At 32.8% G+C, this 68,121-nt stretch overlaps 2 protein-coding genes across 2 annotated transcripts; both read left to right on the top strand.

Moving 5' to 3' along the window:
* Positions 1 to 26,586: 26,586 nt before the first annotated feature.
* On the top strand, positions 26,587 to 28,179 carry LOC120067552 (serine/threonine-protein kinase BLUS1-like). The gene is made up of 2 exons (XM_039019102.1): positions 26,587 to 27,672; positions 27,796 to 28,179. The coding sequence occupies exons 1-2, from the start codon at positions 26,587 to 26,589 to the stop codon at positions 28,177 to 28,179; spliced, it is 1,470 nt and encodes a 489-aa protein (XP_038875030.1).
* Positions 28,180 to 29,773: 1,594 nt separating this feature from the next.
* Positions 29,774 to 30,256, top strand: LOC120067551 (transcriptional regulator TAC1-like). The gene has a single exon (XM_039019101.1). It carries the CDS (start codon positions 29,774 to 29,776, stop codon positions 30,254 to 30,256), a length of 483 nt encoding a protein of 160 aa, XP_038875029.1.
* Positions 30,257 to 68,121: the final 37,865 nt, after the last annotated feature.

The raw sequence follows: 68,121 nt of genomic DNA, 5'->3' as shown, positions 1-68,121 counted from the left end.
AACGTTGCGATCGGATTCTACTCGTAGTTGGATGTCCGCATGACACCCATGGGGGCAAGCCAAAACGAAGGTAGGAATCATGATTAAATCATAAATAAATGACCGCAACTCCGCTGCCAAATGGGCATGAGTTTAGTTTGAGAAAGAGTGCCTTTCTCGTAGTTGGATGTCCGCATGACACATGTGGGGGCAAGCCAAAACGAAGGCTAGGCACTTAGATCAGCACAAGGTCATAGGAAAAAAAAATATATGTCTAGAATACACAAGGATAAAAATGATTTGAAAACACCCCAGCGAAAGTTTTTTTGAAATAAATCATTCGATGGCTTGAAATCTAGTAAATTATTTTTGAAGGTTAAGCTTGCTGACCCTAAATTTTAGAAATATTTAAAGAAGAGACCTGGATAAGAATTAAGGAAATTTTGGCGTATAGAATTTGAATAAGGCATCCTCGAGAAATCTAGGAAAGAGAAGGCGGTTGACTTTCTAAAGGAAATCTTTAGCTTATGCTTGAGGACAAGTATTGTTTAAATTTGGGGGTGTGATAACGGGAAGAAATGCACGTTATTACCGTGCTAAATTATTAAACAATGTAGGATTGCGATGATAAAAATATACAAGATTGTGTCTAAAAGCATTAAGTTCACAATATTGCGGTCACATGCGTCCATCGCATTAAAACAGCTAACTTGTGTATTTTTGTGCAGAATATGCGTTGACGCAAGGTGGAAAATGCGATCCAAAGAAATCAACGGTCAAACGCATTAAGAGATTGCGTTAACGCAAGGCTATGCGATCATTTGTGCTCGCAATTATATACTCAAGAAGGTTGCCACATAGAGCCAACACATCATGGTGGGCGCATCTGAGTGAAAAGCGTAAAAAATCACGATGGGACAGAAAGCTGATGACGATCGATTCCAAATTAAGTTGACAAATTGTTAACGAACTACTATAGCAAGTACACTCAAATTTTTGGTGAAAAATATTCGGTGCATTAGATAGAGAATTAATGCCATCTCATCAGTGCAATCATAAGAGAAAAGAAACCTTTCACCCCGAAGCTCTATAAATACCAGAGGCCACCTTCAGTGAAGGAGTTCGCTCAATGAGATAATTTTCCCTTAGATAGAAGTAGCCTGGTTCATAGTTTTCTTTTACTTAGAAGGCGGAAGCAAGGGAAGTGATATTGTACCGAGAGATCATTTCGGTGAACTTGGAAGAGTGCCGGAAGCATCGAGACCAGAGAGAGGGCCAACCCTTGCGGAAGCAGGAACATCTTTTGAGCAGAATAAAGTTAACAATATAAAAGCCTTGGAAAGCAAGAAATTGCTACCAGGCTCTCTATTCTTATCTTCCATTGTCATTTTGTACTCTGAACTGATTTATAGAAATGGTATTTACATCTTTATATCTGTTCACTCTCTATATATTATGCATGAGTAGTTAAATCTGTCGAATGGGTTGAGAAGCACTTAGCTAGCATAACTGGGGATCTTCATTCTATGCAATTATCTTGTATTATGTATGCGTCATTCGTCCATTAGAGATACTCGGGAGGGTAGTCTAAGGATAGAATCTTGGCTTGGAAAAGTCAAGTTAGAATCTAGGCTCGGGAGAGTCAGATTAGAAACATATAATCAAGAGATAGGAGCTTAGGAATAAGTTCTGTTTGCTATTAACGCATCGCATGCATCCTAGAGATAGGTTATGATTATATGCGGTCATCTTGTCCTTGTGTGCATCTTGCATCATTGCATAGGAAAGAAATAGAGACTTAGGAACAAGCTCTATAGACATTATCGCATTCATCACATGCGTCCTAGAATTAGGAGCTACCGTATTTACATTGGAAAATGATTTACTGTCGCATGAGTGTAGCATGATTGCATAGTTTGAACGCATTCTCAGGAAATGCTAGCTAAAGACCTTCTCAACCCATTCCTCTGCATACTCAGTGTATCTGTCGCATAATCAATCTTTTCTCAAATTTGTCGCATACTTTCCATATTTCAAACAACAAACTAACCAAACCATTAATTTATTTATTACCGCAAAGTGATCTTAGAAATTACTACCGCATATTGTTTTCCTTAGTCCTTGAGTTTGACCCTGGACTTACAAGGAAACTCAGTAGGATTTATACTTGGGTTCTGCTGAGAAAACTTGTTGCACAACCCATTTTCTACCATTGCAATTCCTTTCATTATTTCGCCGCATAAAATAACGCATCAGTGTTCTTTTTGACCACTGATGTACTATAGACTGATCTTCTATGCTCAATCCTGGTAGGGTTGGTACTAAAGATGGTGACTTTATTGAACTCATTCTTTAATCTATGACCACGATTAAGGGTTGTCAAGTAACTTATTTTGAAAATAAAGACCCAACTTTTAAGATCTAACTCCAAACAAGTGCGAGGTTGACTTCTAACAAACCATAAGGAGATTTGGTTCCCAAATCTTCCAACTGTTTTTACAGCATGGTCGACTTGAGTGGAGACTTTTATGTGCCTACACGAGAACCAGGTTCCACGAAGGTCACACTACTCAGTCTCCAAATATAATCTCAAAAGGTATAACTGAGGTAGGAGGCTTGTGAATGTGTGTGTGGCATGCATGACAATACTAGAGAGGAAAAATGCATTTTAATTAACAAGACCACGAATATAAGCAAAGTATAAACAAAATATAAAGGCAACTCGAACCTAAATAAAATAACCGAATTAACATCTCGATTAAATTCATGAACAAACCAAATTCTTAAATGTAAGCATAAATGTGAGGTTAAGTTCTAGCATACCTAAGGAAAATACGATTCCCAAACCTTCCAACTGCTTTCGAAACATAGTTGGATTAAGTAGAGATTTTCATGCACCTGCATGGGAACCAGGTTCTACGAAGGTCACACTACTCAACCTCCAAATCTGATCTTAAAAGGTATAGCTTGGGTAGGAGGCTTGTGAAAGTGTGTGTGAAATGCATGACAATATGTAAGATGATTACATAAACCATGCAGTTATGGAACGTAAATAAGTAAAAGTTATCAATAAGTAGCAAAGAATGAACAAATAATATGAATCAAAACACAAACAAAATAATGGTACTCAATTAAATTTAGTTAGCCAGGAAAATATTTTGGAAAGAAACCAAATAAATAAATAAAATAAAATAAAAGATAATAAAAATAAAACGTAATGGCTTTAAACCTCTTTAGTCCTTAGTGGAGTCGCCAAGCTGTCGCAACGTCATCGTGATATGGAGTGGCCGACGTCCTTCCCTTAGAGTCTCTTTCGAGGTGAAAGGTTTGGAGTTGCCACCAATCATTTTAAGATGTGATTGGTCACCCATTAAAAAAATGAAAAATGAAAATTGTCTATTTTTTGAAAGCTAGGTTTAGAGGTCATTGAGTGTAGGGAAGATATGAGCACCCTACATCACCCATTTTCAGAAGACTTTTTACTCAAAATTGTAATGAAAATTAACAAAATGAAAACTTATATGAATTGACTAGTTAAACAATTTCAAGGGAGAGTGTTCCCTTACGGTCAACTTAAGTACCTCAACCTAGACATAATTACTACCTTAGCCAATTATGTTTAAAATATAAAAATTGGTAAGTTTAAATAAAAGGAAATGTCTCACCCAGTTTCACTATAACTTTAATGATAAAGTGTAATGGAATTTTATGAGCGACAATGTATTTCAATTTATATTTGGATTCTCTTATGAAATATTTTTCTCTAGAGCAATATCAACTTCATCGTAAGATTTATGGAAAATCTCAGAAAATATTTGAAATTTAAATTAAGATAGAATTTTAATTCGAAAACCATATAGTTAATTTGGATTTTACTTAGAAATTCAGCACAAAAAAATTGAAATTTGAAGAAATGAGACGAGTCCCTTATGCATCTGTCATTCGCAGTTTGATGTGTGTACTAGACCTGACATTTGCTATGCTGTGGGGATAGTTAGTACATATCAGTCTAATCCAGGATAGGGTCACTGGATAGCCGTCAAGAACATCCTCAAGTATCTTCGGAGAACAAAGAACTATATACTTGTGTATGGTTCTAAGGATTTGATCCTTATAGGATACATGGACTCTGATTTTCAAACTGATAAGGATTCTCGAAAATCCACTTCAGGATCAGTATTCACTCTTAACGAAGTGGTTGTAGTGTGGTGAAGGGATTTATAATATGAGATATTTTATTCACATCAGTCTATGAAATATGAGATATTTTAGTTGCATTAACCACAAACCAATAAACTAATATCACTGGTTATCGTTGTAACTTAAGCATGTATGTAGAGACATACAAGTAGATCATGCTTTAAGTGATAACCTAAATGGTCTATAGTATATGAAGGAAGGAAACCTTATCCTAGTGATGCTACGAGTGTGGCCAGCCTTGTAGATGTTACAAGTGTTGTAAAGTGCTACAAATGGTCTAATCCTAACCATTCATGTATTAGACATACGAGCGGGGATGCTCTATTTAAAGGAGTTTGTATAAGACCAGACCATGAAATGTTTAGTCTCGTTATATAACGCCATTCATGATAGTGACTTTCATTTCACTAGGATGACTATAGATAACATGACCTTAATCCTGAGTGAGTTGTGAACTCCTGCCTATGAGGGCGGTCATTTGATTTGCATCGCTGACTCAAACCTACCACTTTAAGGATTCGTTGATTGGGGAGCTGGAAACTCAGTTACACAATATATAATTCACTCATTCCCCGAAGTAGGGGTAAGTAGATAAATTGCTCTCTTAAGGGTTGATTCCGGGTCTTGAGCATAGTGGCGCCACACCTTCTCTTGACCCAAAAAAGGGTTTACTCATAGTGGGACTATGATGTATTGTTCATTAGAGGAATCAGTGGTACTTAAAGAGTTAGATGTAACTATAAGGGCAAAATGGTAAATTGGTCTAGCTGTACTTACGAGCGATTTGTGAAGGGTCATCACACTATTGATTGGTTATATCCAATGGACACAGAAATATATCTATAGTGCGAAGAGTGCAACTGTCGGTCTTCAGTGGAGTGTCCGGTAGTTAACGAATGGTGGATATCATGATTAAAGAGTTTAGTCAGTTATTCACGTAACCGTAGGAGTTTCAAGTTACAAGTCCATAAGGTTCTCTTGGTAGCTCAATAGATTCATGTTGAGAATCAGTTTTTGAGTTAGTTTGAAGTGTTCAAATTAACAAGAGGGAATTTGATTATATATGATATAATTAAATTAATTCAATTATATGTGATATAATTGATTGGATGTATTTGATACATTAATTAATTGGAGGAATTAATATAAATATGATTTATATTAAAAACTATAAAGGAGAAAAAGAACTATGGTTTATATATTACATATGATGTGATATTAAAACTATAAGTTATAAATATAATATGATAAATTAGTTATTATATTTATCTAGAACCAATTATTAAATAATTGATTATCTTTTCTCCAATAACGGACTTAGTGGAAAGTTTTAATTAGTTTTTAATAATTGATGGATAAAATGAAAATCGTTTTCATTTTTTCATAATCCAACGCGCAAGAAGCAAAAGATATACGATAGCTTTGAGAGAGTAAATGATCAAGGAATAAGTATCCTATACGATAGCTACTCACTACTAAACGATCAAGTACCCAAGTCTATAAGATAGGCTTCTTCATTCTCCCACTTACTTGATCGTTGACCCGATCGTTAAGTTCCTCCTTCCCTTTACCAAATCCATACAGGTTACACCTCTTGGATTCTCACATTGAGAATACAAAGATAGCCTTGTGGTTGTGTCAAGTTTCTGTTCGAGGGTCGAGGATTGAGTTTCACTCGTTGCTGATCGAGGATTTTCTAGAGTCGTGTTGCATTCGTGCTATTGGGCACTTTGTAGAGTACGATCGAGGAAACACTAGAAGAAAAGTTCTTCAAAGGTATGTTTACTTGATCCCTTGTGTTTATTCTTTTGAAGCATGCTGTAATTTAGATTTGTTGCATAATTGTTCTGTTAGACTGTAAATGTTCATGTTATTTCACAATGGGATTTGGAATGATTTTCTTCTGCTCATTGGTTCTCTATGTTTAGAGTTCCTTCACTTACAACATTACGAGACAAAAATGAGATAGCCTGTCATTTGTCTCGTAAAGTTATAAGTTTTTCTTGTGAAGTTACTTCACGAGACAAACTTACAATATTATGAGACAAACGACAAAAAGCTTTCAAGCTAATTTACAAACTTTCCACTGTTACATCTCATGAAGTTTGTCATGTAATGTTGTAAGTTTGTCTTGTGAAGTTACTTCACGAGACACTTCACGAGACAAAAATCTTACTTATGAACTCAACTTTATGAGACAAACGACTACTTTTCAACATAAAATAAATAAATAAATAAAAGACTAATTTTCAACATACTTGCCTCTTTTGGAACTCTAAAAAATGAAAGAAATTGTTCCTTTGAACTTGGGACCCTCTAAAAAAGGATTATTCCTCTGAAGTTGGGACCCTCACGTAAAACATTTCTATCTTGAAAACAAAATATGAAACTAGAGATTGGGACTCATCTTCTTTTATTTCTTCACCTCAGATGTCAATGGAGCTTCCTCAGGATGGTGCGTAGCATCGGAAGTCACTTCGTTCGTGGGTCTGTTGAAAGTTTTTTTTTCTCTCTTTCTCTTTGATTTCCACTCTACTCTTTGCTCTCCCAATGACCAAACCTCAATTTTTTCTTAATCTCTGTTTTTTCTTCCTTTTTGTTATTCTTTTACTTTTTTCCTCTCTCTATTTCTTATCATTATCTCAATATATTTTCCTCTTTTTTAATCACTCAATCTATACTTTCCCAATCTCCAATTCTTTTTCATGCCTATCTCCCCCCGCTATGATCAATTTATAGGAGAAGCAAGGATGGGAAATGAGATTTTTCTGCAAATTCAAAAGGAGAGAAGAGGGGAAAAAAAGGAAGGTTGGAATTTGAAGAACTAATAATCAGGATAGGTTGAAGAATACGTTGGATTAAAGGAGGGGAGAGAATGATAACAATAAACAAATAAAATAAAATAATAATAATAATAAAATGAGTTAAAAAGAAAAAGTAGTAAAAATAACAGAAAAAACTTATATTAATAAATGAAATGACATTGAATAAATAATAATAATAATAATAATAATAATAAAAACAAACAACTAACTAAAAAATCTTAAAACTAAAATTAAATTTAAAAAAATAGCTTAAAATGAAATAAACACGTAATAAAGGAGAGAGAAAATAAATAAATAAATAACAACAACAATAAAAAATAAATATGGAACAAAAATAGTGTCTACAAATAGTTCCTATGAAAGAAAAAAAAAGATGAGAATATAGTTTTCTTAAAAAGAAAAAATCACACGTAAGTTTTTTTTCCTTCTTTATATATTTTTTTTTCAAAAACCTGATTCAAAATGGGTTTTTCAAACCCTATATTAGTGCTTTTGCATTACCACACTTCATTATTTTTCTGAGACTTTTCACAATGAAGCACAAACGAGTTCAAGAACCCACCGCCATCACCCCTGATTTCGAATTTCCGACCTGATTTCAAGTTTCCGACGACCTTTGATGGCTAAAAAATCATCCATCATATCGGCATTAGACCCCACGTCATTGTGTACATGGCCAATTGAAACTCTGAAGACATGCGGACAACAATGATCACAGTAACCCTGAAAGTCATTGATATCAATATCAATTTCAACCTCGATTCCCTAAAAACTTCACTATCACTCATGGGGAGGTAATGATAATGAAAGGAAAATTTGAGCTTTCTTGCACCATTTCTTCAAGTCTTTCTATGGTGCTAATAGAGAAAGATATATAGGTTAGTGCATCACATTCTCATTACTCATATAAAAAAATAATTAAAATATTTTTAAAAAAGAACTTTCCTAGAAAATGTTAATGGGTCGATTGTAAACAGAAAAGAAGATGTTGCAGCTGTATTCTAATTATTTTTCTGTTTATCTAAACTGATTGAGACAGAGATGAATTAGGGCAACTTGAGTTTTTTTGTTGTAGTAATTTTATAGCTCGATTTGTTTACAACAAATTATGATTGCACAATTTGGTGGGATGCACAAAGATAAGTATTATCTAGGATACACCCAAGTATTTTTCTATTGGTAATATTAATAATGATGTGTTAAATCTTGTATAAATAGAGAGAATTAAGATCATTCCTATCATAAATAACATGGTGTGATGTGATACTTTTCAAGATGAGACCCTAAAATATGATCAGGTCGGTCCCAAATAATATGAGCTATGAGATACTTTTCAAGATGAGACCCTAAATTATTTTAACATAAAATTGTAGAATACCAAAATTCATCGTATAATAATTCACTACAAGAATTTTGGTTATTCCCGACGTTATTTCTCCCAACGATCAAAAAAGCGTCAGCGGTTGTAACCTCGCCCAATGGTGAAAATAAGGGGGTCAGGATAAATGTTTCTCCCGACGGTCTATGAAAAACCGTTGGAATTCTAAATACTCTCGATGGTCACCTAAGGAACCGTCAAGCTTATTTTACTTTTGCCTGACAGTTATATTCAATCGTTTGACTTTTTAATTTCTCCCGACGGTGTGCAATAACCGTCGAGAGTTATTATTTAAGCCCGACGGTAGTCTATTTGTCGGACAAGGTATGCAGTATACAAAACCCATGTACTGGAATTTTTATGTTATCCTAACGGTACTCAACAACCGTCGAGAGCTTCTAATCAAGCCCGACGGTAGGGGTGTTCAACAAACCCGATAACCCAAAAAAACCGATCAACCCAACCCAACCCGTATGGTTTGGGTTGAGTTATCAATTCATTTGGGTTGGGTTGGGTTCAAATAAGTGAAAATTTTATGGGTTGGGTTGGTTCATGGATTCACCTAATATAACCCAAACCAACCCGAATTTATTATTAACTTTAAAATATATATTTTTTGTTATTATAACACAATTATTTATACATATATTGGTTTTAGTTTTATTTAATTCCAATATTTTTTGAATAATTTATTATTCAACAACTCTTAAAAGTAGTTTCTTTGCACTTTAGAAAGAAAATTTTTACTATATAAATTGAAATTGAGTAGTTAATCTTAATTCAATATATGAAAATAATTAAATTAAATTTTTACATATTTACGTTTTGCTTCGTTTTAGAATAAAATTTTAAATAAATGACTCGATTAACCCGAACCAACCGAACCCAAATATTTCATGGTTGGGTTGGGTTGGGTTCATTTTTTAATAAGGGTTATTTGGGTTGAAGAAATTTACAACCCGAACAATTGGGTTGGGTCTAAAAAGTCTTTCAACCCAACCCAACCCATGAACACCCCTACTCGACGGTTTCGTGTAACCGTCGAATATTCTAAGAGTCTTTTGGAATTTGCTTAATGCCGATCGACGGTTGTGTGGTTGACCGTCGGCAATTATGAACTATATCCCGACGATGTTCAATCAATCGTCGGGCATTTGAAGAGTCTTTTGGAATTTGGTGAACTTTGGCTGACGGTTGTGTCAGAACACTGTCAGGATTGCTAGTCTTTATTTGGTGAACTTCGATCGACGATTATGTCATACTACTGTCAGGAGTTCCAACTATATCCTAATGGTGGTTAGTCAACCATCGGGGACTCAAAGAGTCTTTTTGGAATTTGGTGAACTTTGACCGACGGTTGTATCAGACAACTGTCAGGATTGCGAGTCTTTTTAGAATTTGGTGAACTTCGACCGACGGTTGTGTTAGACTACTGTCGGGAGTTCCAATTATATCCCGATGGTGGTTAGTCAACCGTCGGGGACTCGAAGAGTCTTTTTGGAATTTGGTGAACTTTGGCCGACGGTTGTATCAGACCATCATCGGGATTGCGAGTCGTTTTAGAATTTGGTGAACTTCGGTTGACGATTGTGTCAGACTACCGTCAGGAGTTCGATGTTTTGCTGACGGTGAGTGGGTGACCGTCGACACTTATCAACTATATCCCAACGGTCTGGCAGACAAATTTTGGGAAAAAGTTCAGTATAAATAGCCTTCTCCCCGATTCTTCTTCTTCCCCCTCTCGATTTCGTTTGTCCGTCTTTTTCTCCGCCGATTTCGTTCGTCCGTCCCTCTCTAGTGTCGTCCGTCCCCCTTGAGTGTCGTCCATCCCCCTCGAGTGCCAGACTCCATTCCCCCTGAGTGTCAAATTCCGTTCTTCTCGATTTCGTTCGTTCGTCTCCCTTGAGTGTCGTTCAGTCGCCGTCTCCGATTCCTGCTCGCCAGACAGGTAACTATGATTTCCCCCTCGCCGGACTCATCTTTTTTTTTTTTTTTTAATTCCGATTCTGTTAGCTCTATTATACATAAATAGTTTGAATATGTATGTTAGCTCTATTATGCATAAATAGTTTAAATAAAGGAATATGTATGTTATGTTTGTTTTAATATGTATGGGAAGAAGAAGAAGGTTGATTGATGAACATGTTTGAAAATTATGTATGTATGTTTGAACATGTTTGAAGAAGGTTGATTGTTATGCTCTATTATGCATGAATATGTATGTATTTGAGAATTACATGGGACCCACAACTTTTAATTATGGTTTGGTTAACGTGGCTTGATAAGTTTTTGGTTACGATTTTGACATGTTATTAACACCATAAAAAATCTCACTTTTTTATTCAATTATAATGAATTTTCATTGTAATTGGATCAGTGCATAAATAAAACTAATATGAAAGATTCAACACATAACAAAACCCTTTTCTTGAGATAAGTTAACTATAATATTAATATCAATACACACTAAATTTGATTAATCAATTGTTAATCTATAGCAAATTAGACACTAAGATTTAGTAGATTCTCATCTTAAATTCTATCATTTTGATCCATAAAAATTAAATAAAAATGAAAATGAAAAAGGATCATAATGGTCACCTTTTTAAAGTAAGAAAACAAAAATGAACATCGAAAAAAATAGAACTAAAATAAATCAAAGGTGAAAATGTGAATGTGAATGTGCCATGCTTATCTTCTTTAATCATAAGTCATGCTTATCTTTGGAATTCAAATATGCGTATGTGCTAAAATAAGCAGCAAAGGCCCAAAATTTAATCGTTAGTAGTCTAGATTGATCATCTAGATTAACATACTAAAATTGAATCTAATGCCGAAAGGGTTAGGTCAATTTTGGTTTTCATAAAATTGTTCTAGGAAAATAACCTAGACATAAAATCAAATTGTATAAGATCAAAAGAGGAATAAGGATATGTTTAGGTGTGATTCTAAAATAGTTAAAATGACTTTTGTCATTTTCAAAATCACACTTAAATGTACTTTTAATCATTCAAAACCACGAACAAGAAGTAAATGAAATAAAATTAAAAGTGAGAAATTGGAACTATAAAATTAAAAGTGAGAAATTGGAACTATATGTTCTAATATAACTAATTGTCTAAATCATACAAAATCATACAGGTTCAACTTATCGCATATATTATTAAGAATGGATAAAGAGTGATTAAGATTAGGAACAAATTATCAACTGAATATGCAAAAGGAGTATATCAATTCCTTGATGTTGCAAAACTTCATGTTAATAAGTCAGGAAAAACAAGATGTCCATGCCGAAAATGTATGAATGCTAGGTGGGAGCCAATAGATGGAGTTGAATGACATTTATTCATTAATGGAATTTCTCCATCTTATCATCAATGGGTATATCATGGAGACCCAGTCAACTTGTCTAGGGGATACGAGAGTCACACATCTCAATCGACACATGATGATGGATTAAGTACGACAGAGATGAATGTTATAGATGAAGAAAATGAAATTTTGAATTATTGTAAATGATCTACAGTGTCCAATTGCTAATGTAAATGAGGAAGAAAACGAGGATAAAATGCACACTAATGTCCAAGAAAGAGATAATAATTCAAGTTTATTTGGAGACTTAATGAATGAAGCACGCAACCAGTTGTACCCTGGTTGTACAAATTTATCTTCATTATTGTTCTTGGTGATGTTGATGCATATTAAGGTTCTTAGCGGTTGGACTAACAAGTCGTTTGATTTGTTAATTGAATTGTAAAAGAAGCATTTCTGGTTGGAGCATCTATACCTAGTTCATTTTATAAAGCTTAAAGAAAATTACGTGACTTAGGACTTGGTTATAAGTGTATTCATGCTTGCAAATACAATTGTATCCTATATTGGAAAGAATTTGTTGATTTACAACAGTGTCCAGTATGTGGTGAATCTCGATACAAAATTGAATATGAAAAAAGTAAAAATATTCCACATAAAATTTTACGACATTTTCCTTTACTACCAAGATTGAAGTGATTGTTTGCATTTAAGCATATTGCACCAGAAATGAGGTGGCATAAAGAGAAACGTGTTGAACCTAATGGAGTATTGCGACATCTAGCTGACGCTAAAGGGTGAAAGCATTTTGATCGTGAGTTTTCTCAGTTTGCTTCAGACCCACGTAATGTTCGTCTAAGACTAGCTTCATATGGATTCAATCCATTCGGGAATATGAATACTTCATATAGGCCAGTGGTGCTCATTCCTTACAATTTGCCACCTTGAAAATGCATGAAAGAGACAAATTTCATTGTCTCCCTTCTTATACCCGGTTCAAAATCTCCTGGAAAAAAAATTGATATTTACTTACAACCATTGATTGAAGAGTTAAAAGATTTATGGAATGATGGTGTACACACTTACGATTGTGTTAACAACGAATACTTTCAACTACGTGCTTGCTTATTGTGGACTATTAACGACTTCCCTGCATATGGTGACCTATCTGGATGGAGTACCAAAGGTTACCAAGCATGCCCTATTTGTAAAGAGGATACATCATCAATGAGGCTAAGAGGAAAACAATGTTTTATGGGGCATTGATGTTATCTTCAAGATAATCATAATTGGCTCAAAAGAAAACAATTTGATAGAAAAGTGAAACGTAGACCTCCTCCAATTGACATGGATGGAGAAGATATCTTACGAGGGGTAAACTTGTTAAACTTTTTCGTGCTTAGCAAACATTCAGAGAAACGTGATAAAAAATAGAAACAAAGTTTAAATTGGAACAAAAAAAGTATATTTTTCCAACTTCCATATTGGTCGAAACTTTTATTGAGACATAAGTTAGGTGTTATGCATATTGAAAAAATATTTATGGTAATTTGGTAGGCACATTGTTAAATATTGAGGAAAAGAATAAGGATACAACTAATGCTTGTTTAGATTTAGAAGATCTAAATATACAAAAAGAAATATACCTGCAAAAAGTAAGAGACAAAGTTGTAAAGCCATATGCTGCATACGCATTGACTACTAATGACAAGGTTGTATTATGCAAGTGGAGAAAATCAGTCAAATTTCCTGATGGGTTTGTATCCAATATATCAAGATGTGTGAGTGAGAAAGGTGGAAAACTATGGGGGCTAAAAACTCATGGCTCGCATGTTCTGCTTTAGAGGCTTCTTCCAATTGGTGTTCGATTATACTTGCAAAAAGACGTGTCCACTATTGTCGTTGGGTTATGCAATTTTTTCTGTGATATTTGTGCAAAAACAATATCTATAGGGGATTTGGATCGATTATTACAAAGAGACATTATAATCATACTTTGTAAGTTAGAAAAAATATTTCCACTGGCATTTTTTGATGTAATGGTGCACCTAGCAATCCATTTGCCCTATGAAACAACAGTTGCAGGTTGAGTTAGTTATAGTTAGATGTACTCTATTGAAAGAAGCTTACGGACATTGAAATAATATGTAAGAAACAAAGTACGTCTTGGGGGTTCTATAGCAGAAGTATATATAACGAATGAATCGTTGGAATTTTGTTCTTTATACATAACTAGAATTGAGACAAAATTCAATAGAGATGTAAGAAATGATGATAGGCTTCTAGAGGATGAGATATTGGTGAATTTTTTATGTTCAAACAAAATGCGCGACCATTAGGAGCACCAAGAGTAAGGACATTGTCGAGAGAAGAGAAATGCAGTGCACATTGGTACATCTTGAACAATTGCGCGGAAATTAAGCCTTATCTAATGTAAGTTTTGAACATTCTATTGTAATTCATTATTTTGATACAAAGTGTGAAATATAAAATTGAGTCATGTATTTTACTTATAGGCAATATATGAGACTAATTCGACATGAAGCTCAAAGTCAGGATGATTTATAGAAAAGACACCAATGAGGCTTTCCTGATTGGTTCAAATCTCATGTAAGTATGGGTTTAAAAGACCAATAAAAATTCAATTGACTACTAATGACAGGTGACATTACTTTTTAACAAGTTCTTTCATTGCGTGAACATGGAGATATGTATGATGACATATATTCACTAGCGATGGGGCCAAGTTCAGAAGTGCGCTCATACAGTGGATGCATTGTTAATGGAGTACACTATCATAGTATTGAGCGTGATAATTGTTGGAGTACGCAAAATAGCAGGATCATGGTGCCTTCAGAAAGTGAAGGTGGAGGTGATCTCCATAATTTCTATGGTGTTGTCAATGAAGTATTGGACTTTCAGTATGCCAAGAGAAGATGTGTAATTATGTTTAAGTATATTTGGTTCGATACAGACCCTAAAATGACCAACAGAGTACACATGGATTTTGGGTATATATCAATTAATACAGCTCGTCATTGGTTTGTTAACAAGTTTTTCGTATTTTCTAGTCAAATCAAACAAGTGTTTTACATCAACGATCCTAAATATGGTAATAATTAGAAAGTGGTGCAAGTAGTAAAAAACAAGCGTGTATGAGACATGTCAGAAGCTGAAGAACGTGAGAATGACCAACATGAGTTGTTAGAAGTGGTGAATAGTATTACTTGTACAATCAATGAATCAATGAATGATATTAGTTTATGTAGAGTTGATGTTGATCCTACAGTCATAGAAGAACGAATAAGTCAACGAGTTGATGATGACTTCGTAAATGACGAGGAAGAGGATGTACAATCATCTTCTAATAAGAGTTTGAGTTTCGATGAACATCTTAATGATACAGAATAAACATGTAAATATGTATTTTCTCAATGAGCATATAGGTTACACACTTGTTTCTTTTTCATTTCATAACTTAGATATTGTTGTATAACATATATATTATTGTTTACATAGGAATAATGGTAGGTCACACTGATGAGGAGGCAATACTGGAGTACTTATAGTCGGAGCATATCGGCGCATCATCCTTTATGGGAGATAATAAAGATAATTTTAGATCCACATTTTTATATAAACTAATGTTTCAATAAACTAACGACGTATAATTTCTTCATAGTCTGGTTGTACAACTACCATGGTTGGACGTGCATACTCTCGAAATGTTGATTTGGATAAATATGTTCAACAATTTGGGAGAATTCCTATCGAGATCGACCCTGAATGGGAGAAACCAACTTGCAACAATGCAATGAGGTTTAGAATGCTATTTGTACCAATGTTCGGGAATCTTTTTTCGTCTGTTATGGATCATGGAGAGAGGTAACAATAGAAACACGAGAGTTTGTTAAGGGTCGGTTATTGGTAAGATGGTCAATTTATATTTTACAAATTATCTATGCATCGGCTTCCATATTAATTAGTTTTTCTTTTCTTTCTTAATTCAAAATCATTTTGTGTTAGACTTGACCAGCAAACTGGTCAATGATTTCATCGATGAACAGATGAAAAATTCGTTCAAAGAGTATAGAGGGGAACTACACAGACATTACAAGAAATATGCAAGTCCTGAAAAGGCACGAGCACACCCATCTGATCGCCTTAAAGACGACATAGAGGATTGACACTTTCTATGCAACAAGTTCGAATCTAGCGACTGGAAAGTAATAATTTTTGTGCTTTTTTTTTTGTTTTTGTTTTTGTTTAGTTACATTTCAATTACTCATTTCATCTTAATTTCTCATTTTCTTAGAAAGTGGTAGAGATGAATCAAAGGAATAGGTCAGCCTTAAAGTACACTCATACAGTTGGTTCTAAGACTTTCATATGCATAATAGAATCCACGGTAAGCTGGTTAGAGTACACTTATACAGCTGGTTAAAGTAAACTCATATTAATATCTCATTTTCTTGTGAATTATTTTATATAAAGGACTCGATGATCAAACAATGGACCTAATGGACTTATTTAAGCAAACACACTGTAGGAGTGATAACACGTTTGTTAATCAGGCTGTGAATGATGCATATGTAAGTTTTTATTCCTCAATTTAACTTTAATACAATTTTCATACAATAATTAGTCTTAATTATTGATGTATAGTCAAATGGTTGAGCTGAGAGAATCCTCCACCTAAGAAGAGTCTAAACGAATATGAGAGGAAGAAATATGCGAGCAGGTATTGGGCATAGGAGTGGGCCTTGGTAGGACACCGAAGGGTAAAAAAGTGAAAAAATCTAGAGGATTATCGTCTAGTGCACCTTCATCAAGAATTATAGAGGAACAACAACAAGAGATAGAATCCTTAAAGGCTAGATTGACTAGATTGGATGAATAGGATGCTAGAAGACAATCTTAAATGGAGGATATAAAAGCTATGCTCTTACAGCTCATGAAAGATAGATCGAACTAGGTATGAGCTCTTCGAATTTCGTAGTAAACTTAATTATAAGATTGTTTATGTTGTTATCCTGCAGTTATGATAACAACAAAAACGTATAGTTATGTAAAGTATAGTTAATATTCTAAAGTTGATTTTGAATTTCATTTTATGCTAAATTAGATGATTGTGTATGTTGTTATCCTGCAGTTATGGTAACAACATAAATGTATAAATATGTGTTTCAATTGGTTTGTATATTACGATTGAGAATAATTTTTGGGGGAGGGGGGAGGGGGTGTTTTAGTTGAGTATGTAAGTTAGTTTGATTGTGTAAGTTAGTTTGTTGCAGTTGATTGTGTAAGTTTGTTTATTACGATTGAGAATAATTTTGGGGTAGGGGGAGGGGGGTTTCAGTTGATTGTGTAAGTTAGTTTGTTATCTATATTTAAATACAAGTATGTTTAAGTTTAAGTTATGGTTGAGTTGGTTTGTTGGTTTGTTAGGTTTATGATTGAGGTAAGTTGGTTTCTTTATGATTTAGGTAAGTTGGTTTTTAGATTTGTTTATGTTTGAGGTAAGTTGGTTTCTTGGTTTGTTTATGATTTAGGTAAGTTAGTTTGTTTATGATTGAGTGCAATTCATTAATGTTCTTAGTTGGTTTCTTGATTTTTTTGGTTTGTTTATGATTGAGGTAAGTTGGTTTGTTTAGTTGAGATTGGTATATAGTATATTGAGCATTAAACTTATTTAAATTTGTATTTTGTAGGTATTTGGAGATTTTTATTGAAGATACATCTCTCGGCAAGCCTATTTAGGTTGTAGATTTTTGTTAATTTTATTTTGGATTTAGGAATTGTGCATCTCCCAATATGTACTTTGTTATCATGTAACTGTTCTTTTTCTCGATAAGAAATTGCTGGATGTTATAGAACATCTTGGATTAAGGTTGTTAGATTATCAACTCGTGGTTTCTATATATTCATTAATCTATTATTGGACATTTACTTCATATTTGCAATTTACTTTTAGTTTGATTGATACTATGTAAGATTATCAAATAGGTATGACATTTTGGAAAAAAACAATATCTAAAAAAAGAAAATTAAATAAACAGATTTATAGGTATTCTAACTTTTTTTTCTATTTAATTTAAAGAAATCCGACGGCTAGAGAGGTTGGCAAAGAAACTCCCGATGGTGATATACACCGTCGTCTTTAAAGATAATCCCAACGGTGCTAGAACCTCAAGGTTAAGGATATAGCCGACGTTCTCACCGTCAGGGACGAATAGATATATCCTGAGTCCATGTCACTGTGGACGAAATTAAAATACCCGGCGAACCACACTCTCACCATCAGATAAATTACCTCACTCCGAAGATTCAAAGGACCGTTTAGCTAATAGTACAATCTCGACGATATACATCGGGGTTGTGCCTTTTACCGACGGCTTTCTTCAGGGTGGGGAAAAGACTCCATCCTTCTCTGTTGATGATAATTCTTTTCCCTACGCAGGGCTTCAAAATCGTCAAGAAAGGTTTTCCCTACGAAGTTTCCTCACGGTTCGGCCGACGACGTTTAAATCGTCGAATAGGATATCCCGACTGAGTTCTTAGCTTCTGCACGAAACCCTGCGTCAGGATAATAACCCAAATTATTGTAGTGATTGTTCTAATGAAAAAATAAAATAAAATAAAAACAAAATATATGAGACTATGAAAACATCACATACAACTATATAACTCAATTAATATCAATGCATTCATATACTATATAAAAAAATATATGAAACAAACATATTTTATTTAAAAAATGACATCCTCCGAAGTTTCTTTAAAGTAAAAATCATCAATCAATTCTTTATAGTTAACATTTCTCTAAAATATCATTCTCAATCGCTATCAATACTAACCATTGATAAATTTAATACCAAAAAACATAAAATAAAAAGCAAGCTCGTAAATTACCTACAATTAATTATATATTATACTATTAGTTAATAATATATCTATAGTAAAGCATTACCTTCAAGACCACTAAATTGTGAAGAAACCATCTTCAAATTCCCACAATATGTAAATGTAAACTTCAATCCAATAAATAGAAGTAGACATTTAGTAGTGAGTAGGAATCTTCTTTATTGGTTTTAGATGATTTTATGACAGATTATTAGTCGAGTCTAGTATACTCGAAGAAGGATTGAAACTCAAATGTGGATAAATAAGGATTTTTTTTTTCCTTTTTTTTGTTCCTGTGATGGATCACAAGTACACATACTTGACCGGGCCTAGTTAGGGCGTGGGAATGAAGAGATATATTGAAAGAGTTGCCATAGCTAGGGAGTTGGGGAATGAAACATTACATGCTTCAATATATTTTGTAATATTAATCCCGTTGGTGTGCTATGTTGAAAATTCAACATGTTTTAATTCTCTAGTTAAGTTATTAAACGAGTTAAAGAATGAGAGTTAATTTAGTAGAGTTTCATGAATTAAAGTATGGGGGTTAATATGAATGCCATGTATTTAAATATGAGAGTTATGGACCTATAGTTTTTGTATTGTTTAAAGCAAGTGTATGAAGAAAAATACACAACAAGAGTTCAATTAAAATTGTGAACCAAGTTTAAAGAAATTTTCAAATAAAAGTGATATCATTTCTCTCAAATATTCTTTTGTTGATTATTTGTGAGCGTCCGTTATATGCTTCCAACAAAGTGGTATCAGAGCTTGAGTTTGAAAAACAAGAACTGTTTTTTGAAATGAAAAATCATAATTTGGTTCCCTTCCATGTGCCTCGACTTACGAAAGTAAATTACAGTTGCTGGTGTATTTTAATGAAAGCTCTATTTGGTTCACAATATGTATGGAGGACATTGTCAATAATGGTTATGAAGAACCAACAAGTGATGTTGCTTTAATTCAAGCTCAACGAGAAGTTTTGCAAAATAAAAGAAAGAAAAACCAAAAGGCTCTCACAATTACTCATCAAGTCATTGATGATCCAAATTTTGAAAAGATTTCTGGAGCAACTATTGCACATCAAGCATGACAAATTTTGAAAAATACATACAAAGGAGTAGATCGAGTCAAGAAAGTTCACCTCAAAATATTGAGAGGTGATTATAAATCACTACATATGAAGGAGTTTGAATCGGTTTTGGATTATACTTCAAAATTATTAGCAGTAATAAATAAAATGAAAAGATATGGTTAAACAATACAATGAGCAAGTAGTAGAAAAGATACTTTGCTCATTGGATGAAAAATTCAATTTCATCATTGTAGCTATTGAAGAATCAAAAGATTTGAGTACTATGTTCATTGATCAACTTATGGGTTTTTTACAGGAACATGAAGAGAAGTTTCTCAAGAAGGATAAACAAACAATTGAGTAACTTTTTTAGTCAAAGTTGTAGTTGAGAGATAAAGAAGATAGCCAAGGAAAAAACAATCGAGGTCGAGGATGTGGTGACAATTGTGAACGTAATGATTTCAGAGGTTGAAGTCGAGGAAACTACAGTCAAAGAAAATCTTATGAGAGTAATTCAAACTCTAATTCATCAAAAGGGCATGGAAGATAAAATTATTTAAGGTCAAATGGAGAAATATCAAATAATGATAGAAGATATGATAAAAGACCAAATGAATGTTATAATTGTCATAAATTTGGCCATTACTCCTAGGAATGCATACATAAAGTTGAAGAAAATGCAAATTGTGTTGAGAAAGATGAAGAAAGCGGCGAGTCATCTTTGCTTCTAGCATACTAAGGTGAAGAAACATGTGAAAACAATACATGGTATCTTGATAGCGTTGCAAACAATCACATGTTTGGAAATAAGTTGATGTTTATGGAACTTGATAAATTTGTGGGTGGTAATATCATATTTGGCAATGTCACAAAAATTTCTGTTAAAAGAAAAAGTAAGATTTTATTCAACTTGAAGAATAGAAAGCATGAGTTTACCTCTAATGTTTATTATGTGTCTAATATGAAGAATTAGATTTGGAGTTTGGGACAACTCTTAGAGAAAGGTTATAATATTTTGATGAAGAATTATAGTCTTTTGATAGGGGATTATTGTGATAATATGATTACTAAAATGCAAATGACAAAGAATAGAATATTTTTATTAAATATTCAAACTGGCGTTGCTAAGTGTTTAAAGTCATGTTTGAAAGATCCATCTCGGATTTGGCACTTGAGACTTGGGCATTTAAACTTTGATGGCTTGAGACTATTAGCAAGGAAGAACATGGTGAAAGGACTACTATATGTCATGTTAGGGATGATGCCCTAAACTCTTGTTGGGTCCTGTAGTTTGTAAATACAGTATTGAACAAACGCTTGTGATGTAATGATATATGATATTTTTTCACTTTTTTCTATGGAACATTGGATGTTTTAATTGCTTTACTACAAACCAATAAACTAAGATCCCTAGTTGTTGTTTGTAACTTAAGCACGTATGTGGAGACATACAGATGGGTCATGTCTTAAGTGATAACCAAAATGATCTGTAGTATATGGATATAGGAGGGAAACCTTATCTTGGTAATGCTACGGATGCGGCCCGCTTTGTAGAATAGTTACAAATGTTGTGACTTGCTACAGATGGTCTGGTCCTGATCATTCATATAGAGACATGCGAGCGAGGGCATCCTATACAAAGAAGTTTGTATAAGACCGGACTACGAAGTGTTATAGTCTCGTTATATAACGTCGTTCATGATAGAGACTTCACTTCACTAGGATGACCATAGATAACATGACCTCAATCCTAAGTGAGTTGGGAACTCCTGCCTTCGAGAGCGGTCCTTTGATTTGCATGGGTGCAAGTAGTCAGATCGTCGACTCAAACCTACCACTTTGGGGATTCGTCTGATTTGGGAGCTGGGAACTCAGCTACATAAGATGGAATTCACTCCTTCCCCGAAACAGGGATAAACAGATAGATTGCTCACTTAAAGGCTGATTCCGGGGCTTGAACAATATGACGCCACACACCTTCTTATGGCCTGAGAGTTGCCCACATATAGTAGGACTATGTTGTATTATTCATTAGAGGGATCAGTGGTACTTAAGAAGTTAGATGTAAACTATAGGGGCAAAATGGTAAATTGACCCAACTATACTTATGAGCATCTGTGAAGCGTTATCGTACTATTGATTGGTTATATCCAATGGACACAAGAATGTATTTGTGGTGAGAAGAGTGCAGCTGTCGGTCTTTAGTGGAATGTCTGGTAGTTAACAGATGGTGGATCTCGTGGCTAAAGAGTTTAGTCAGCTATTCACGTACTGTTGGAGCTTCGAGCCATAAGTCCATAAGGTCCCCTTGGTAGCTCAATGAATTTAAGTTGAGAATCAGTTTTTGGGTCAGTTTGAAGTGTTCAAATTGACAAGAGGGAGTTCAATTATATATGATATGATTGAACTGGTCAATTATATGTGATATAGTTGACATGATGTATGAGATACATTAATTGGAGGAAAATGATATAAATATGATTTATATCTAATGGAGGAGAAGAGAACTATGGTTCATATGTTGCATGTGATGTGATATTAAAGCATATGTTATAAAATAATATGATTATATATTTTTTTTAATTAAACGATTATGGGATAATTGTTTGCGTTTTTTCTCCGTAACCAAATGAGATAGTGGGAGGTTGCATTCAGTTTTCGTAACTGAAGGATAAAATAAAAATGGTTTTCATTTTGCAAGAGATTAAATATTCACTCATCGATTGAGTACACCGCCTATCACTTAGCAAACTGAGAGCATACATGACAGCTCAAAGTTTACTAAACGATCGTGTACGTGCACACATTTACTAAACGCTCACGTAGTATTACCTAAGCACTTGTCTAGTTTTTTCTAAGCGATCGCGCATTCGAGCGTTTTATTAAACGATTGAGCCCTAGTTTACTACACAATCGTGCACCTTTACCTAAACGATCAAGCATCCGTCTATATGATAGACTTCAGAATTCTCCCACTTGCTTGGTCGTGGTAAACGATCGTTCCTTTCTCCTTCCCTCTACCAAATCCAACAGAGCCCACACCTCCTGGATTCTCACTTTGAGAATACCGAGGATTCTGAGTGGTGGTGTCTTTCTTTGTTGCCTTATTCGTGAGGAGTCCATTTGTGGGTAGACAAGAGCGAGTTTTGGTGGACGATTGCCTGGACGATCTCAACGATAACGAGATTTTCATCCTTGATGAGAGCGAGATTTCTACGAAGAAGAGTTCTTCAATTGGTATGTATCTTGTTCTCTTTGTTGTTTAAAGTTCAAAGCATGTCGTAATTTATTGTTAAATGCATAACTTGTATGTTTGATTGTGAATGGGGTATTTTTGTCACAACGAGTTTGGAATAATATTCCTTCCACTCAGATGTACTCTTTGATAAGAGTTCCTTCATGTCAAACATCCAGATCAATTTTGTGAAGGTTGTCTTTATGGCAAGCAATCAAGGAAGAGCTTTCCATAAGAATCTTTTGTGGATCGATCAAACCTAGTTCTTTCGGTAAGAATAATTATTTCTTATTATTTATTGATGATTTTAGTTTTTTTTTAAAAAAAAACCTTGGATTTATTTTGTCAAGAGAAATCAGAGGTATTTAGCATGATCAAAAGATTTAAAGCACTTGTTGAGAATAGAGTGGTTATTACATAAAAACTTTGAGATCGGATTGAGGAAGAGAATTCACTTCAAATGAGTTCAAAGATTTTTGCTTAGAAAATGGAATTCATCGGCACATGACAATTCCTTGGACTCCTCAATAAAATGATGTTGTTGAAAGAAAGAATAGTACAATACTTAATACGGCTTGAAGTATGTTGAAGAGTAAAAAGATGCCAAAAGAATTATGAGCTCAAGCTGTTAAATGTGCAGTGTACTTGTCCAATCAATCCCCTAGTAGAAACTTGTGAAACAAAGCTCCTCAACAAGCATGGATATGATGAACAACATCCATTATTCATTTGAGAGTATTTAGAAGTATCGCTTATGTGCATATACTTGATCAAAAGAGTAGTATGCTCGATGATAAAAATGAGAGATATTTTTGTTGGCTATGATGCAAGCTTAAAAGACTACAAGCTTTATAATAATGTTACAGAGAAGACGTTGGTAAGCAGAGATGTTGTGTTTGATGAGGAAGCAACATGGAATTTGACTGATGAACCAAAAGACTACAAAAAAGTTTTTATTTTTTCTTGATGATGACGATGAATCTAGTGACAATGCTTCTCCATCAACACCGTCAACGTTGCCAATCGCTCCATAATCAAGCACACCTTCATCATCTACAAGTTCAATAGAAGGATCTTGTAGTATGAAAAGTTTACGAGACATATATGATGAAACGGAAAAGTTAAGTCAAATTTTTAATAATCTTACTTTTTTGTCTGTTTGGTGACAATGAACCTTTGAAATTTGAATAAGGCTTCACAAGATGAAAAGTGGAAGACTACCACGAGTGAAGAGATAAAGGCCATAAAGAAGAATGATACGTGGGAACTTTCTACTCTTCCAAAGTAGAAAGAAAGTAGTAGGTGTCAAATGGGTGTTCAAGACAAAAAGAAATGAAAAGGGAGAAGTGGAGAGACAAAAGACAACATTAATTGTAAAAGACTGTTCTCAAAGAAAAGACATTGATTCCAATGAAGTATTTGCTCCAATTGCTTGCTTGGAAACTATAAGGTTATTAGTTGCAGTTGCTGCTTAAAGTAATGGAAGATCTTTCAAACGGATGTTAAATCAACATTCTTGAATGGATATTTGGAAGAAGTCTACTTAGAACAATCTCTTGGCGATGTCGTGAGAGGTCAAAAAGATAAAATATTGAAATTAAAGAAGGCGTTGTACGAATTAAAATAAGTGCCAAGAATGTGGAATAGCATAATCAATAAATATTTTCTTGGCAATCGATATTTGAGATGCGCTTATGAATATTCTCTTTATATTAAGACTAATAATCATGGAGATATATTGTTGGTTTGTCTGTATGTGGATAACTTAATTTTTACATGAAATTGTGTAAGTATATTTGAAGATCGCAAAAAGCTAATAACCCAAGAATTTGAAATGGCAGATATTGGATTAATGTCAGACATTGAGATGAAGTAGTCAGAGAAGGTATTTTCATCTCTAAAAAACGATATACTAGAGAAATAGAGAAGTTCAAGATGATCGATTCTAAACCTATCACAAATCTAATTGAAATTGGGACAAAACTATCCAAATATGGATAAGATGTCATTAATCCTTCATATTTCAAAAGCTTAATTGGGAGTTTGAGATATTTGACTTGTACACGACTGGATATTCTTTTCAGTGTTGAACTGGTAAGTGGATTTATAGAATCTCCTACAACTACTCATTTGAAAGTGGCAAAGAGAATTCTTCGTAACCTTAAAGGTACACTTGCTTGTGGATTATTTTATTCTTCATCTAAAGAATTCAAGCTTGAAAGCTATTGTGATAGTGACTGGGCTAGAGATGTTAATGACCGGAAAGTACAAGTGGATATGTGTTCTTTGTTGGTAATACTACTTTTACTTAGAGCTCAAAGAAGCAACCTATTGTAACATTATCTACTTGTAAGACAGAATATGTTGTGAGACAAACTATGTTGTTGTTGTTTTATGTGTTTGTCATGTAGTTTAGTTAAGGAATTTGTTGAAGACAGTTGGAATTTTGCAAGATGTAGTTGTGATCCATATAGATAATAAGTCAACAATTGATCTAACGAAGAATACAGTGTTCCAAGATCGTAGCAAGCACATTGATACAAGATTTCACTTTATCAGAGATTGCATTTCAAGGAAGGAGGTTCAAGTTGAATATGTGGAGATAGAAGATCAAATTGTGGATATTTTCACGAAACCACTCAAAGTTGATATGTCTAACAAATTGAGAACTTTGCTTGGAGTTTTTAGAAAACATGTTGAAGGGGGATGCTGAAAATTAAACATGTTTTTAATTCTCTAGTTAACTTATTAGATGAATTAAAGAATGAGAATTAATTAAGTATGTTAACATGAGAGTTAATTTAACAGAATTTCATGAATTAAAGTATGAGAGTTAATATGAGTTTCACGTATTTAAATATGAGAGTTATGGACGCATGAGAATCCTAAATAAGATTGTTTTTGTATTGTATGAAGAAGAATACACGACGAGAGTTCAATTAAAAGTGTGAACTAAGTTTGAAGAATCTTTCAAATAAAAATGATATTGTTTTCTGTCAAATATTCTTTTGTTGACTATATATTTGTGAGTGTCCATGGTACACTTCCAACATGCTAATCTATTATTTTGAGTTGCTAGAGTTTCTTTCTAATATGGACATCAATGTCTATAAATACTCATAACCTTGTACTACTATTATTGTAATAGAAGTTCTTAGTCTCATTCCAAAAGAGAGAGAAAAAAAAAATCTCAGGCACTGATTCACATATATCATCTACTATAATCTATAACTTTCAAAATATTATCTTTAAAGTTTGAGTCTTGTTTTAATTTGGTTATTAGATTTTAAGACTTACACTTTTAATCTCGATTTTTTACTTAATATTTACTGTTGATCTATTTATGTCTATTAATTAATTAAACATAATTTTAAAATCAATTTTAACAATATAAAAAATAAGGAAAAATAAGTTCACTTCTTTTGACTCACTTGAACACGTAATCATTTGATATTAATTTAAATATTTTTTGTTCATTGTACTTATTTCGTTTATTATAAGAATTAGTCTCCTCTCCCATCTTTTAGGAAATTTTTTAGTTTCAGCTTTTTTCTTTTTCTTTTCTTTTCTTTTCTTTTTTTTTTTTTTTTCCAAGAACCTCACTCCCAAAGGGCTTTCTCAAACGCTATATAAGTACTCTGCATAACTACATTTCATTATCATTCCAAGTCTTTTCACAATGAAGCAGCATCAAGTTCAAGAATCGGCCACCACAACCGCCAATAGTACACTGAGTTTCAAGTTTCCGACTACCTCTAATGGCTACAAAATCATCACTCAGATCGGTGTCAGCCCCCACAGCATTGTATACATGGCCAATTGCAACTCTGAAACCGTCGCCGTGAAAATCATCGATATCAATATCAACCTCAACCTTGATTCCCTAAATACTTCACTATCACTGATCGACCACCCCAATATTCTCCGCCCACATTGTTGTTTCATCGGCGAAGACGGCCGAATTTGGATCGTAATGCCGTTTATTCCAACCGGGCCTTTACAATCCATTCTGTCCCAAATTTTCCCAAGAGGTATGCCAGATCATTTCATCTCCATTCTTTTAAATCAACTCCTTCGTGCTCTGGTTTATCTTCACGAATTGGGTTTTGTTCATAAAGCCATTAAACCAAGTAATATCTTCTTTGATTCACAAGGCTCTGTTAAGCTCTCTGTTTTTGACATTATGATATCCAAGAACAGTACTAATGAAATTGATCATGATTCTTCAATTCCTTATTGGGTTCCACCGGATGAAGAATATAGTTTCAAATCAGACGCTTGGGCAGTTGGGGTTTTAGCTATGGAAATTACTTGGGGGGGTCCTCCAATTATAGACCCAAGAATTCTTGAATCACAATTCTTCAATATCTCAAGAAGGTTTCCTTATGAACCGAAAGCAGAGAGGAGTCGTGACAGAAGATTATTTGGAGACTCTGTTAAAGAATTTGTGAAATTTTGCCTCGTGAAAGATCAGTTTGGAAGGCCTACGGCTTTGAGTTTGTTGGAACATCCATTTGTGAAGAAAGGGGAAAACTCGAATTTTTTGTTCAAGTGTATTCCAAAAGGAGTGATTGAAATTGATAAAATATTTGAACAAGAAAAGGAAAGAATCATTGGGTTGATGAAAAATGATGAGAAATTGAAGAACAAGAGTGAAGGGGACAAGATTATGAAGATTAGTGGATGGGATTATAATAATTTTTTGTTTGAACTGGAACCTGATGAGGAATCAGTAGGGAAAAGAGTTCGATTTGGTGGGGAAGTCGTAAGACAATTTAAGAAAGATGAAGATGAAGATAAAGATGAAGATGAAGAAGAAGATGAAGAAGAAGAAGAAGAAGAGAGCAAGAAAGTTGATGATATGTCACCTTTACTTCAAAAAATAAAGAGTAATTTGAGTGGTGTTGGTGAATCAAGCAAGAAGGCTGGTGAGAAGAAGAAGAAGAAGAAGAAGAAGAAGAAAAATGTTGATGAAGGAAGTTTAGTGAAAAAGCTGTGTTCATTGTTAGATAATATTGATGAACAAAGAGAGATGGTTTTGGTGTTGATAAATCATATTGGTTATTTGACTGAAAAACAGTTGGAAATGAGTAATGAAATCAAAAAGTTGGAGGCAGATTTGGCTTCTGAGAAAGAAAGATACTTTCAATTAGAGTTAGAATGTGAATTTCTAAAGCTCAAAGTTCCTGATTCTGAGGATGAAAATGAATATTCAGATGAGGAACAACAATATTATGGGGATGAGGATGAACAACCAGATTCTCAAGAGTGAACATAAAAATACACTCTGTCAATACATAATAGAATGAGACTGTCTTTCAATATTACATTCATATCTTAGCATACACTAAATAATAATAAAGTTTGTGAATTTTACACTCATATCTCTCTCTTTTCTCTTTTCTGATACATAGATATGTTGTTTCTTTGTTTATACATCTAATCTAATGGCCCAAAATTTATAAAGAAAAGGGTTGGGATGTGAGTTAAAAGAGATGAGACTGCAATTTGGGATATCGAACCTTAAAATAAATGAGAGCTTTATTTAGTAATAATATATATAGGGTCAGCTAATTGGCTACAAATCTTATATTTGAATCTTAGTTTAATGAAGGCAATAATCTTTTGTGTGTTTGTTCTTCTCTCGTGGATTTTTTCCTTCTTCAGTACACTAGTGGCATGATCTTCTGTTTTCCTTTCTCAATCATGTCAATATAATATAAATATTCTCATACCAATTTCATCACTTCAATTGGTTTTCTTTTTTTTATTGTCACTTTTTCTGCTTGAAAATATTAAAATAACTATATATCAATTCATATTTATTTTCTTGGATTCTATTTATTTATTTTCCACTTTTGGCTTTTTTTTTTCTTTTTTTTTTTAAAAAAAAAAAATTACCATTTGGCTTTGGCTTTGTTTTTTTTTTTTTTTTCCCCTTTGTGAGTTAGCTCCATGTATTCCAATCTGCTTACCCAACTTAATAACCTGACCAACAAATGTGGTAAATATGTTTGAGTTTATGCAAACTAATACATCTTGTGTTTAGAGCATTATAAATCTTTCTTAAAAGGCAAAGATTCTAATACCATGAAAAGCATTTTATATTTTTTGAATTAAAAAGGGAAAAAATATTTTTCATTTTTAAAATGATGATACTTCTTAAAAAATTGTGTATGGTGAGAAACATACAACCAAAAATATTTTATAAGAGAGCAAACCAATTTAGAGCAATGATAGTTGCATCATAAGTAGGAAATATTTAAATTTTGTCGACTAACAAAAAAAAATGATTATTTTATCTACTATATAAACTCGTTTTGGGGTTGCATCACTTTAAACCCTTGAATTTTTATAATTGTATTAATGTGTGGTTTGAACTTTTATAATTGTATTAATTCACACTCTCATCCAAATTTCATCCAATCAATATTGTGTGAAACTTGTAATTAAGTCAATTAAACTCCTAAAGTTTAGATTTACCCCTTCCTTGGTTCTCTTGTATCTTTGTCACCTCCCCAATATCCTCTTTCTTAAATAAATAAAAAAAAATATTGAAATAATAAACATTTGAAGTTATTGGCTAAAAATTAGAGTCCAAGTACACTAATAGCTTCATTTAATATATTCTATATTTGGACAAAAAAGTGTAACCCTAGCTATCATATCTAGGTTTTTATGAATAATAATATATACTTAAGAAATATGCATACTTCTCACACTTTTTTCTATATATATATCCAAACCTTAACACTATATATCCACTACTAATTTGCTCGGTAAAAGAATTTCAATACTCATCTTTACCTTCCCAAGTAAATTTTTTTTCTCCATCTAAAATTAAGAGTAATTGTTTGGTGATCATCATGAGCAGCCCACAAGAAGAGCTTAGAATTATTACCAAATCCAAAATGAAGCCACAGCCTGCTAAAGCCTCAAGCAAATATAACGACACAAGAGAAAGAAATCAAGAAGAAGAAGAAAAAGAAATTGTTGTTGGATTTCCATGGGCTTCTTCAAGAGCTTATACATGTGGTTTTTGCAAAAGGAAATTTCAATCTGCACAAGCTCTTGGTGGCCACATGAATGTTCATCGACGAGATCGAGCGAAGCTCCGAAGAACTCCGTCGTTGGATTCGACTACTCATGATCATCATGATTTTCATGGGTCCTCATCTCAACCCATTAAGTTTCTTAAACTGTATGATTTCTCAAGTTTTCATGGTGAAGAAGATGAATCAGATGGAGGGTGTAAGATTTGGAAGAAGGTCAACAAGTTTGTGAAGAACGAGGCTGCTTTGCTTAGTACTTCCAATGATATAGATTTGGAACTCAAATTAGGGTTTTAATTTCTTACCTAACATTTTAATTTGGCTAGCTCTAACTACATATGGACTTCTTCATCATTCTTAATATATTTTGTTGTAATGGTTACTATACTTTTGTCTAATTATATATCATTATTATCGAGATTGGAAAATCAACAGACATCATAATATTTATAAAATAGATGAGTTATTCTCTTTCATTTTCAATTGATTTTGAGATGGATCGACTCATGCTATCTAATAATTATTAGTTGATTGGCAATCATGAAATACAATATGCTTATTAATGATAATATAATTAATGGCTAAACAAGAAAGGTATATATATATATATATATATATATCAATAATCTCAAAGGTTGACAATTCGATCACTCACTTCTTATCATTATGTCTTTGAAAGATTCTTCTCTTTTCAATTTTTTTTACGATGATGTACATCTTTATTAAGAAAACATTTAAATTCATAACCAAATTCAAATTTTTTATTATATTTTTTTTTTTCAAAATTACAACATGCTTTAACAATTTTGGTATACTCTCATTGAGGACATTATTTTTGTTGGAAAGTATGTTAGTACTATTTTTTGTAGCAGTTTTGACATCTTCTCTAATTTGCACTTTGATTTAAAAAGATTATTTTTCAAATAGTATTCTCTAACATTGTGAGGAATTGAGGGTGTAGTTGATTGATGAAGTTGTTTGCATTGTTAGGTTATTTGCCACTTAAAAAAACAGGACATAAAAGGGATTCCATCCCTCGTCCAAATCTATCTATATATATCTAAACAATTTGTCGAAACAAGTACATAAGATTTCGATTGGACGCCATAATTTGAATTCCATTTGTGTTAATTGTAATGCATATGATGAGTGAGACAGGGCATTGACATTTGAATATGACATGCAAACACAGCAGCGTCATAGCCTGTGTTTCCTTAACAAAAATCCCATGTTTTTGCATGTTCCCGATGATGTTGGGTTTCAATTAGGTATCTTTCTTTCCTTTCTTTGCCTTTTCTATGGGTTTGGGTTTTTTATGCTCAAATTTACAACCATTATCTCAGTGCAAAATGACACCAACTACCCTTTAAAACCTCTCTTCCTCTCACAATATCCCATTCTTCAATTCATTTCAAACCCTTTCTATTTCCTCTCTCACTTTTGGCCTCTACTTCAAAAATTTAGCAACATTCTCCCTTTATGGAATATTATTAGTTTCTATAAGTTTGTTTTGTTGTATTTGGATTGTACCAAATTTATGTAACTTGTGTTTGTTTTGTGAGTTTAGGATGTGTAAAGCTCATTACTTAATAACTTCCTTCATATAGTTTCCTCTTTCACCAAAATTAATTCAAAAGTGTAAATTTGAACCTCTTATTTATAAGAAAAGTGGAGTAATATCTTAGTTAGTTGTGCATATGCTACATCAAAAATCAAAATATTAGTATGTATATGAGGTGAATTGAAGAAATAACAGGTAGGAGAAAATTTAAATGATCTACCCACTAGGGAAAATTATGTACTTTTTACTCTGAATATATTATTGGATGAAAACTACTGGGCGTTTCGAGCAAGGATTATCCTAAAACTATAATAAGTACTTACGGTAGTAAATACTATTTTGTAGTTTCCATTTAGCTATAGTTAACAATATTTCAAAACCCCCCATTTATTACAATATTTACTATTTGCTACAGTTTTTATTATTTTACATTCATCATTTTTATTCTTTGCTACCGTGTTTACTATTTCATTCTCAAATTAAAATAGTTTACACATCAAATACATATTATTATAACCCAAACTAAAAAAATCTACACCTCAAACAAAAATTATTATAGCACAACTATAATAATCTAGGACTACAATAACCAACTTATTGCCCCAAACGCGACCTACATGTTGACACTAGAATTTATGAGAAATTTAGATTTGTGGGAATGAAATCTTTAATTCATTTTATCCATTTTGGGTAACTGTTATAACATTTTTTTTAATGTATAATTTTCTAAAGTTGATCTCTTAAAGAACTTCATATAAGTATGTTCTTCAAAATAGGGGATTTGAGCAATTGCAAATATAACAATCAAACTTAAAGTAAATGTAAATATTACAAAAAGTAAAAAAAATTGCAAATATAACAAAATTTAGATTTTACTTTCAAAGTCTATCCAACGATAGAGTCTATCACTGATGTTTACAATTCTTTAACAATTCTTTAAAAATATTGTTATACACTTAATTATTATCCTAGCCTTGGCAAGTCCATTCTCTACCTTCAAACTAGTTATAATTGTGAATATCCAAAATGAAGGTGACCTCTACATTTATAGATGACTTTTCCTCACAATCGACTTTAGCCTAACTTTAAGACTTGGGCTTGTTTAATTTTGAGTTCAACAACCGCCATTATATGTTTAATAGACAAGTAAGATGATTTGATTTGTCCATTTTTCATGTTATTTAATTTAGGACTAACAAGAGAAATAGTAAAATAAAATATTTTATTTTGAAAAAATAGCAAAAAAAAAAGTTTTGAAATTAGAAAAATGGCAAAGTGATTTTTAAATTTATTAATTACATTAACAATGGATCAAAATATCCCTAATTCAAAAAATCTAAAATTCAAATCATAACCACCCAGATTTCACTACCAATTAGAAAATCGAATATTTTTAAATCATGTAATTCTGTACTAACTCAAAAAATCTAAAATCCTAACGAGCAATATTCTATTAATTATAGTCCTACAAAATTATATAGAAAAATATCTATTAACTATTGAAAAACATAATATTTTCAAACATCCAACATGAAATTATTTTTAAAAAACTAAAAAAACACAAATATTCTACTCTCAAAATAACTTAGTCTACAAGTCCCCACAAATACACTACACAAAGAGAAAAACAGAACAGTCATATCATCAACCAAAATACAAATACAATGTATTTAAAATAACTATTAGTTCTATGTGTTGAACGAAAATTTTTTGGACCAATCACAAATTATTACGTCATTTATCAAGTTAATTAAGAAATTACAAATAATTGAACTTTGAACTAATTAAAAGTTGATATGTGTCCCAAATTGAAATTGAAGACATAAATTGGCGAATCTCGATGATGCCATGTGTTTTCGTCTTGGTCGTTGGATTAAATTACTTATTTTGGTCCAATTAAATATTAATATTTGGACTAAATTCAAATTGAGCTGCTTAATTTATCCCATAGGTCAATTAAGATCCAAATCCAATTAGTTGGGTCCAAGGGTCAAATGTATGGGCCAACCAAGTCTAAACCCACAAAATCCGAACTCTATAAATAGAGGGTTCTTCATTTGAAGAGTATATAAATTTTGCACTCTAGAGACCCTTGGCTCCTAGAAGACTCTCTAAGTCTTGAAGACTGGACCACTACTTGAACCTCAAGTCTTGAACATACAAACATTCTTTCAAGACTCGAACTTAAAAAACATCTATGCACTTTGCTTCCATACAACAAGCATACGCATTCAATTGAGAGAAAATCAGAGGATCAAGTACTAGAGTTTGAACTATATTCGCGTCAATTCTACAGCTTTGCTTCCATATATCAAGTGTACGCATTCAACTGAGAGAGAATCAGAGGATCAAGTACTAGAGATCGAACCATGTCCGTATCAAATCTACATCAACACAAATTCAACTCCATGAAACACATTTTTCCATAAACCTCGTGCGAACAAATCGACTTTCCTGGTGGAACGCATTCTTAGACACATCCCTTTGTGGTTGGTAAATACAAATATACTGTATTCGAAGAAATCAGACAATCAATTTACATAGATTCCTTATATTTGCACTTGAGCATGAGATTGTGCATTGACATCATAAGCACAAATATACACAAAATACATTTTTTTCTACAAATCATCTCAGTATAATATTTACTAAGCCACTCAAATGGAAATAACATCCAGAAAAAAAACCTTTTAGACAAATTGTGTCCCCTTGAGGGGTGGATTGGAGTCCACGACATTGGTAATGTTGCACCGTACGACTTCCTCAGACGACCATGTATTTAACTAGACCAAGCCGTATTTAAATTGAAAATTGCAATAACAAAAATACCCAAACGAAAAAAAAAATTGTATATTAAAAAAAGATGAAAATAATTTAAAATAAAAATTGCAACAACGAAAATATAATATACCTTTAATAGAATACTAATTAGAAATACTAAGTATTTTTTTCTTAAAAAAGCAATAGTCAATATTTTAAATCTAAAGTGGAATCTAAATTTTAAAAATCAGTTGATTTAGATCCAAGAAAATACCATGCATTCACAAAGTGCAAAAATAAGTAGGAATTTATTTTAATGAGTTTTTAGAAAGAATTGCAATCTAGTGTTAAATACCTTGTATTTGAAATAATTTACTAGAAAATCTAATCTATCTAATCGATTAAAAAAGAAGAAGAAGAAAAATTTTGTCAACTAAAAAATTGTAGAAATCTAATCAGTCTAATCAAAGATACCTTGAAAAATTCAAACTTTTCATCCCAAGGAAAGAAAAAACAAAAAACTGTGTTTCAATAGAGGGGCAATTTTGTAATTTAGCAACTATGTTCCTCCTAGTAGCGAAAAATTGCCAAAAGAGGATTATTTGCATGGGTGTAAAGACTTTTGGGATGAGTTTTAAAAAAGATGAGCTTTGGGACAAAGTAGATTGGAAAGGTCGAAATTGCCCTTAAATGAAAAAAAAAATTATTTTATCCTCCTTTTCCCAAATAACTTCAATCTTCTTCTCCCACATCTTCTCTCATTTTTCTCGGACTTCTCTTCCCTCAAGCTTCCTTATCATGACAGGATTTTTAGTCACTTTTGAACATTCTCTCAACTTCAATATATTTGTCGTAAGTTTTATCTCGCAAACATCTCGTAACAATTTTCCAATTTCCAAATTGGAAATAGCCAACCACAAATCATGTTTATATGTGTTTTTAGGTGATTTAGGGTGAGTTCAAATATGTTTTATATAGTTTTTTTAGGTATTGTTTCTTATCTTGCAACATCTCCTAGTATCTCGGAACAACTTTCCAACTACCAAACTTGAAAAAACCAATTTCAAATCATCTTTATATGTATGTTAGGAGATTTAGGGTGGGTGAACATGTTTTAGATACTTTTTTAGGTATATTTTCTTTTATCTTGCAACATCTCGTGACATTTATCTGGCAACAACTTTCCAACTTCCAAACTTGAAACACCTAACTCCAAATTATTTTTATATGTATTTTAGGCGATTTAGAGGTGAGTTAAACATATTTTAGAAAGTTTATTAGGTATTATCAACATCTCGCAACATCTCCCAATAATTTTCCAATTTCCTAACTTGAAATACCCAACTCCAAATCATTTTTATATGTATTTTAGGTGATTTAGGGGTGGGTTAAATATGTTTTAGATAGTTTATTAGGTATTATCTTTTATCTCGCAATATCACGTAACATCTCGCAATAACTTTCCAACTTTCAAACTTGAAACACCCAACTCCAAATCATTTTTATATATGTTTTAGATGATTTGAAGGTAATTTAAGGTGATTTTACACATATTTGGGCAAACTGTTTAGTTATTGTTTTTTTTATCTCGCAACTATATTCTAACATCCAAACTTGAAGTATCCAACTCTAAATCATTGTTATACTTGTTTTAGGTGGTTTAAGGTGGTTTTACTCATGTTTTAACAAGTTTTTAGCTACTGTTGTTTTTATCTCGTAACCACCTCGCAATCACCTTGATCCAAGTAACCCCCATTTTCCTAAATTTTGTTTTAATTTCAACTGCAATTTTTGGTGATACTGATACATGCTAGACAAAGAGACAAAATAATTAAAGTCGATTCATAGAAGAAAACTAGTTGCTAAGAGTTGTTTTCACTTTAATTCATCTTCATGATTCTCATATAAACTAAAATAAAGTTCCATCACTCAACTTTATTCTTGTACAAACAATGCCTTTAGATTGATAATCATCGATATTTGATTAAAAAAACTAATACAAGCATATGTCCATCTACATTCAATTTTAAATATAGAGATTTTTACATAAAAGGTCTTAAGAATAGACATATCTTGAACATTTTATTTTATTTATATTTACATATTTCTCTCCCCCCATGCATACTATCTCTTTCTCATGTATATTCTATCTGCCCATGCATATGTTATCTCTCCCCCAATAATATATTTCATATATTCTCCCCCCATAATTCACACTCATTTCTTCCTCTTCCCTCTCTTTTCTCCTTCCAGCGATGTGAGTTGTAGGCGGTAGGCGATGACATTGGGCGAATCGATAATGACGAGTTGAGAAGATTTGGTCGATGGTATGGTAGGATGAGCAAATCCGGTCGATGACGACAGGGAGAGAGATTCGTGACGACCATGACTGAAGAAGAAAAAGAGATGAATATGGAGGGTTATGTATTATAAACCCCATATGAAGATGAACTTTATTTTTTTTCCTATTTTCTATATATATTTTGATATATATGTATTTTTTTTTTAGCTTTTGTAGGAAATTTAATATATACTGTGGTATATGTATTCATTTATTTGATATAAACAAATGTTTTTTTCTAGACTTATTATATTATGATATATATACTGTGGTGTAAATGAATTTATGAAGATTTATATATTGTAGTATATTTCATATATTGGTTTATACTGTGATATATGTCAAACATTGAGTCAATCTCTAATTTATAAACTGTACTAAATTTCATATATTGGTTAGAATATTTTCAAATACCTACCAAAATGTTTTAAGGTATATTTAAAATAATCATGAATCCGTCAAAATGTTCTAAGATATATTTAAAATAACCATTAATCCGTAAAATAAACTCCAATAAATTGATATATACAAATAAACAATGGAATATATTACATGTACAAGTGAACAAAGAATGAAATATTTCACATAATAACAAAAATTAACATGAAAAAAAATGAAAAATAAAATCATATTAAATTTCATTTTCTCTCTCCAAATGAAATAAAAAAAATATCAAATGTATTTTAAAAAAGGGAAAAAATTAGAATAAATGCATTTTCTCTTTCCATAATAAATGTCTTCATAATAAATGCATTATATGATGATTTATGTCAAACGTTGAATTTATATACTATGATATATTTCATATATTGGTTAGAATATTTTCAAATTCCTAACACAATGTTATGAACTATGAATCTGCAAACAAAAAACATGAAACCAATGAAAATAGAAAAAAATTTCATTAAATATTTTTTCCTTCCCCAATTAAATTAAATAAAGGAAAAAATCTCAACAAATAAATGCATTTTTTTTCTCTTCTCCATCATTAAGAAAGTTTTGAAAATAGAGAAATATATATAAAAATCAAGAATAAAAATAATAAAAAGGGTAAATTTATCTAAAAATAATATTAAAAACCTTTCTTGAAAAAAATTAAATTTAAAGACATTTTGAAATATAGGGCTAAAGATAGATTTTTAAGTAAAATCCCTTAAATATATAATCATTAAGCACTAGAAAGAAAACTTGCTTATGTCTTTTGTTTTCACTCTATTGTCTTGCTTCTTCTAGATCGTGACAATGAATCCCAGATTAAAAAGCAAGAGAGGAAAGAAAAAAACTTGTTCCTTCTTTGCTCAAGTTTGTAAATCAAATAGATTGGCGCCGATGGTGTACCGCCGCCATATTTTGAAAATGTTGTCGTCGTCGAAAAATTAGAATAAACTCAATAAACCGAACTAACTAAGGTGCTTCCACCGAAGGTGTGACTCCCATCCGAAGTTACTGTCGCCGCTGAAGAAATTGGTATGGAACCGTTAAAAGGTATTGTGCAAGAGACTGAAGATTTTCTTCTTTTCCTTCATTTTAGGGTTTTTTTTTTTTTTACAAAGGGGCAATATGGACATTTTATATGCTCATTTGTCCCAAAACTCTTATTCATGAAAATCCATCCCAAAACTCTTGTCGTGGATTGCATTTCTTAGAGGCTAGAGAAGAATTCTTTGTGGCTCAATTCAACAACAATAGATCTCAATTTCATGGTCAAGTTTTTCCAAGTCGAGTAGTGTGGGCTTCGTCAAAGAAGCCTAGGCTGGGAGAAGATGCGAAGAAGTTGTGGATCTCTGCTGAGGCCAATGTCATCCATATCATGAAGGAATCAATGGAAGCGTGTGAATGTGTGTGCCAATTAAATTTATTTTCAAAAAACTTCAAAAACAGAAACATTTAAAGATAAACATATATAGAAGCATGCAAAAATATCTCTTGAAGATGCCATCTTCAACAGATATTCTTCTCCTTTGTGTCGATCTCACAATCAGTCACAAACACGAGTCTTCTTCTAATTCCCACAAACAGCCGCAACCTGGACATTACCAGTTGGATTTTCTTAATATTCTCTAGACATGAAAACATGATTATGATATTCTTTTGGATGGGGAAGAGATCTTATGAGAGAGAAGAAAAATTACAGAGAGCAATTCTTTTTGCAATGATCACCCAAAAAAAGAACTTCAATCACCTTCCGTGAAATTCCCATTTGACGTGAAAGTGAGATAGATGAGTGGAGGGGGAATTACAATTCCCCTCCACTAATACGTTGAATAATTCCCAAGGAAATTATTTTAATTTTCTTTCATTTAAAAATATATTAATTTAATTTAATTTAATATATAATTAAATAATAATATTAGTTAATTAATTAATAACTAGATATCATATATTAATTTCATTTGAATCATATTCAAATAACATCCTCTCACATAATCTAGAGTTTTAATATGAATCTCATATAATTAATATTTGAATCTTATTCAAATATTTATCTCTCTCATATAATAAAGTATAATTTTGAATTTTATTCAAAATTAAATTTATATTATAATGAATCTATATACATTATACTAATTATATCTTATACAATTAATTTTCTTATTTAATTTGAACGATTTAAATTAATAAAAACATTAATGAATTTTTGTTTTATCCTTAGTGAGCTAGCAAGGGGGCCTAATGAACCTAGATTAGAAGCTCTATCGATATGAGATTAATTAATTAAACTTTTTAATTAAATCAATCAATATTCATTGATTGCAAGTCACTCTACTAAAAACCACAGCTACACTCCTCACATTGTAAATATATTTTTGTGTCTATGAATATAACCAATTAACAGTAAGGCGACCCTTCACAAATTGCTCATAATTATAGCTAGTCAGATTACTGTTTTACCCCTGTAATTATGTCTAACTTCTTAAGTACCACTAACCTCTCCAATGAACAAATAGTTTATGGTCTAACTATAAATAATCCCTCTTAGGTCAGTGAGAGGGTGAAGCCTCATTGTCCAAGACCCATAATCAACCCTTAAGGGTGTGTTTGGCCTTGAGAAGTAGGAGTAAGGAAGTAGGGATTTGTGAACTCCACTTCTTGTTTGGCCCAAGGAATTTGTGGATCCCACTACTAAAAAATACGAATTTTATATTTTATCAGCTCCTTACATTGTGGGCCCAGGAGTTCACAACTTCTTAGACTTCATAACTTCTTACTCTCACCATTCCACTGCTTACCCAAAACACCCCTAAGGAATTAACTCATCTACTGACGGTCTAAAGATGGGAATGAGTGAATTACATATTGTGAAACTATTTTCCCAGCTCCCTATTCAGACAAATCTCCAAAATGGTAGGCATATTGAGTCGGTAGATCTGGCCACTCTCACCCATACAGATCAAAAGACTGATCTCATAGACAATAATTCATAACTTACTGAGGATTAAGGTCAAATTACCTATGATCATCTTATGAAATTTTAATCTCTTCAATTAACAACATTATAAAGAGAGACTAAACATTTCACGGTCCTGTCTTATATAAAGTCTTTGTATAGAATGCTTTTATTCACATATCTCTACTTGAACGATTAGGATCAGATCGCTTGTAGCACTTTATAATTATTGTAGTATTTACAAAGTGGGTCGTATTCGTGATATTACGAGGATAAGACACCCAACCTTATCCATATGCAACAGACATTTAGGTTATTACTTGAACATGATCTACTTGTATATCTACCACACACATGTTCAAGTTACATAAATAACATCGAATCTTAGTTTATTGGATAGACTTAATGCAATCTAAATGTCAAATAAAATAAATCTTATGTTACTAAACAAATAATTTGTATATACAAATTACAAACTACAAGAATATGAGATTTAGGACACCAATCCCAACATATCAATCTAGCTAAATTAAGACCAATCTATACTATTTAAAAGTGGTTACGGGAGAGAAACATTTGATTCACCTTTTACGCTATTTAGTTGATGATCACTAGGATATTATATGTAATTTCATATTTTAATCATTAAAAATCTTATTTTATCTCTAATATCTACATCACAAATAAAAGGGAAAATAAATTTAACAAATTACATTTTATTCTCTAATCTCTAATTTATGAAAAATAGTTTAAAAATCACATTTTATTATTAATAAACTCTACTTCTCTTTAAATTAAGGATATTTTCTTTTAAAAAAATCATATTTTATCTCTAATCTCGTATTTATGATTTTTTTTTTAAAAAAAAATCACATTTTATCTCTAATATCTAAGTTAAATAAAATAAAAAATTAAAAACAAATCACATTTTATCCTCTAATCTCTTATTCACGATTATTATTGAAAAAAAATATATTTTATCTCTCTAGTAATCTCTACTTTGGAAAAATCTTTTTAAACAAAATAAAATCAAATTATGAATTGAGATCTTTTTCTCTATAAATATATAGCTAATTTCAACGTCTCATTATCGATTAATATCTTCTCTCCTTTTCTTAAAAAACTTTTGTTAAGTGTCTCTCTCTAACTTTTTCACTTTCTTCTTTATTTATTGTGTTTGGTAGAAATTTTGTATTCTTTTTAATTTTGTTAATAGCAACATTTTTTCCAATGTTAATACAGGAATATATCATCTCTCTCACTCATTTTGTTTAAATTATGTCCTCTTTTTTAATTTTGCAAAAACATATAGAGTGATTTAATATAACTTTTTTACATACTTTTGTAGATTTTTTATGTCTTCTCATATTAAAGAGGGTGGAGAAAAGGCCTTGCTTATGAGGTTCAAGATGTTTCTCAAAGTTTGAAAAATTTAGAGGCCGACGAAGTGGCAAAAGAGAGTGATTGTTTAATGTTTTGGTGGTTTTTTCACATTTTTTTTTTATTTTTGTAAATGTAAACTAATGAGTTTAGGAGTTTATAATAATTTTTATTATTTTTTACATGCTTTTCTGTTATTTTTTCTCTTTTCAAATTTGTTGTAAGTACACACAGATTGATAAGAATTTGAAACAAAATTTAAAATTAAGAGAAGATCCTTGCCAATTAAAAGAGGTTATGTTTTTAGAGTTTCTATTCCCACAGAAAAATTATATTTTTGTTGAAATTAATATTTGAAAAAAAATAAAATTAGGAGAACAATCAAATCATATTTTTCAAATAAGCAATAATCATTATGAAATTTTATACATAAATAGAAAAAATAATATTTATTTTAATTAAACTTTGAAACTAAAGGTATAATCACATCATCCAAGTCAATTTAAAAATTAATATAGATAAGATATAACATTTAAAATCAAGAAAATAAATAAATACAATAGCAAAATATATATTTTTTTTAATTTATAGTTTAAAATTAGTAGGCTAATCAAATTATCAAATAAAAAAAGTTTTTTTTATTAAATAAAAAATTTTCAAAAAAAAATCTTGATTTAAATCAAAGTTTGAAATAAAAAAGATAATCAAATTATAAAGAAATAAAAATAAAAACTAACTAAGAGACTATTATCACTAAATTTAAGAAAATTAAAAAAACAATTATATTGATTTAATTGAAAGTTTAAAAGTATGAGGGTCGTCAAAACATCCAATAAAAAATTTAAAAACAAAATATTCTCACAAAGTCTAAAACAATCTTGATTTAAATTAAAATTTGAAATTAAGAAGATAATCAAATCAACCAATTGAAAAAAAAAATTAGCGTAGAGATAATTATCACGAAATTTAAGAAAATGTAGTACAAAATAAATTGGATAATAAAATAATTCAATCCAAATATCAAATATATATTTTTAAAGTGACCACAAATTTTACAAAAATAATACAATATTTTTGTTCATATTGAAGTGTAAACTAGAAATTAGGAAGCTAATCAAATCATCCTGATTAAAATAAAATAGATTTTTTTTACTAAGATGGTAATTATAACAAATTTTTTTTTTAAAAGACAGTACAAAATATTTTATATATTTTTTTATACACATTTAATTTATATATTATTTTATAATACATTTTATACTCAATTAAAATAACAATTATTGTTCCTCACCCAACTTCTAAAATTTTAATAAATTTTTTTTTTATGATTTATCCAAAAAAATAAAACTCTCTTATTCATAAATAAAGTTGTATTATTAAAATTTTATAATTAAGTTTTCTTTTTAAACTTTGTACAACTTGGTGTAATACACGTAGTATTAAACTATCACTATTTAAAAGTGGTTATGGGGGAGAAACTTTTGATTTCCACTTTTGCCTCTATTAGTTGATGATCGTCATAGGGTTATATTATATAATTTCATATTAAAATAATTAAAAATATTGTCCCCTATTTTTGTGTATAGACGTTAAAAGTAAGGATTTTTTCTTTTTAAAAGTAAGGATTTTTTCTTTTTAAAGTCATATTTTATCTCTAGAATCTCAAATTTCATATTAAATAAAAGAAAAAAAAATCATATCTTATCTATAAAATCTAAAATACACATTAAGGTAAGGAAAAAAATTATAGCTTCAAATTATATTTCATTGATTTGAAATCTAAATTCTCTATGAATAACTAAATTCAACCTTTCATTTTGTAGGTATCTCCTCCTTTTTTTTTTAAATCCACTTTATAGCTTTCCAGCGTTGCTTCCCTAGATTACTCATGTACCTGCTAACAACTCCTATTGCATGCACAATATCTAGTCTTGTGCAAACCATGGCATAGATCAATCTACCTATTGCTGAAGCATATGACACACTAGCCATGTGATCTCTTTCCTGCTCAGTAGTGGGTGAATGCTCCTTAGATAATTTTAAATGACAAGCTAAAGGAATACTAACTGGTTTTGCATTTTCCATATGAAATCGATTTAATATCACATAAAATTCACAAGATAAATATTTTTGAAAACCAACATGCTAAAAGGAGATGAAAAATAAGAAAATTAATACTTACCCTTGAAGACAATTGTTCTTCATGTTTCCTCTCCTGATCTCACAAATGGTTACCTTCGCCAATCTTCACAACGAATGCAGAAAAAGAGAAAGAACTAATGGGTATCACCATAAGGGCTTCCTCATTATACCCTAAGATGAGGATCGTAGCGGAGTTGTGGGCTCGTCGCTCAATCAATTTTGGGAGAAGGGAGAAGAGTTTTGATGAGAGGAAAAGAAACCTTACAGAGAGAGACAAAAAATGAGAGTGATAAAGATGAAGATCTTAACCTCTCTATAAAATCGTAGGGGAATGGGTTGTTATTAAAAAATAACTCCCTCCCTTGTATTATTTAAAAAATTCGAAATTCAAAATTGATTAAAAATTCACAATTTTGAATTTCAAATAATAACCAATTTTATTATTATAAATAACCCTATATTATATCATATATAACATATAACCTACATTTTATCACATACAATATAACCTATAGTTTATTAATCTCTCAATTACTATATGAATCACATTCATATTAATTTTAACCTATAGTTTTTATATGCATCATATTCATATAATTAATATTTGAATCATATTCAAAATATTTCTTTCTTTCATTAAACTTTATATTCATTCGATTCTCATTAATTCTAATTGGGCTAATAAGGGGACCTTACTGACCAATAAATTGAAGTTCCAATGATAATTGATTAATTAATTAAACTCTTTAATTAAATTAATCACCTTTATACTATAGATATATTTTTGTGTCCATTGAATATAACCAATCAATAATGTGTTGATCCTTCACAAATTGCTCGTAAGTATAACTAGGTAAAAATTATCATTTTGCCTCTATAGTTACATCTAACTCCTTAAGTACCACTAATCTCTCAAATGAACAATTAATTAAAGTCCAACTATAACCAAATTCCTCTCAAGCCAAGAGAAGGTCTGGCGTCACATTGTTCAAGCCTTGAAATCAGTTCTTAAGGGAGCAAAAGTGAATTCCTTCTTGTATAACTATATTCCTAACTCCCCAATCAGATGAATTCCCAAAATGGTAGGCTTATTGAGTCGGTGAATTTAACCACTCTCACCCATACAAATCAAAGGACCGCCTTCATAGGCAAAAATTCAGCTTACTCAGGATTCAGGTCAAGTCACCTATGGTCATCTTGGTGAAACGTAAGTCTCCTTTAGCAACAGTGTTATAAAGAGAGACTATCCATTTTGTGGTTCCGTCTTATATACCTCCATTCACATGTCTCCACATGAATGATCAGGATCAGATCAGTTGTAGCACTTTATAACAATTTTAACAACTACAAAGCATGTCATGTCCGTAATGTCACTAGAATAAGGTATCCGGCTTTATCCATTTATGCGGATCGTTCAGGTTATCACTTAAACATGATCCACCTCTATGTCTTCACATAGATGTTTAAATTACAATAGATAACCTTGGATCTTAGCTTATTAGTTTTGAGTTAATAGAACTAAATGTCGAATAAAATACCACTTATTTTATTAGATACATAAAAAATGTGTATTGTGAGAAACATAAAACCAAAAATATTTTATAAGTGAGCAAACCAATTTAGAACAATGATAGTTGCATCATAAGTAGGAAAAAATTCAAATTTTGTCGACTAACGAAAAAAATGATTATTTTGTCAACTATAAACTCGTTTTGGGGTTGCATCACTTTAAACCCTTGAATTTTTATATTACTCTGAACTTTCATAATTGTATTAATTCACATTCTCATCCAAATTTGATCCAACTAATGTTGTGTGAAACTTGTAATTAAGTCAATTAAATTCCTAAATTTTCATAATTCAATCAATTTAGGCCGTTTATTGTGATTACTTTTGAAAATCATGAATGCATTAGTTCTCAAATAATTGGTGTAGACTTCTTCAAATATTGGTTTTACAAAATAGATTATTAGACTCACTGTATGGACGATTTTCAAAGAGAATTTAATCTAAGAATCTAAATTGATTCATTTATAATAGTTTCACTCAAAGTTTTTCCAAACGAAATATAACAGAGATGTAAATCGATACAAATTTGGGATTTAAATTGACCCGTCAATTTACTCTGTTCCTCTTGTATCTTGCTCACCTACTCAATATTTTCTTTCCAAAGAAAATAAATAATAATAATAATAATAATAATAATAAACTTAGGTTGTTGAAATAATAAACATTAGAAGTTATTGGCTAAAAACTAGAGTCCAACTACACTAATAGCTCCATTGAATATATTCTGTATTTGGAAATAAAAGAGTAGCCCTAGCTATCATATCTAGGTTTTATGAATAATAACATATACTTAACAAATATGCATACTTCTCACACCTTTTTTCTCTACATATATCCAAACCTTAACATTGTATATCCACTCCTAATTTGCTGGGTATAAGAATTTCAATACTCGATCTCTACCTTTCCAAGTATTTTCATTTTCTCCATCTCCCTTTCTAAAATTAAGAGTAATTGTTTAGTGATCATCATGAGCAACCCACAAGAAGAGCTTAGAATTATATCCAAATCCAAAATGAAGCCACAAGCAAACATAACAAAACAAGAAGGCAAGAAAATCAAGAAGAAGGAGGAAAATAAATTGTTGTTGGATTTTCATGGACTTCTTCAAGAGCTTATATATGTGGCTTTTGCAAAAGGCAATTTCAATCCGCACAAGCTCTTGGTGGCCACATGAATATTCATAGGCGAGACTGAGCGAAGGTCCGAAGATCTCCACCATTGAATTCAACTATTAATGATCATCATGATCTGTTGAAAATAAACATGTTTTAATTAGATAAGTTATAGATGAATTAATTTATGAGAGTTGATAAAATTAAATGATGAGATTTAATTATGTTAATGTAAGAGTTAATTTAGTAGAGTTTCACTTGAATTAAGTGTAGGACTTTAATTGTTCCATGTATTTTAATTAGGGTGTGAGTTATGTATTTAAATTTGTCCATGACAATCCTATAAATAGGATTGACATTTACATTGTTGATGCAACTAAGTGCATATAGAAGAACACACAAAGAGAGTTCAATTAGAAGGGTGAACCAAGTTTGAAGAGTCCTTCAATTAAAAGTGTTTTTGTTTCCTCTCAAATAATCTTTTGTTAGTTATTTATTTGTGAGTGTCCATCACATGCTTCCAACCAAGTGATATCAGAGCTTGAGTTTGAAAAACGAGAATTGTTTTTGCAAATGGAAAATAACAATTTGGCTCCTTTCCAAGTGTCTCAACTTACGAAAGAAAATTATAGCATTTGGTGTATTTGTATGAAAACTCTACTTAGTTCACAAGATGTATGGGACATTGTCAATAATGGTTATGAAGAACTAAAAAGTGATGCGACTTTAAATCAAGCTCCACAAGAAACTTTGCAAAATACAAGAAAGAAAGACCAAGAGGCTCTCACCATCATTCATTGAGCCATCGATGATTCAAATTTTGAGAAGATTTCTAGAGCACTGTTGCACATCAAGCATGATAAATTTTGGAGAATACATACAAAAGAGTAGATCAAGTCAAGAAGGTTCTCCTCCAAAAATTGAGAGGTGATTATGAATCACTACATATGAAGGAGTCTGAATTAGTTTCATATTATACTTCAAGATTGCTAGCAATAATAAATGAAATGAAGTGATATGGTGAGACAATAAATGATGAGTAGGTAGTAGAAAAGATACTTCACTCATTCATTGTAGCTATTTAAGAATCAAAAGACTTGAGTACAATATGCGTTGATCAACTTATGGGTTCCTTAAAAGCCCATGAAGAGAAACTTCTCAAGAAGAACAAACAAACAACTGAACAACTTTTTTCAGTCAAAGTTGCAGTTGAGAGATAAAGATGATAGTCAAGAAAAATGCAATTGAGGTTGAGGATGTTGGGCGTAAATGCCCTAGTTTATTGTATTCATATGTTTATTGTACTCATATGTAATATTAATTTCTCATAGTTAAATTCAGCATCGATTGATCCTACTAGGAGTTTTAGTCCAAGTAGGAATTTGTTCGATTTTATGTCCTAAAACTCAATTTGTAATATCATATTCTTGTTCAATAAAGTTGTTATTGAAAATCTTTAGTAAATTTAAATTCTATATTCATGAATCCAATAAACTAAGGTTCTGAGGCTATTAAGTTTAAGTTTGAACTTTATGTAGTGACTTAAATGTGGATCAAGTTCAAATATATATAGCCAAAATGGTCTATAGTATATGAATAAGGATAGGCGCCTTGTTCTGGGGACACTATGGATGCGGCCCATTTTATAGTTAGTTCAAACGATGTGATCCTAAATCGTTCATGTGGAGACATGAAAATGGGAGCATCCTATGTAAAGAGTTTACATAAGATTGAACCATGAAATAGTCACTTTTTACGTTCTAAATGTCGTTTAATGTATAAAACTGACTATTTCGTTAATTGATGACCTAGGTAACTTAATCTTAATCCTGAGCTAACTATGAACTTCTATTCACTCGGAATTATCCTTAGATCTGCATAGGTGAGGGCAACTCATTATCGCTGGCCCAATAAGCCTCCGATTTCAGAGGTAAGATCAAGTGGATAATTGGGAACATAAGGTGCAAGATGGAATTCACTCCTTCTGTTATAGGGATAGTAGATAGGTTGTTCCCTTTAGTACTAAATCTTGAACAAGAGGCCCCACCCTCTCATTGGCCCGAGAGGGGTTCGGTTTATAGTTTGGATCTTAAACCAATTATTCATTAGAGAATCAGTGGAGCTTAAGGAATAATATGTAGTCTCAGGGGTTTTTATGACCCAGCCGAGATTACGAACAACCTGTGAAGGATTAGCTTACTAATCATGGTTATATCATATGGACACAAATATATCTATAGTGAGAGGAGTGCAACTACGGGACTATAGTGGAATGACCCATGAGTTAACGAATGTTGATTAACTCCATTTAAAGAGTTTAGCCAGCTAATCTCGGATCGTTGGAGTCCATGATCTATAGGTCCATTAGGTTCCCCTACTAACTCATATGGAATAAACTTAGAACAGTATGATAGAATAATTCGAATTGTTCAAATTAGGTGAAGAGAGAGAAATCGACAAGTATATGTGATATAGTGGTCATTTTTCTTAGTTTAGAGATATAGCTTTAATATTTAAATGTGATTTAAATATCAAGAATATGAATACGTTCATATTCGGAAGCTCGAAAATAATGGAAATGGTCAAAGATGTAAAAAGTCAAAGAGTTGACTTTTGACTTTGAAAAGTCAAACTTTGACCAACCTTATATTAAAAAATGTGATTTGAATTTTGAGAAAATGAATGTGGATTCATGCTCGGGAGGTCAAAATTAGTCAACACAAAAAAAATCATAAAAAGTCAAAATGTTGACTTTTCGGTCAAAGTTTGACTTTTACCAAATGACTATTTTGCCCTTTGACTAAAGTTAGTGGGAAAATCCAAACTTTTGTTGGATAATTCCACTAACAAAATAGTAGGCTAGGTGTTGGCTTATAGTGGTTGTCCGATTCGTGTTCGAGCGGAGATAGACGAGTTTCGGGAGCTTCAAAGGTATTATTTCAAAATAACCCTAATTAATTCATTTAGGGTTGCATGTTTAATTTGGGCAATTAGAGTAAAATCGATTCTCTTTTCCGCTGCGCATGCCTATTTTTCGATCATATAATCTCCCACTTGTCCTAGTTTACAAACACCGTAGACCTAAATTCTGAAGGTGACCCTAAAAAACATTAGCCGTGAGGGTTTTTGTAAAGGGATTGCAATGTTTTGCTCAAAAGGTATCTGGGTCACTACAACGTCACCATAGTGTACAATTTCCCGGATAAGGTGGTACTTACGTTCGATGTGCTTTCCCCATTTATGGCTTCGAGGTTCTTTTGAATTTGCAACTGCACCGCTGTTGTCACAATACAAGGTGATGGGTAGATGCATATTTGGAACAACTTCCAAATCTGTCAAGAATTTCCTCAGCCATACTGCTTCTTTTGTTGCTTCGCAAGTAGCTACGTATTCAGCTTCCATTGTGGAGTCAGCTATACAGGTTTATTTTACGCTTCTCCACACTACTGCTCCTCTGTTAAGAGTGAACACTAATCCCGATGTAGACTTTCTAGCATCTTTATCAGTTTAGTACTATACACGAGCATGTAGTCCTTAGTTCTCCTGAGATACTTTAAGATGTTCTTAACGACAATCCAATGATCACGTTTAGGATTAGACTGGTATCTACTGACGATCCCTACTGAGTAGTATATGTTAGGTCTAGTACATAACATTGCATACATCAGGCTTCCAATTGTGGAGGCATAGGGAATATTTCTCATATCCTCAACTTCTTGAGGTGTCTTAGGACATTGTTCTTTTGATGAGAGTAATTCAAAGTATAATTCATCAAGAGGTCATGGAAGACAAAATTATTCGATGTCAAAAGAAGAAAAATCAAATAATGAAAGAAGGTATGATAAAACACAAGTTGAATGTTATAACTGTCATAAATTTAATCATTATTCTTGAGAATGCAGGAATAAAGTAGAAGAAAAATGCAAATTATGCTGAGAAAGATGAAGAAAGCAGTGAGTCATCTTTGCTTCTAGCATGCGAAGGTGAAGAAACATGTGTAAACAATGCATGATATCATGATAACGACACAAGTAATCACATGTGTAGATGTAAGTCAATGTTTGTGGAACTTGATGTATCCTTTGGTGGTATATCATATTTGGTGATACCACAAAAATTCCTCTTTAAAGAAAAAGGTAAGGTTTTGGTCAACTTGAAGAATGGGAAGCATGAGTTTATCTCTAATATTTATTATGTGCCTAATAAGAAGAACAATATTTTGAGTTTAGGACAACTCTTAAAGAAAGACTATAATATTTTGATAAAGGATTATAGTCTTTTGATAAGGGATAATCATGATAATATGATTGCTAAAGTGTAAATGACGAAGAATAGAATGTTTTTGTTAAACATTCAAACTGTTGTTGCTAAATGTTTGAAGTCATGTTTGAAAGATCCATCTTGGATTTGACACTTGAGACTTAGGCATTTAAACTTTGATGGCTTGAGACTATTTAGCTTGTATGACAGAGTTAGACGATCTTCGAATAAGGCGAGTTGAACAACCTGCAAACGACACGTGATCTGCAAGACCAAAAAAACTTGAGCGATTGACGATGACAAAGATTGAAACAACGCTGACAATGACAACGACCAGAACAACGCCAACATTGGTGATGATTAGTACGGTCAAGGGGAAGATAGGGTTTGTAAGAGAGAAGTGAGAAAAAAGAGAGAAGAAAGGTAGTGAAATGGAAAAGAGATATTTTTTTACTAAAGTTAAAAAAAATAAATGGGGATTTTTAATGTCGGTTTTAAACCAACATTAAAGATCTGTTTTTTTTTTTTTCTAAAAAAAAACGGACATTATACATTTGGTTTCACTTTTTCCAACCAACATTAAAGTCCAAAATTCTTGTACTGTAAGTTAGTTAATGAATCCTTAACTGAAACAACAGTAGCTAAAATCTATAGGAATAAGAACTATTTTGGTGTTAATGATTGGTTGAGATTGTCTCAATTTAGGAGAGGAGTAGCAGATCACTCTTCAACAACTATTACTCTATGATTAAATATGTTTTTGCTAAATTTATTATATTATTAAGTAATGAGTTATGACAAATATAACTAATGCGGTCAATTGATTGTTGTATGTTTTAGCATGTCTTCCATAATCATATCTTTGCTTAAAAATAAGAAATTAAGCAGTGAAAGCTATGCGACTTGGAAATCTAACCTGAAAACGATTCTGATTATTGATGATCTGTGATTTGTCTTGACGAAGGAATGTTCTCTAGTCCTCACTCGAAATGCATCCTAAGAGTTGAAGGATGCTTATGACCATTGGATAAAGGCTAATGATGAGGCCCGAGTCTACATCTTAGCAAGTCTGTCTAGTATTCTTACCAAGAAGCATGAAGTCATGATGTCTGCATGTCAAATCATGGAGTCTCTCAAAGAGATGTTTGAACTATCATCTATTCAGATCCGGCTTGCGACCTCAAGTACATTTATAATCTTCCCATGAAAGAAAACCAATCAGTGAGAGAACATGTTCTCACCCTGATGATCCCATTCAATGTTGCTGAAATGAACATTGCGGTCATTAATAGCAGAGTCAAGTGTTCTTTATTTTAGAATATCTTCTGAAGAGTTTTACTCAATTTCACAACAATGTGGTTATGAATTAAATACAGTACAATCTAACTACCCTTCTAAACGAGTTACAAACTTTTGAGTCCCTTATGAAAGGTAAGGGACCAATAGAAGGAGAGGAAAATGTTGGCCAATTAAAGTTCCATAAGGGTTCATCCTCTGAAACTAAGTCTGTTCCTTCGACCTCTATGTCTAAAAAGATCCAGAAAAAGAAAGAAGGGAATGGGAAGGCTCCCACTACGAGGAAAGGCAAGGGAAAAGCTAAGGCTAACAATGGCAAATACTTCCACTGTAATGTGGATGGTCACTGGAAATGCAATTGCCTTTTAGGCACGGGGTTCACTTGTCTAAGTAACAATGTGCTAAGACACCTCAATAATTTGAAGATATGAGACGTATTCCCTATGCGTCAACTGTGGGCAAGTTAATGTATGCTATGTTCTACACTAGGCTAGAAATTTATTATGCAGTGGGGATAGTCGGTAGGTGTCAATCCAATTCAGGGTCAGGCTACTGGACTGTGGTTAAGAACATCCTCAAGTATCTTAGGAGAACAAAGGAGTATAAGTTGGTGTATGGAGCTAAAGATTTAATTCTTACAGGATACACCGACTCTGATTTTCAAACTAACAAGGATTCTAGAAAATCCATGTCAAGATCAATGTTCACCCTAAACGAGGGAGCTGTAGTGTGGCATAACATCAAGCAAGGATGTATTGCATATTCTACTATGGAAGCCGAGTATGTAGTTGCTTGTGAAGCAACAAAGGAAGCAATTTGGCTAAGGAAGTTCCTAAGCGACTTAGAAGTGGTTCCATATATGGACTTGCTCGTCACCTGATATTATGACAACTGTGGGGCAGTAGCCATTGCTGATCTATTTACGAAGGCTTTCTCTCAGCTAAAGTGTGACGGTCATGTAGGAAGTCTTGGTCTATGAAACATGTACATTGTATAATCTCGGGTAAGCGGGATGTGTAATGGGTATACGGATGCCCTAGTTTATTATATTTATTTACAATAATCCCGCCTTTTGGATTCTGATATCACGTAGATCCCATTGACCAGAGTTTTAATTCTAGTTGGAGTTTGTTGGATTTTATGCCTAAAAACTCGTAGGTAGTGAATATTATTAATTGACCATCATCAATAAAGATTTATCAATGTTAACTCAATAAATGTTATTGTTTGTGTTATTTGTCTTTTTTTTTTTTTTTGTCTTAATAACCCTAAATTTAATAAACTAACATCCAAGACTACCTTATGAGTCTTGAACTATATGTGGGGACATACAAAAATCAATGTTCAAGATACAGCTTGAAGGGTATATAGTATAGGGATAAGGCTGGGTACCTTATTATGGTAATACTATGGATACAACCCACTTTGTATTTGATACATATACAATGATCCAATGTGTTCATGTAGTTGACATGCGAGTGGGGGTATCCTATGTAATGAGTTTGCATAACGAGGTTACTCTTGTGGTAATGTTCAAGATTATTCAAGAAATCGTTTGTGATCAAGATCGTTGGAGAAGCTGTTCGTTGGAACTTAAATAGGATTGTTCGTGAAGCTTGAGAATCTACAAAGGTAACAATGGTTCTAATCTTTTTCCCTAAAGCATGCTATATTACATGTTTATATTCTGTGTTTAGTATACTGAATTTGTTTATGTAAAATTCGAATTGAGAAGGCAAGAAATTCACAATGCTTTTGCTGCGGGATTCGATCCCTTCAGAAATGGAAGAGATAGTTGTACGTGAGTTATTAAAGAAAGAGTTTATCAAATAAGTACTTTCAACGTAATTGCTAAACTCTTTATATAGTGAACTTTTGTTCCATCGGACACATAACCCCCCAAACGTAGATGAATTTGCACCAAATTGGGTTCTTAATCTCTGTGTCTTTACATTTTTGTTTTCTTTTGTGTTGCCCACTTGTCATACATATTGTCTGTGACATCGTATTTGACATTGTATCCTGTGTTAGATCCACCCTATTTTTTTAAATTAGTATGAGAGCAGGTTGACTTTTAGTTCATTGAGTATTCAATGGAGTCGATCAGTGAACATGGATTAACTACTCGTTCTCTTGTTTTAGATGGAACGAATTACTCATACTGGAAAGCTTGGATAATTGCTTTTCTCAAAACTATTGATAGCAAGTCATGGAAGATTGTTGTGATTGGTTGGTCTCCTCCTCAAGTTGTTGATAAGAATGGAGTTGTCAGTCCAAAACCTTAAAAAAATTGAATAGAAGCTGAAGATGAAGAATCGTTCAGAAATTCTTGTGCTCTGAATGCTATTTTCAACGGAGTTGACAAGAACATTTTTCGACTTATCAATACATGTTTTATGCTAAGGAAGCATGAGAGATACTTTTCGTGGCGCATGAAGGCACCTCTAAAGTGAAATTGTCTCGTCTATAAATCCTAACTTCAAATTTTGAATTTTTTAAGATGTTGAATAATGAAAGTATCACTGAGTACAATGCTCGCATCCTCGATATTGCAAATGAATCCTTTGCTCTTGGTAAAAAAAAAATGTCTGAAGAAAAAACTTGTTTGAAAGATTCTATGTTTCACTGCAAAAAAGATTTGATATGAAAACTATAGCTATCGAAGAGGCCCATGATATTGTTACCATGAAGGTGGATGAATTGTTTGTATCTCTGCAAACCTTTGAATTGAACTTTGATGAAAAATGTGATAATACTACTACAAATTTGGCCTTTGTTGATGAATAAAAAATGTAAAAAAAAAAAATGTCTACTTTGATAGCAAAAAACTTCAAGACAGCCAACATCAAGAAAATGTGACCATTAAGAAAACTTGTTCTCTTGATGGTAAAAAAAGTCACCAGAAACCCTTTCTTGATGTTTTTGACCATCAAGAAAGGGTACTTTAACGTGTTTTGCCCATCAACTATGGAAAAAACGTAAAAAAAGAAAAACACTTTTGTTGATACACTTCAAACGTCAAAGTAAGATAGTATTGATATTTTTTGTCCATAAACTATTTTTTAAGAACGTCAAGAAAACTCTTTTTATTGACGGTGTTTTGAATGTCAAGAAAATGTTTTTATAGATGGCTTTTAAGCGTCAACTATACACTTTTATTGACTTTTTTTTACCCGTCAACTATATTATTTGAATAAAAATTGGGCCATTGAGACCACTTTTACGTAACCTGTAATTGACCTCAAATAAGCTTTCAAGCTGTAATTTGCATTTACACTTATGGTACCTAACCTGTGCTTCATACACTAACAACAAAAACAAACCATAGCACTTACATAAAATTTGTAGTAGAACAACTTCAAACAACTTTAAAAGAACAACTTAACACAATTTCACTCAACTCCTACAAACCCACCAACCACTACAACAAATATCGCATATGATAGCAGTCCAATGCTATTGTAGAATTTTGATAGCGTTTTTGGAGATCCTATCATAAGCGATGTTATGGAAAGTCCAATAATTTTGATAGCGTTTTTTGCCTGCTATAATATGTGCCATAAAAAGTCTATTTTTTATTACAGAATTACCATGCTATGGAAACATTTCATAGCGTTAGCCAAAAACGCTATGTTTTTTCTTTCATAGCATTTTTAATAGCATGGAAAAAAAGTTGTCAAAACTATTTTATAGCGTTTTTAATAGAATGAAAAGAAATGCTAAGATAACCATACTATAACGTTTTAATAGTATGAAAAAAAATACAATTAAAATGTTTTGATAGCATGTAAAAAATGCTATTGTAACCCTTTAATATCATTTTTCTCCACGCTGTCATAGCCGATATTATTGAAAGTCCAAAAACTTATTATAGCGATTTTTCTGTTGAGAATGTCCTAAAACTCGTTGTTCATAGATATTGACAATATATTCTATTTATCAATTAAAGTATTATTGAGTATTTTATTCAATAAATTGTTATTGATATTGCATTCTATTATAAAAATCCAATAAACGAATCCATGGCTATAATATGAATACTTTAATTTTATGTGGCGACATAAAAGTGGATCAAGTTTTAGTATATAGCCAAAATGGTCTATAAGTATATGGATGAGATTGGGTACCTCATCCTGGTTACATTATCGGATACGACCCATTTTGTATTTTGATACAAATGATGTGATCCCAAAATCATTTATGTGGAGACATGTGATTTGGGGCATCCTATACAATGAGTTTGCATAAGATCGGACCTCGAAATAGTCACTTTTCTTTATAACGACTGTTTACTGTTAAAACTGACTATTTCAAATTCAATGACCTAGGGTAACTCGATATTAATCTTGAGTTAACTATGAACTCCTGTTTATTCGGGATTATCCTTTGATCTGCATAGGTAAGAGTAGTTCAACAGCACTGCTTAATAAGCCTCTCATTCATGGGATGAAACCAGATAGATTATTATGGACATAGTTATGCAAAATGGAATTCATTCCTACCCGACTTAGGGTTAGCAGATAGGTTGTTTTCTTAAGCATCGATTCCTTATCTTAAACAACGAGGCCCCGCCCTCACATGATTGAGAGAGTTATGATTTATTAGTTAGATTATAAACCAATTGTTCAATAGAGGATCAGTGAGAGCTTACAGAGCAAGATGTATTTTCAGGGGTAAAACGATAATTTTGACCTAGCTATAAATACGAACAACTTGTGAACGATCGACTTACTAATTATGGTTAAAGTAGACAGAAATATATCTACAGTGAGAAGAGTGCAACTATTGAGCTATAGTGGTGTGTCTCAGTAGTTAACGAATATTTATTTATTTGGTCTAAAGAGTTTAGCCAATTAATCTCAAATCGTTGGAGTTCATGATCTGTTAGTCCATAAGGTCCCTCTACTAGCTCATAAAATTATATCTTGGATTAGTGAATTGAGTAGATTTGAAATGTTCAGACTCGAAATTAGGGTTTTGAATTTGAAGTATTCGAATTCAATTAGGATTTTGATTAATTGTATTTGATACAATTGAAACAATTAATTTTGTTGAAATTAAACAAAATTGAAGAATTTAAAAGATTTAAATATTGAATTGCATGAATAGGATTCATGTATAAATTAGGTATTTGATTAATTTAATATTTCAAATTAAATTATTAATTAATTAATTAATTAAATTAGTTTAATTATTTATTTATATAAATAAAACATTTTTCATTTATTAAAATTCAAATTCAGATTTGAATTTACAATATATATATTTATTTTTATTGAAAATTAAATGAAAATGAAAATTGAAAAGCAAAATTGGAATATTCTACTATTGAGTGGAATTTTCCAATTTTTTATCTTCAAATGGAGTGGATTCCTCCAAATCAAACACCTAGCCCACTAAGGGTCAGGTCCTTGAGGGTTCAATGAGTTGAAGCGGAAGGATTTGCATGTTTTTGTATGTTTAACTTGTTGAGATTTTGATGGGGAGGATAATCATGCAACTATCAACCTAGAAAATCTGTATATCTCTCCAAACCCTCTTCTCTCTCAATAAAAATTCACTTTAATTCAGAGATTCCACCTCTGAATCCAAGTTAGAGGATAGTAGAGAAGATCTTTGTGGTGGTCCATTACTGATTTGAAGTTCCAATTTGTGGAGAGAAGCTGTGTTTGAAGAGATTCATCAAAAGTTGTAGTTCATGAAACCTTTTTCTCTGAAATTTTGTTTCAATGCATATTTTAAAACTCAAATTAAATATAATTAGAGTGTTTATTGATTCTAATTTCTTTCGATGCATGTTAGTTTACTCTATCATTTTAAATATTATGGAATGTTATATGAAATTCCGCTTTCAATTGCAATTCTTTTTACATTTTATAGCATTGGCAAAACTGCATACATTATACTTTTTTATAGCATTGATAGAGATGCAATGATATATGTTTTAAATATTGTTTTTTGTTCACATTTTATAGCACTTTTTCCATATATGATCAATGTACATAGAATATTCAAAGTTCTATCTATAAAAATGAAATACTACATATTAATCCAAAAAGTTAATTTAACCAACATTTTTATGCTAAAAATATATGTATGTGTTTAGCTCCAAATTCGCATAATCCTGTAGAAATCGAGTATACACGATCCAAGAAAAAGAAACATATTCACATGACCAAAAGTTCTCACCATCAAAAGTATATTCTAGTTTTCCTATTTTGGAAAGTATCCAATACAATTATGCTTCCCATTATATGTAGCTCTTGCATGTGCCACCACTTTATACACCTAATAAAAACAAAAACATCATGATTTTTATCTCAAATAATACATAAGTAATAAACCATATTATATTAATAAACAATATATATAATCACAAAAAAGTTCATATAATCAAGGGATGTTTAAATGATAGCGATATTCACATTCTTCCATCAGTTTCAATATGTATCGTCATTTTAGTTATCTAATAAAAAAATAAACAATTTTTTTTTTATCTTCCTGATTTAACTCTAACAACATTGGTCAACCAAGTAAGTAAAGATCTTGACAGAAGCTAAGGCTAAAGTTAACCCAACAATCATAAGGGGAGGAATGAAATCCAACAATCAACAACCCAACACTCATATTGATATATAGACAACCATTGTTAAAGCTACTAATAGAAGATACAAAAAAAAAAAAAAAAAAAAAAAAAAAAAAAAAAAAACAATAGATAGGCTAATTATGATAAACAATGTAAAAGAGTTTCACTTGGTTAAAAGTCAGTAGAATATTGTATCTGATTCATATGACTGTACTAGACTTGAAACCAAACACATGTCCATCAACTTCATGTATTTCTCGATATTACAGCATTTATACCCTCTAGGAAGATCGTGTCGATGTGTTTCAATAAAAATGTAATGTACATGGAAGAAAATCTAACATTTCAGATAATCTAATTAAGTAATGGTATTTTTTTTATTAAAATACTGATTTGAGATGAAACTAGTAACACTTCTAGGCAAAGTTTCCCATGCAAGAGTACTATAGTTAGACAAGGTATAGAAAATTATATAATGAACTCTTTGTAGCTGCCAAAACTTGGTATTAAGAATAAAATGAACTACTTACCAATGAGTTTCTTGACTGCAATATGTGAGAGTATCTGAATCTAATTTAGATGGCCAAACAGAACGCAAAAGCAACACCAAGATATATAGTGGTTCGACCAGTTTGGTCTACATCCACTTTGAGAACCAGCTTGAGTTAATTTATTAATGAGCAGTAAAGGAATTTTACAAATTATAGATAATCAACAAATTTATAAATTATAGATAATCAACAAAATCACAATCTTTAATTTTTGTATCCATTGATATCGAGAGAACCGCACACAATGCTGCCTCTAAAAACTATGAACAACCCGCTGCAAAAAATAGCCCAAAACCGTGTGCTACCCGCCTCTGATTGGCGAACCACGGAAAAAAATCCAGACCTGCAGCGAACCGGAACCCACCGGAACTGAATGATGAACCCTCGCTGAACCGAAACCCACCGGAACCTAAAGATTGCTCAGACCAAACTGAGCACTAGCATGGACACCCACGCTTCGATCGCCGCAGACACACGCGGTTGCACTATGCTGCACGGCCTCAACCCCTAACTCACGACACCTCTGCCTTGCTCACCTGACTGGCCGCACCAGTCTAGACGACTCCCCAAGTGGTTGCTCTCCGTTTTTCTTTGGTTTAGCGGCTACAACTTTTTCTTTTTCTTCAGCTAATTAAAACCCACGATTTGCTGCCCTAAGTGGAGAAGAGAAGAGTAATTACAAGTTTGCCACTGCTCATTAATTACGATATTGTTATTGGGTCTTTAATTTTTCCAAAAACCCAATAAAAACTCACTTAAATACCTTGTTATTTTCTACAAATCTCCCTCATAACAAGAATATTTAAGTGCCAAGCTGATTCTCTAATCTTCCTATAAGAACCTTAGTTAACATATCTGACAAATTCTCAACTGTATGAACCTTGACCAGTTCAACATCTTTCTGGGCCACAACTTCTCTGATAAAATGAAATTTGACATCGTTATACTTAGACCGTTTGTGATGAGATGGATTCTTCATAAGATGAATAGCACTCTGGCTATCACAACGGACGATAGGAATGAACTCCTGCGACAACAACTCACTAATTATTCTTTTCAACCACACTGCCTCTTTCACAGCTTCACCACTAAAATATCCTTTGACTCAGTAGTAGACAAAGCAACAACTGACTGTAGAGTAACCTTCCAACTGACCACATTACCAAACAAACGAAAAATGTGACTTGATAGAGACCTTCTTTTGTTAAGGTCTGCAGCATAATCTGCATCTGTGAAGCCTTCCAACAGTGCTAATTTATCACAATCCCTGCTAAAACACAATGATACACTGGCACTACCTTTCAAATATCGAAGCACCCATTTAACTGCATTCCAATGCTCCTTCCCAGGATTTGACATAAACCTACTTATCATACTCATAGCAAATCTCAAGTCAGGCCTAGTACAAATCATCAAATACATAATACTTCCAACAATATTACAATAGGGAATATTAGCCATCTATAACCTTTCTTGTTCAGTAACTGGACACTGAGATGAAAAAAGCCTAAAATGAGATGTTAAGGGTGTCGAAACTGCCTTACAACCAGACATATTATACTTCTCAAGCAGTTTATGCACATAACTCTCTTGCGAAATGGTTAACAAACCTTTCTCCCTATCTCTTTTCACATCCATGCCTAGGATCCTTTTCAGTTCACCTAAATCTTTCATCTCAAATTCACTACTCAATCGTTTTTTGAGATCACAAATTTCAGAATAATCCTTAGACACCAGAATCATCATCTACATACAGAAGTAGATAAGTATATGTACCTTTCTAAGATAGTTTCCAGTACATGCAGACATCATATGAGCTCTTATGAAACCTCTGCTTCAGAATAAAGGTGTCAAATCTTATATACCATAGTCTCGGCGATTGTTTCAGTCCATAGATGGACATATGAAGACGATAAACCATGTCTTCCTTTCCTTTCACCTCATAGCCGTTAAGTTGAGCCATGTAGATCACTTCCTCCAATTCACCATGAAGGAAAGCTATGGTGACGTCCATTTGTTCAACAAACATATCAAAGTGAACAATAATAGATAAAATTAATCGAATGGATAAGTGCCTCACCACTAGAGAGAAAATCTCATGAAAGTCAACTCCCTCCTTTTGAGTGTAGTCCTTGGCTACCAATCTAGCCTTATACCTAGGCTTGCTGTCACCTCCTGTACCTGGCTTGATTTTATAAATCCACTTTGACTGAATGAGTTTCTAATTAGGAGACCTTGGAACCAATGAACATGTCTGATTCTTCTGCAATGATAACAACTCTGCTTCCATAGCATCCTTCCATTGTTTCTTCGAATCAGATACAATAGCCTCCTCAAAAGTAAGAGGCTTTGCTTCAATACTGTCTGCTGCACAAGTAAGAGCATAAGCAACTAAATCAGCATAACCATACCTCGTAGGAGCTTGCCTCACCTGCTGAGGCCTGTCACGTGTAAGCTGATAGTTCTGTAGGTCACTGCTACTTGAGCTTTCTTCACCAAAAGCTCCTTCATCAATCAAAGTACTCTGCAGTTGAGGCTGTCTACCATCAGAACTAGATGACTGATCACTGGAATCACCTGAAGTAACTGATGGTTGTACTTTAGAATCAATTCTATCCTCTGTCTCAACTTGATCATTTATTTACTGTTTCTGCTACTCTTTAACATGAAATGGCATCTCTGTTTCATTAAAAGTCACATCTCTGCTGATAATGCATTTATTTCTGCCCTCTTCCAAGCACCAAAGTTTATATCCTTTAACCCTCTGAGGATAGCCAATAAACATACATTTTAGTGCCCTCTTATTCAGCTTCCCTTCCTTAACATGAGTATAAGCTGAACATCAAAACACTCTGAGATGATCCAAGCTTAGAGCTTTTCTTGTCCATATCTCCTGAGGAGTCTTTAGGCCCAAAGCGAAGACGAACTCCTATTAATAAGATAACAGACTGTTTGGGCAGCTTCCCCCCAAAACTTCAAGGGTAATGAAGCATTTGTCAAGAGACATTTTGTACGCTCCATAATTGTTCTGTTGAACCTCTCAGCTAAACCATTCTGCTGTGGAGTGTACGTAATAGTGAAATGCCTCGTAATTTTCTCAGATTTGCAACATTTATCAAATTTGTGATACACAAATTCCAAACCATTGTCTGTCCTCAGATATTTTACCTTCCTGCCTGTCTGGTTGAGATATTCCTGTCTATCTGGTTCTCAACCTGCTTTTTTCATTCAAAAAATTTCCCAAAAGCTTCATCATTTTAGTGGACACATCCACACCTTTCTTGAAAAATCATCAATGATTGACATAAAGTATCTCGAACCTCCCATAGAAGGTATCTTTGTAGAACCCCACAAATCTGAATGTATATAATCCAAAATTCCTTTGGTAGAATGCTTTCTTTTCCCAAGGGTTCTTTGGTTAAGCTAAAGGGAACCTTGAGGAATGGTCTTTATATGTTGGAGGGTACTGCAGTTTTAGGTAGTGCTGTTGTTGCATCTGAGAAAGAAACAGATAAGTCTATGTTATGGCATAACAGATTATCTCATGTGAGTGAAAGAGGTCTTCAAGCTCTTTTAGAACAAGGTTTGCTTGGAGGAGTTAAAGACATTGAACTCCCATTTTGTGAACATTGCTAGAGTAAACAATCTACAAATAAGAGAAGTAATGTTGAGTGTTATTTATAAATTCATGCCATTCACAAAATACTTTTCAAGTGTAAATATGAGAACAAAATGACAATTATAATAGGCCATAGAAAAACACATAATTCGACCAATACTTAATAATCTAGTAAAAAATGTTTTTTTTTTTAAACTTGTCATAAAAATACTACTTCAGTAAATGTACATGAAACCACATCATTTCAATTTATAACAGCTCAAATACATTTAGATTAAGATTCAAAAACCTGGAAAATTCCACTTACAACGTTCTAATTCGAGGAAGAATATAAACACAAACCAGCAACCTCACTTACAGCACCTTTACCACAACACAGCTCCCATGACAGTGCACAACAAACATGACATTTTAAGATAGATATTGAAGGAACTCTTATCAAAGAGAACCTATGAGCGGAAACAAGATTGTTTCAAATTCACTGTGATAGAAAAACAAGCATTCACAAACATACAAACAAGTTATGCATTTCAAATAAATTATAGCATGCTTTCAATAAATTAAATACAAAGAAACGAGAGACTCACCTTTGAAGAACTCTTCCTTTGTTTATCTCTTGCTCTCGTCAAGAACATCACCTCTCGCTGTCGCTGCAATCGTCTACCCAAATCTCTCGCTGGCGCTTCAAACACGAACAGACTTCTCCACGAACAAGCAGCAACTTGGACACCATCACTCAATAACCTTGGTATTCTCAAAGTGAGAATCCCGGAGGTGTGGGCTTTGTTGGATTTGGTAGAGGGAAGGAGGAAAGAACGATCATATTCAACGACCAAGCAAGTATGAGAAGTTTGTGTCTATCGTATAGACTTGTGCTTGATCGTTTAGTAAAGGTACATGATCGTTTAGTAAAATAGGTCTGATCGTTTAGTGAAGCTCGCTTAGGCACGTGATCGCTTAGCAAAAACAACACGATTGTTTAGACAGATGTGCGTGTACACGATCGTTTAAGAAAACACTTTGAGCTGTCGTGTAGGCTCTCGTGAGCTAAACGGTAGACAGTGTACACTAATGAAGCTATACTATGATTCTTCTTCAAAATGAAAACATTTTTCATTTTATCTTTCAGTTATGATAATTGAATGCAACCTCCCACTTTCACGCACGGTTATGGAGAAAACCACTAACAATTATTTCATAATTGTTTTAATTATAAATAAATATAATAACTAACTTATCATATTATACTTATACCTATGGTTTTAATATCACATCATATGCAACATTGAAACCATAGTTTTTTTCTCCTTTACTTGATAAAAATCATATTTACATCGTTTTCCTCCAATTAATGTATCTCATACATCATGTGAACTACATAATATATAATTGAACCAGTTTAATCATATCATATATAATCAAACTCCCTCTCGTCAATTTGAACACTTCAAACTGACTCAAAAACTGATTATCAACTTGAATCTATTGAGCTACCAAGGGGACCTTATGGACCTATAGTTTGAAGCTCCAATGGTACATGAATAGCTGACTGAACTCTTTAACCACGAGATCCATCATCGGTTAACTGTCGGGTACTCCACTAAAGACCGACAGCTGCACTCTTCTCACTACAGATATATTTCTAGGTTCATCGGATATAACCAGTCAACAGTATGATAAATTTTCTCACCATAGATATATTTCTGTGGTAGGTTTGAGTCGGCAATCTAGCCAGTCGCACCCATGGAAATCAAAGGATCGCCCTCAAAGGCATGAGTTCCCAACTCACTTAGGGGTGAAGTCTCTGTCATGAACGACATTATATAACGAGACTATACACTTCGTGGTCCGGTCTTATACAAACTCCTTTGTATAGGATGCCCCCGCTCGCATGTCTCCACATGAATGATCAGGATCAGACCATCTGTAGCATGTCACAACACTTGTAACAATCTATAAAGTGGGCCGCATCCGTAGTGTCACCAGGATAAGGTTTCCCTCCTATATCCATATACTACAGACCATTTTTGTTATCACTTAAGGCATGATCTACTTATATGTCTCCACACACATGCTTAAGTTACAACGACAACTAGGGATATTAGTTGATTGGTTTATGGTAAAGCAAATAAAACATCTCATGTTTCATAGACAACAGTGAAGAAAATTTCTCATATTATTACATCACAAGCATTTGTTCAATGCAAGTGTTTACAAACTAAAGCACCCAATGAGAGTTTAGGGCATCAACCCCAACAATTTCCTACTTGTTCTAAAGCGAGTGGGGTGTAATAACAACAAGTACAAAATAATAAACTAGGGCACTAAGTTCCAGTACAAAAATCTCCCACTTGCCCTAGTCCAACTACAGACCCATGCTTTGAAGGTGACCTTAAAAAACTGTAGCAGTAAAAGCCTTCGTAAACGGTTCAGCAACGTTATGCTCCAAAGCGATCTTCGTGACTATCATGTCTCCTCGATGCACTATTTCACGGATGAGATGATACTTCCGCTCTATATGTTTTCCACGCTTGTAACTCTTTAGCTCCCTGGAGTTTGCCACAGCACCACTATTATCACAATAGAGGGTGATGGGCCTAGACATGTCTAGAACAACTTCCAATCAGTCAAGAACTTCCTGAGCCAAATGGCCTCCTTAGCAGCTTCACAAGCAGCTACATACTTGGCCTGCATTATGGAGTCAGCAATGCACCCCTGCTTAGTGCTTCACCACATTACAGTTCCTCCGTTACGAGTGAACACTGACTCTGAAGTGGATTTTCGAGAATCCTTGTCAGTAAAAAAGTCAGAGTCTGTGTATCCAGTAAGGATCAAATCCATAGATTCATACACGAGCATGTAGTCTCTCGTTCTCCAAAGATATTTGAGGATATTCTTGACTGTGGTATAGTGACCCTATCTTGGATTAGACTGATACCTACTGACAATCCTCACAGCATAGCAGATGTCTGGTCTAGTACACAGCATTGCATACATCAAACTGCCAACAACAGATGCATAGGGGACCCGTCTCATCTCCTCAACCTCTTGAGGTGTCTTAGGATACTTCCTTAGACAATGTAACTCTATGCCTGAAAGGCAGTAGGCCCCTTTTGGAGTTTTGCATTGAGTACTTGAACAACATCTTGTTAAAGTACGATGCATGAGACAGCGCTAGCATTTTGTTCTTTCCATCCCGAAAGATCTGAATCCCAAGAACAAATTGAGCCTCTCCCAATTCTTAATTGCAGTTAATAGTCTTACATCATTCCCAATGAGTAGGATATCGTCTATATACAACACTAGGAAAACTACTGAACTGTTGATGATTTTCTTGTAGACACAAGGCTCATCAACGTTTTGGTCAAAGTCGTACGATTTGATCGGAGTATCAAATTGAATGCTCCAAGATCGAGATGCCTATTTCAGCCCATAAATGTACCTATTCAGTTTGCAAACCTTTAGCTCTTGACCTTAGGCTATGAATCCCTCAGGCTGCACCATATAAATGGTCTCCTCAAGATTACCATTCAAAAAGGCAATCTTGACGTCCATTTTCCATATCTTATAGTCATAATATGAGGCAATGGACAAGAAGATGCGGATAGACTTCAACATGGCAGTAGGTGAGAAAGGCTTCTTATAGTCGACTCCCTCCACCTGGGTATAACCCTTTGCTACAAGTCTAGCCTTAAAGGTTTGCACCTTTCCATCGGCATCTCATTTCCTTTTGTAGATTCATTTGGTACCTATAGGTTTAACCCCATCAAGTTGATCTATAAGATTCCATACTGAGTTGAAGTACATCGACTCCATCTTGAGATCCATGGTTTTGACCCATTCATCCTATGCAACATCCTCTATTGCCTTCTGATAAGAAAACGGATCCTCAATCTCGCTATCAGCTACCATAGCCAAAAATTTCGTGAAACCCAGATAGTGAACAGGTGGGTTCGCAACCCTCCTACTACGTCAAGGTTCCCTCAACTCTTGAGGTGGAACTGACCTACTAGATGAACTTTCATCAACAACTCTTGCCGATGGAGTAGACTCTTCAACAACTCTTGTTGAATTTTCAGTAATTTCGTTGGAAAATTCTCACAACAGATCTTACTTCGTGGACTGTGCTCCCTTATATAATCCTCCTCCACGAAGGTAGCATTCGTTAATATAAATACTCTATTTTCCATAAGATCATAAAAGTAACCCCTTCATGTGCCTTTGAGGTAGCCTACAATAGGCACAACCTCGGGCGTGGTTCCAATTTGTTTGGATTAGCCTCAAACACATGTGTCGGGCATCTTTATATGCGGAAGTGTCGTAAACTAGCTTTACGCCTGTTCCACAACTCCAAAGGTGTTCTCACAACACTCTTGGAAGGAACACAGTTAAGGATATACACTGAAATCTCCATTACAAAACTCCAAAACGAGTCCAGTAAGGAAGCGTAACTCATCATTTACCAAACCATGTCCAACAAGGGTTTGTTTCTCCTCTCCACTACACCATTCTACTGAGGTGTACTCGATGCTGAGAGTTGGAAAATGATTCCATGTTCTATGATATAGTACTAGAACTCCAAATCCAAAAACTCTCTGCCCTGATCCGATCGAAGTGTTTTAATTCGTCTAATGCATTTCAACTTCAGCCTTGAACTCTCTGAACATTTCAAAGGATTCAAACTTCTGTAGCATCAAATAAACATACCCATACCGAGAGTAATCATCAGTAAAAGTGGTGAAATACTCATAGCCTTCCCTGGCTCACACATTCATCAGACTTCAAAGGTCATAATGCACTAACTCTAGAGGCTATTTGGCTCAATAACCTTTTCCAATAAAAGATCTTTTAGTCATCTTGCCTTCATGGTAAGATTCGCATACTGGTAAAGAATTTTCCTCTAACTCACTTAGAAGTCCATTCTTCACCAACCTCCCAATTCTATTGAGATTGATGTGCCCTAATCGAAGGTGCCAAATTTGGACATTTTCCTTAGGAGAAACTTTTTGTCGTTTATTTTGAGTTACAGCTGTTTTAAACATCTCTATGTTATGGAGGGAACTCGTTGCTAACGGCCTTAGCACATACAAGTTGTTTTCCAATTTTGCTGAACAGATCTCAACTCCATCTTTATGAATAAACACTTTATTCAAATCAAAATCAATAGTATATTTACACTAAATCAGACACTTTACAGAAATGAAGTTTCGCTTTAACTCGGGAACTACATAAACATCGTTCAAAATGATAAACTTCTTCTGTAAAGTCAACTGGAGCCCTCCCACTACCACAATTGAGACGACGTACCCGATGCCTACTGACATCGTCATCTCTCTAGCCTCAAGCTGCCACTAGGATATAATCCCCTGAAAAGAAGAAAAAACATGATTAGTGGCCCCAGAGTCAATAATCCAGGCAGAATCATCATTCTCCACTAAACAAGTTTCCAAAACTAGTAAATCATATTTACCTTATTTTTTCTTGGCCTTAGCCTTCTTCTTCTCCTATATCCAGCTTGGACAATTTCGCTTCTAGGTCGAACCTCAGGTCATCGATGATTAAAATTATTGTGATCATGCGTTTCCAACTAGCGT

This window comes from Benincasa hispida, chromosome 12 (assembly GCF_009727055.1).
Source record: "Benincasa hispida cultivar B227 chromosome 12, ASM972705v1, whole genome shotgun sequence".
NCBI lineage: Eukaryota > Viridiplantae > Streptophyta > Magnoliopsida > Cucurbitales > Cucurbitaceae > Benincasa > Benincasa hispida.
This window is presented reverse-complemented; position numbering and strand designations above follow the sequence as displayed.

Excerpts from the sequence above, each read along its gene's own strand:
- LOC120067551 (XM_039019101.1), top strand. The coding sequence starts at position 29,774 with ATGAGCAGCCCACAAGAAGAGCTTAGAATTATTACCAAATCCAAAATG.
- LOC120067552 (XM_039019102.1), top strand. The coding sequence starts at position 26,587 with ATGAAGCAGCATCAAGTTCAAGAATCGGCCACCACAACCGCCAATAGT. Across the intron at positions 27,673-27,795 it reads TTCGATTTGGTGGGGAAGTC|AGTAATTTGAGTGGTGTTGG; the intron begins GTAAGACAATTT and ends CAAAAAATAAAG.